The 67646-nt window shown below is 64.0% G+C and overlaps 1 protein-coding gene and 1 long non-coding RNA gene across 3 annotated transcripts; one reads left to right on the forward strand and one right to left on the reverse strand.

The window, feature by feature from the left end:
- The first annotated feature begins 1963 nt into the window (after positions 1 to 1963).
- LOC142826411 (uncharacterized) lies at positions 1964 to 2704 on the forward strand. The gene is made up of 2 exons (XR_012900553.1): positions 1964 to 2065; positions 2308 to 2704. It is a non-coding gene; the product is annotated as an uncharacterized LOC142826411 (long non-coding RNA).
- Positions 2705 to 3737: 1033 nt separating this feature from the next.
- On the reverse strand, positions 3738 to 30066 carry LOC142826410 (sphingomyelin phosphodiesterase 5-like). 2 transcript variants are annotated; one of them, XM_075918646.1, is made up of 7 exons: positions 29227 to 30066; positions 23106 to 23178; positions 22157 to 22297; positions 20780 to 20869; positions 8772 to 8835; positions 7221 to 7374; positions 3741 to 6614 (listed from the first exon to the last, which is right to left on the reverse strand). In XM_075918646.1, exons 1-7 carry the CDS (start codon positions 30064 to 30066, stop codon positions 6519 to 6521), a joined length of 1458 nt encoding a protein of 485 aa, XP_075774761.1. In that variant the 3' UTR covers positions 3741 to 6518. The 2 variants fall into 2 exon arrangements, with proteins under 2 accessions (XP_075774762.1, XP_075774761.1); XM_075918647.1 differs by lacking the exon at positions 22157 to 22297 and having other exon boundaries at positions 3738 to 6614.
- Between the last annotated feature and the right edge of the window lie 37580 nt (positions 30067 to 67646).

The following is a 67646-nucleotide window of genomic DNA, read 5'->3' on the forward strand; positions in this document are numbered from 1 at the left end:
GGGAGAAGGGCCTTGTGGGGGGTGGGGGGGTCCCTTGGGGCGGGAGTGGCAGCAGCCCGGCCACCCTAGACTTTGGGGACCTACCGAGCCAACAGGCCCTCGGCCCCATAACCTCTGCCTCTGGTCCCCGGGGCCTCCCCTCCTCTGGGGGCCGGGGGGGGCTTGTCCCCACAGTGACGTTGCTCCCCCAGGTACCCGTGATCCTGCGCTGCTTTGAGCTGTGCCGGGGCACCGGGGGCCGCGGGCGGTTCCGGGGCGGCGACGGGGTGATCCGCGAGCTGCTCTTCCGCGAGGAGATGGTGCTGTCCGTGCTGAGCGAGCGCCGCGCCTTCCGCCCCTACGGCCTGCAGGGTGAGTGGCCCCGCCCCGGCGCCACCCCGAGCCCGGCCCCAGCTTCCCGGCCTCCCCCGCCCGCCGCTGCCCGGAGCCGCCTCCCCGGAGCCGCCTGCCCTGCCCCGGAGCCGCCTCCCCCGCCCGCTGCTCCCCGGAGCCGCCTCCCCGGAGCCGCCTGCCCTGCCCCGGAGCCGCCTCCCCCGCCCCGCCGCTCCCCGGAGCCGCCTCCCCGGAGCCGCCTCCCCCGCCCGCCGCCTCCCCGGAGCCGCCTCCCCCGCCCGCCGCCTCCCCGGAGCCGCCTCCCCGGAGCCGCCTCCCCCGCCCGCCGCTCCCCGGAGCCGCCTCCCCGGAGCCGCCTCCCCCGCCCGCCGCTCCCCGGAGCCGCCTCCCCCGTCCGCCGCTCCCCGGAGCCGCCTCCCCGGAGCCGCCTGCCCTGCCCCGGAGCCGCCTCCCCCGCCCGCTCCTCCCCGGAGCCGCCCGCTGCTCCCCGGAGCCGCCTCCCCCGCCCGCTCCTCCCCGGAGCCGCCTGCCCTGCCCCGGAGCCGCCTCCCCGCCCGCCGCTCCCCGGAGCCGCCCCGACCCCCCGCCCGCTCCTCCTGGAGCCGCCTCCCACACCCTGACCCCCACGTTGGGGACAGAGTATCAGAAGGGTTGAGGTGTTCAGTTTTCTGACAGTAGAATACTGGAACCCGGCATCTCACCCCCACCCCCTTGCGCTGCCGCATCTGTCCCCCCATTGCACCCCTCCCCCACCCCTTGCGCTGCCCCATCTGTCCCCATTGCACCCCTCCCCCCACCCCTTGCGCTGCCCCATCTGTCCCCCCATTGCACCCCTCCCCCCCACCCCTTGCGCTGCCCCATCTGTCCCCCCATTGCACCCCTCCCCCCACCCCTTGCGCTGCCCCATCTGTCCCCCCATTGCACCCCTCCCCCCACCCCTTGCGCTGCTCCATCTGTCCCCCCATTGCACCTCTCCCCCCACCCCTTGCGCTGCCCCATCTGTCCCCCCCATTGCACCCCTCCCCCCACCCCTTGCGCTGCCCCATCTGTCCCCCATTGCACCCTCCCCCCACCCCTTGCGCTGCTCCATCTGTCCCCCCATTGCACCTCTCCCCCCCACCCCTTGCGCTGCCCATCTGTCCCCCCCATTGCACCCCTCCCCCACCCCTTGCGCTGCCCCATCTGTCCCCCCATTGCACCTCTCCCCCCCACCCCTTGCACTGCCCCATCTGTCCCCCATTGCACCCCTCCCCCACCCCTTGCGCTGCCCCATCTGTCCCTCCATTGCACCCCTCCCCCCACCCCTTGCGCTGCCCCATCTGTCCCCCATTGCACCCCTCCCCCTACCCCTTGCGCTGCCCCATCTGTCCCCCATTGCACCCCTCCCCCCCACCCCTTGCGCTGCCCCATCTGTCCCCCCATTGCACCCCTCCCCCACCCCTTGCGCTGCCCCATCTGTCCCTCCATTGCACCCCTCCCCCCACCCCTTGCGCTGCCCCATCTGTCCCCCATTGCACCCCTCCCCCCACCCCTTGCGCTGCCCCATCTGTCCCCCATTGCACCCCTCCCCCCACCCCTTGCGCTGCCCCATCTGTCCCCCATTGCACCCCCTCTGACACTCATTCTCCCTGACAGGGGGGAGCCTGGCTCCCGCGGCCTGAACCTGCTGATCTGCCGAGATGGACGCACCATCAACCTGGGGGGGAAGGCGTCAGTGCCAGTGCTGCCTGGGGTGAGCCCCCCCGGCTGAGGGAGCTGGCCTGGTGTTGTTGGGCGGGGGGCAGGCTGTGGGTCGGGGCGGGGATGGAAGTCACCTCCCTTGGTCCGGAGATCCCTGGGCTGGGGGGTCAGGTCCCCAGGGTGCCGGGGCAGGGAGCTGCGGGCGGCTCTCGCCGGGTTTCCCGTGCTTTGACGGGCCCGAGTCCCCTCTCGCGGCTCCTGCCCCCCCTCACCCTTCCCCCGTCCCTCCCGCAGGACGTCTTCCGCCTGCAGACCCCCGGTGGGGGCGGCTTCGGGCCGGCGGCCGAGGCTGGGGGACCCCCCGGAGCAGCCCCCGCTGCCCGGCGCCAGGAGCTTTGTGGAGCGCGGCAGCCTGTATGACTATCGCCTGGCGCAGGAGACGGCGTGAGGGCGGCAGGGTGCAGGCACGGGCTGGACTCCCCCGGCACCGGGCCCCGTGGCCTGACGCCCTCGGTCGGGCCAGGACGCCTGGGTCCCCTGCTGGCGGTGCCCCCGCCCGTGGGACGGTCCCCGAGTCCCTTCCGTAGCGGGTCAGGCCGTTGGGCTTGGGCGGTGCCCTGGCCGCCCCTAGCGCTCGGCACAGCACCGCCGGAGCGACCGCCGGGAGTAAAGCGCTGCCGTTTACCCGCAAGTCGTCCTCCGTGTCTGGCTCGCCCCCGCGTCGCAGCCCGAGCCGTGCAGGACCCGGGACCCCCTGCAGTCAGGGCTGGCTGGGCTCTGCCCGTTTACAGGCGATTGTACTAAAGGATTCTCCGCCCCGCTGCGCCCAGTATCGTGCGCCTGGGACGGGGCCGGATTGCCTGCCGGCTGAAGGGCGTTCCCTGGGGCACCTGTCCTAGGTCGGGCCCTGAGGTCTCTTCTCCCCCCCTCCCCCGATTCTCCCAGGTCCCCCAAACGGCCGCCGAGCCGCGTTTGCCCGGGTGCAGTGTTGCTGCAGGTGGCTCCCTGCAAGCAATTCGCTCCCGTGAGGTTTAGTGGCTTTTTAGCAGCCTCTAGAGGAGGAAACGCCAGGCCAGGGGCTTGCTGGGTTCAAGGACCCTCCTAGCAGGGCTCCGCTTCCTCGTCCAGGCCCTGACAGACGGGGGTGGGACTGCCCGCGGGCTGCCAGACCCCTTCATCTGCCCCGCCTCGCGCGCAGGGTTCCTTGTGCCCTGTCGTCCTGCAGCAAGCCCGGCTCAGGCCGGTCTCCCACCCCAGCGGGGAGCCCAACTCACCAGCCCCAGAGCCCGTCCCGCCCCCAGCACGCCTGCTCCCGCACCCCCATCTGCTGCCCCACACGCTGCGGCTTCCCAGCCAGCCTCTCTTCCGGCAGCCTTTCCTCGTCTAAGGGGAGGAATAAGGAGGTGTGGGGGGGCACAGGGAGCACTGGGGTGTCTGAGGGGAGGTGGGGGATGGGTTATAACCTCTCCCCTGTGTAAGGGGGCTGGGGGGCACAGGGAGCACTGGGGTATCTGAGGGAGGGGTTATCACCTCTCCCCTGTGTAAGGGGTGCTGGGGGGGCACAGGGAACACTGGGGTGTCTGAGGGGAGGTGGGGGATGGGTTATAACCTCTCCCCTGTGTAAGGGGGCTGGGGGGCACAGGGAGCGCTGGGGTATCTGAGGGAGGGGTTATCACCTCTCCCCTGTGTAAGGGGGCTGGGGGGCACAGGGAGCACTGGGGTATCTGAGGGAGGTGGGGGAGGGGTTATCACCTCTCCCCTGTGTAAGGGGGCTGGGGGGCACAGGGAGTGCTGTCACACCAGGAGGCGTTGCTTGGGGACATCTTGCTGTCTGGTGTGAACAGGAGGGATGTTAAATGTCGGTTAATTGAATAGTCGAGTAACCTCCTGAATTCTTATCAGTTAGTCGACTAGTCTCTAGTCCCCGGGGTGGGGCCGGCAGCCACAGTACCTGACGCAGCAGTGCCGGGGGTCCCGCGGGAGCTGGGTCATGAGGGGAGCTGGTTTAAAAATCAGCTCCCTTCGCGGGCCGGCTGCCTGTCGCCCAGGGGTGCTGCTGCTGATGAGGAGGCAGCAGCGCGGGGTGGCAGCAGCCCGTGTAAGGGGAATCGGAGCTCCCGGAGCGGAGCAGGGTGCCTGCCTGCCTGGCTCTTAATCCCCTTCCAATGCAGAGCTGCAGCCGGAGTATAAATACATTGCTGGAGAATGCAGGGGAGTGATCAGGAAGGCGAAAGCGCAAATGAAATTGCGACTGGCAAGGGGTGGGAAGGGGAACAGGAAAGGTTTCTACAGGCATGTTAACGAGAAGGTGATCAGAGCGGGGGTGGGGCCCTCACTGGACGAGGGAGGTACCCTAGTGACAGAGGATGTGGGGAAAGCTGAAGCACTCGATGCTTTCTTTGCCTCTGTATTCACGGACAAGGTCAGGTCCCAGACAAATGCACTAGGCAGCGCAGTATGGGAAGGAGGTGGGCAGCCCTTGGTGGGTAAAGAACAGGTTAGGAACTATTTAGAAAAGCTAAACGTACATAAATCCATGGGTCCGGACTTAATGCACCCGAGGGGACTGGGGGAGTTGGCAAATGTCATTGAGGAGCCTTTGGCCATTATCTTTGAAAAGTTGTGGAGATCGGGAGAAATCCCGGATGACTGGAAAAGGCAAATGTAGTGCCCATCTTCAAAAAAGGGAAGGACAATCCAGGGAACTACAGACCAGTCAGCCTCACCTCAGTCCCTGGAAAAATCATGGAGGGATCCTCAAGGAATCCATTTTGAGGCACTTGGATAAGAGGAAAGTGATCAGGAATAGTCAGCATGGATTCACAAAGGGCAAGTCGTGCCTGACCAATCTGATTAGCTTCTATGATGAGGTAACTGGCTCGGTGGACGTGGGGAAGTCAGTGGATGTGATAGACCTTGGCTTTAGCAAGGCTTTTGATACGGTCTCCCACAATATTCTTGCCAGCAAGTTAAGGGAACGTGGATTGGATAAATGGACGGTAAGACGTATGGAAAGCTGGCTAGACTGTCGGGCCCAACAGGCAGTGCTCGATGTCAGGCTGGTGGTCAATTTCTAGCAGAGTGCCGCAAGGATCAGTTCTAGGACCGGTTTTGTTCAATATCTTTATTAATGACCTGGATGAGGGGATGGATTGCACCCTCAGCAAGTTTGCGGATGACACTAAGCTGGGGGGAGAGGTAGATACGCTGGAGGGCAGGGAAGGGTCCAGAGTGACTTAGACAAATTGGAGGATTGGGCCACAAGAAATCTGATGAGGGCCTTGGGAGGGAAGAATCCCAAGCATTGGTACAGGCTGGGGACTGACTGGCTAAGCAGCAGTTCTGCAGAAAAGGACCTGGGGGTTCCAGTGGATGAGAAGCTGGAGATGAGTCAACAGGGGCCCTTGTAGCCAAGAAGGCTAATGGCATATTAGGTGCATTAGCAGGAGCATTGCCAGCAGATCCAGAGATGTCCTTATTCCCCTTTATTCAGCTTTGGTGAGGCCACATCTGGAGTATTGTGTCCAGTTCTGGGTCCCCCACTACAAAAAGGATGTGGGTGCATTGGAGAGGGTCCAGCGGAGGGCGACCAAAATGATTCGGGGGCTGGAGCACAGGACCTATGAGGAGAGGCTGAGGGACTTGGGTCTGTTTAGTCTGCGGGAGAGAAGAGCGAGGGGGGATTTGAAGGGGATTCCAAGGAGGCTGGCGAGAGGCTGTTCTCAGTGGTGACGGATGCAGAACAAGGAGCAATGGGCTCAAGTTGCAGTGGGGCAGGTCTAGGTTGGAGATTAGGAAAAACTCTTTCCCTAGGCGGGTGGGAAGCGCTGGGCTGGGTTCCCTGGGGTGGGTGGGGCGGAGTCTCCGTCCCTCGAGGTGTTTCAGTCCTGGCCTGACAAAGCCCCGGCCGGGTGGGTTTGGGTGGAGCTGGTCCTGCGTTGGGCAGGGCGCTGGGCTTCCTGGCAGCCCTGGGGTTCTAGGACTCTCTGACCCTAAGTCGGTGCAGGACTGAGCCGGGCCGTGGGGCTGCCTGCTGAAACTGGTACGAGCAAGGGTGGAGGAGGGGAACGGTGCAGTCCATGGCATTAACCTAGGACGGGGGTGGCTCTTCTCCCCCCAAAGTGAGGCTTGCAAAGTCGCCCCTGCCCCCCCGACGGCCCCTGCGCCCTCCCCCAGACCCCCTCAACATGGTGCCCTCAATGGGAGCCTGATATGGCCAAAGAGCCTCAACTTGTTTCTTAAAGGGGCAGCCTCCTTTTTTCCCTTGACAATTCTGATGCGGCTCTTCGCGTGTTGGGCTCTTTGTTACAGGGGTTGGCCACCCCTGAGGTAGGAGCTTTTGCTTTGGGGCTACTGGACGGCACCGCTCCATCCCCAGTGAGCTGGGGGGCTGGTGTGGGGCTCAGGGAGCGGGGCCGCCCGTCTGGGGAGCACGTGTTCTGTCTCAGCAAGTCGCCCTGCTTGGATGCTCTCGGCTGTAGGCCCCAGGGCCGCATGTGGGGCCATCACTGAGGCGCAGGCGTCACCAGCAGCCGCAGCCCCACAGCCACGTGGTCCGAGCAGTCGGCCAGCTGGGTGATGAAGGAGAACGTCTCCACCGTCTGGGAAAGCAACGGGACAGTGTCAGGAGCAGAGCAGGCTCCCCAGCTACCCCAGAGAATACAGCCCCCCCCCGAGACTACAGATCCCAGCATGCAGTGCGCCCAGGCCTGGCCACGCCAGAGCAGTGCAGCCTGGGACTTGTAGTTTCCCTGGGCTGCCCCCCACCCTACCATCCCCTCTATCAACACTGAGCACTGGCACAGCTCACTACCCCTTCCCGGCCAGGCCAGGCGCCTGGCCCAGCCCCCGCCCCAGCACAGACACCTGCTGCCCCCCAGCCCCCGCCCCAGCACAGACACCTGCTGCCCCCCAGACCACAGCATGAGCCGCCCCCTCCAGTTCCCATCATGGACTCACATCCAGCCCCCAGCAACAGTCCCCACCCCAGCACAGACCCTTCCCCCCTCTCTGCCCCCCACCCCACCTCTTTCCCCCCACAGGCCTCACTGCCCCCCAGCCTCTGAGCCATGCAAGTCCCAGAGCTGGGCTCCAGGTTGCATCTCCGGGCTCCCGCCTGGGGCTGTCCTATACCCTGAGGCATGGGGCCTGCCCTTGGCTCTGTGGGGCCAGGCAGGGCAGCAGCGGGGGCCCCATGGGGCACTCACCGTGGCCAGGCTGGGGTGGGGGCGCTCGCGGTGCAGGATGTAGTCGACGCGGCGCCCGGCCCAGGGGCTCCTCGGTGCCGACGGGTCGGGGCTGCCGTCCTGCAGGATGGGCCCCTCCAGGTACGTCTGCCGGCCCCCCTCTCGCTCCAGCGTCCTGGGGAGCGCAAGGGGAGCCGTCGGGGGGACGCCATGCACGGGGGTCCCAGTGCAGGGCAGGGGCAGACCCGGCCTTGGCGCAGGGCTGTAGATCTCCTGCTCCCCCCCTCGCTCCAGAGCCCGCAGGGACGGGGCTGCCGCGAGCTCTCCCCAGGCCTGCCCGAGAGCCGTGAGGCCGCTCAGCGGGAGGTGCTTTAGCCAAGGGCCTGGGGTATCACCGGGGGAGCCGTTGCCCCCAGGGCTGCCCCGCTGGGGCATGTCCCTTCCCGCACGTGTAGCCAGCACCCCAAGGAGCGGCCCTGCTGCTCGCCCGGCCATGCCACAGCAACGGGCCAGGGTCTGCGACCGGCTTTGCTTTCCCGCCGGGCCCGCCTGAGCAGAGAGGCCCCACCGGACACGCGGCCCCGGCCCGGGCCTAGCCGGGAGGCTGCACTTGTCCAAGGGCGAGAGAGAAGGTTTCCCTGAGCACGGAGGGTTCCCACAGGACGGCGGGGGGCCAAACAGGGACGGCTCCAGTCCCCAGGCTCCCCTGCTAGCCCCCAGGCAGGCTGCTGGAACGGCCCAGCCTGGCTCCATTTCACAGACCGGACCGCCTCCCAGTCTGGTCCTAAGCACTGCCGGGCGGGGTCGGAGCAAAGGCCCATCCAGCCCAGGGTCCTGTCGGCCCACGGTGGCCACTGCCACGTGCCCCAGAGGGAGAGACCAGAACAGGGAACCATCACGCGACCCCTCCCCTGTCGCCCATTCCCAGCCTGTGACAAACAGAGGTAGGGACACCCTCCCTGCCCAGCCTGGCTAACAGCCATTGATGGACCTGACTGCCATGAATCTATCTAGCTCATTTTTGCACCCTGTTAAAGCCTGGTCTGCACAACATCCTCTGGCGAGGAGTTCCACAGGTTAACTGTGCACTGCATGAAGAAAAACTTCCCTGCGTTTGTTTTAAACCTGCTGCCAGTTCATTCCATTTGGTGACCCCTAGTTCCTGTGCCATGAGAACAAGTCAATCACTTTTCCTTAGTGACTTTCTCCTCACCTGCCCTGACTTTCAGATCCCCAGAGCTCTAGGACCCACGGGGGCCCTAGACTGCCCCCCCTCTCCCGCCAGTGCACTAGGACCCTCGGGGCCCTGGACTCCCCCCCCCATGCGCAAGGACCCATGGGGGCCCTGAACCCCCCCAGCACTCTAGGACCCACGGGGACCCTGGACTCCCCTCCCCCCCAGTGCGCGGGGGATCCTGCAGGTGGTGTAAAGTATCAGAGGGGTAGCCGTGTTAGTCTGAATCTGCAAAAGCGACGAGGAGACCTGCGGCACCTTATAGACTAACTGAAGTGTAGGAGCATAAGCTTTCGTGGGCAAAGACCCACTTCGTCAGATGCAGGTGGTGTAGTTACCATTTCAGATCCTCGGGCGTGGACACGGCCTTCTCGTGGATGCGGAGGTAGCTCAGCATGGTTCCTGCGGGAAGGACACGTCAGAGCCTGTGGGCTGCTGGAACGGGGCCAGTCGGGCAGGGGCGTCAGCGCTGAGACCTGGCCAGACACACGGGCGGCGCCTCGGGGATGCGGGAGGCTGCCAACGGGTCCAACCTTGTGCTGCGCTCCTGGGGGACCCCCGCCCCCAGCACTAGGCCTGCCGGACGGGCCCCTGGGCCCTCAGCCTTAGGAGGCAGGGACACGCGTGGGGCCCCGCTAGGCAGGCAGGGGGGACGGGTCAGGGGCTGGGCCGGCTGGGGCTGACATGGGGCGTCAGGACGGCCAGTGGGAGAACCAGTCCCCGGGCCAGCACTCAGGGGCTACACGACTGGTCCATCGTCCCTGGGGCGGGCCGGCGGCCAGAGGCCCCGGTTCACAGGCCGCAGCGCAGGGGGATGGTGGCGCCGCAGGAGCCGAGACGTGCAGCCAGCCAGCTTGCAAGCCACGTCCCACGTGCACCAGCTCCTCCCAGCTGCCCCGGCGGGGCCCTCACGGAGAACCCGAGCCCTGGACTCCGGCATCCGGCGGGTCACCAGGTGCCAGCGCGGCTCGTGTTCTCCGTGCGACGCAGCTTCCCCTCCGGCCGCGCTGCGGGGCCCGGGGAGCGCCAGGCCGGGGCTGCTCTGGGGAGGTTGGGAGCAGAACGTCACAGCGCCCGAAGGGGCTGCTCGGGGGAGGTCAGGAGCAGAGCGTCACAGTGCCCGAAGGGGCTGCTCGGGGGAGGTCAGGAGCAGAGCGTCACAGTGCCCGGAGGGGCTGCTCTGGGGAGGTCAGGAGCAGAGCGTCACGGCGCCCGGAGGGGCTGCTCTGGGGAGGTCGGGAGCAGAGTGTCACGGCGCCCGAAGGGGCTGCTCTGGGGAGGCCGGGAGCAGAGCGTCACGGCGCCCGGAGGGGCTGCTCTGGGGAGGTCGGGAGCAGAGTGTCACGGCGCCCGAAGGGGCTGCTCTGGGGAGGTCGGGAGCAGAGCGTCACGGCGCCCGGAGGGGCTGCTCTGGGGAGGCCGGGAGCAGAGCGTCACAGTGCCTGGAGGGGCTGCTCTGGGGAGGTCGGGAGCAGAGCGTCACGGCGCCCGGAGGGGCTGCTCTGGGGAGGTCAGGAGCAGAGCGTCACGGCGCCCGGAGGGGCTGCTCTGGGGAGGCCGGGAGCAGAGCGTCACGGCGCCCGGAGGGGCTGCTCTGGGGAGGCCGGGAGCAGAGCGTCACGGCGCCCGGAGGGGCTGCTCTGGGGAGGTCGGGAGCAGAGCGTCACGGCGCCCGGAGGGGCTGCTCTGGGGAGGCCGGGAGCAGAGCGTCACAGTGCCTGGAGGGGCTGCTCTGGGGAGGTCGGGAGCAGAGCGTCACGGCGCCCGGAGGGGCTGCTCTGGGGAGGTCAGGAGCAGAGCGTCACGGCGCCCGGAGGGGCTGCTCTGGGGAGGCCGGGAGCAGAGCGTCACGGCGCCCGGAGGGGCTGCTCTGGGGAGGCCGGGAGCAGAGCGTCACGGCGCCTGGAGGGGCTGCTCTGGGGAGGTCGGGAGCAGAGCGTCACGGCGCCCGGAGGGGCTGCTCTGGGGAGGCCGGGAGCAGAGCGTCACGGCGCCCGGAGGGGCTGCTCTGGGGAGGTCGGGAGCAGAGCGTCACGGCGCCCGGAGGGGCTGCTTGGGGGAGGTTGGGAGCAGAGCGTCACGGCGCCCGGAGGGGCTGCTCTGGGGAGGTCGGGAGCAGAGCGTCACGGCGCCCGGAGGGGCTGCTCTGGGGAGGTCGGGAGCAGAGCGTCACGGCGCCCGGAGGGGCTGCTCTGGGGAGGTCGGGAGCAGAGCGTCACGGCGCCCGGAGGGGCTGCTCTGGGGAGGCCGGGAGCAGAGCGTCACGGCGCCCGGAGGGGCTGCTCTGGGGAGGTCGGGAGCAGAGCGTCACGGCGCCCGGAGGGGCTGCTCTGGGGAGGTCGGGAGCAGAGCGTCACGGCGCCCGGAGGGGCTGCTCTGGGGAGGTCGGGAGCAGAGCGTCACGGCGCCCGGAGGGGCTGCCTTGGGGAGGTCGGGAGCAGAGCGTCACGGCGCCCGGAGGGGCTGCTCTGGGGAGGCCGGGAGCAGAGCGTCACAGCGCCCGGAGGGGCTGCCAGAGACCAGCCAGGCGGCGGCTTTTGGTGTCTCCGTAACCCCGGAGGAGGGGGCGGGGTCAGGAGAGTTTGTGACTGTCCGGGGGGCTCAGTGTTACCCCCAGGCTGAGATAGTCATAGAGCCCTAGAACGGGAAGGGACCTCGCGAGGCATCGTGTCCAGTCCCCACCCTCATGCAGGACCCAGCGCCGTGTAGAGCATCCCTGACAGGTGTCTGTCCAACCTGCTCTCCCATAGCTCCAGGGCTGGGGGTCTCCACAGCCCCCCTCAGCAACGTATCCCAGGGGTTCACCACCCCGACAGCCAGGAAGTTTTCCCTAATGTCCAACCTCAACCTCCCTGGCTGCAGTTTAAGCCCCTTGCTGCCTGTCCTGTGCTCAGAGGCTGAGGGGAAAATATTTTCTCCCTTCTCCTTGTGACACCCTTTTAGGTACCTGAAAACCACCCTCATGTCCCCTCCCAGTCATCTCCTTTCCCAACTAAACCAGCCCCGTTGTTTCAGTCTTCCTGCTTAGCTCCTGTTCTCCAGACCTTCCATCGTTCTCGTTCCTCTTCTCTGGACCCTCCCCAATTTCTCCACATCTTCCTTGAAATGCGGTGCCCAGAACTGGACACAAGACTCCAACTGAGGCCTAATCAGCACAGAGTAGAGCGGAAGAATGACTCCTCGTGTCTGGCTCACCACACTCTGTTAATGCAGCCCAGAATCACGTTTGCTTTTCATAGAATCATAGAATCATAGAATAATAGGACTGGAAGGACCTCGAGAGGTCATCGAGTCCAGCCCCCTGCCCTCAAGGCAGGACCAAGCTCCGTCTACACCATCCCTGACAGATGTCTATCTAACCTGTTCGTAAATATCTCCAGAGAGGGAGATTCCACCACCTCCCTTGGCAATTTATTCCAATATTTGACCACCCTGACAGTTAGGAATTTTTTCCTAATGTCCAATCTAAACCTCCCCTGCTGCACTTTAAGCCCATTACTCCTTGTCCTGTCCTCAGAAACCAAGAGGAACAAATTTTCTCCTTCCTCCTTGTGACACCCTTTTAGATATTTGAAAACCGCTATCATGTCCCCCCTTAATCTTCTTTTTTCCAAACTAAACAAGCCCAGTTCATGAAGCCTGGCTTCATAGGTCATGTTCTTTAAACCTTTAATCATTCTTGTCGCTCTTCTCTGTACCCTTTCCAATTTCTCCACATCTTTCTTGAAATGTGGCGCCCAGAACTGGACACAGTACTCCAGCTGAGGCCTAACTAGTGCAGAGTAGAGCGGCAGAATGACTTCACGAGTTTTGCTTACAACACACCTGTTGATACAACCTAGAATCATATTTGCTTTTTTTGCAACAGCATCACACTGTTGACTCATATTCAACTTGTGGTCCACTATGACCCCTAGATCCCTTTCCGCCATGCTCCTTCCTAGACAGTCGCTTCCCATCTTGTATGTATGGAACTGATTGTTCCTTCCTAAGTGGAGCACTTTGCATTTCTCTTTATTAAACCTCATCCTGTTTACCTCTGACCATTTCTCTAACTTGCTAAGGTCATTTTGAATTATGTCCCTATCCTCCAAAGAAGTCGCAACCCCACCCAGTTTGGTATCATCTGCAAACTTAATAAGCGTACTCTCTATCCCAATATCTACATCATTGATGAAGATATTGAACAATACGGGTCCCAACACAGACCCTTGAGGAACTCCACTTGTTATCCCTTTCCAGCAGGATTTAGAACCGTTAACAACAACTCTCTGACTACGGTTATCCAGCCAATTATGCACCCACCTTATCGTGGCCCTATCTAAGTTATATTTGCCTAGTTTATCAATAAGAATATCATGCGAGACCGTATCAAATGCCTTACTAAAGTCTAGGTATATGACATCCACCGCTTCTCCCTTATCCACAAGGCTCGTTATCTTATCAAAGAAAGCTATCAGATTAGTTTGGCATGACTTGTTCTTCACAAACCCATGCTGGCTATTCCCTATCACTTTATTACCTTCCAAGTGTTTGCATATGATTTCCTTAATTACCTGCTCCATTATCTTCCCTGGGACAGACGTTAAACTGACCGGTCTATAGTTTCCTGGGTTGTTCTTATTCCCCTTTTTATAGATGGGCACAATATTTGCCCTTTTCCAGTCTTCTGGAATCTCCCCTGTCTGCCATGATTTTTCAAAGATCATAGCTAAAGGCTCAGATACCTCCTCTATCAGCTCCTTGAGTATCCTGGGATGCATTTCATCAGGACCTGGTGACTTGCTGACATCTAACTTTCCTAAGTGACTTTTAACTTGTTCTTTGTGTATCCTATCTTCTAAACTTACCCTCTCTCTGCTTGTATTCACTACGTTAGGCACACCTCCAGACTTCTCGGTGAAGACCGAAACAAAGAAGTCATTGAGCATCTCCGCCATTTCCAAGTTTCCTGTTACTGTTTCTCCCACCTCACTGAGCAGTGGGCCTACCCTGTCCTTGGTCTTCCTCTTGCTTTTAATGTATTTATAAAAGGTCTTCTTGTTTCCCTTTATGCCTGTAGCTAGTTTGATCTCATTTTGTGCCTTTGCCTTTCTAATCTTGCCCCTGCATTCCCGTGTTGCTTGCCTATATTCATCCTTTGTTAGTTGTCCTAGTTTCCATTTTTTATATGACTCCTTTTTTATTTTGAGATCGTGCAAGATCTTTTGTTTGCAACAGCCTCACACTGCTGACGCCTATTTAGCTTGTGGTCTGCTCTGACCCCAGATCCCTTTCTGCAGGATCCTCCCTAGACAGTCGCTTCCCGTTGTGTGTGTGACACGGATTGGTCCTTCCTAAGCGGGGCACTTTGCATGTCTCCAGTTTGGCCAGACCATTTTGAATTCTGACCCATCCTCCAGAGCACTCACAACCCCTCCCAGCTCGGGCTCATCTGCAAACGTAATGAGCAAGCTCATCTAAATCGTTGATGAAGATACTGAACAGAGCCGGTCCCAGAACAGACCCCACTTGTTCTGCCCTTCCAGCAGGACTGTGAACCATTAATAACTCCTCTCTGGGAACAGTTCTGCACCCGCCTTACAGTAGCCCCATGTAGGTTTTATTCCCTAGTTCAGTGGTCCCCAACGTTTTAGGGCTGCCGGGCGCCTGGGGGCGGGGCCACTCACGCGCTGCGCGTATGGGGGTGGGGCCGTGTGACGTAGTGGGGGTGGTACTTGCTGGGCTGAGGTGACCCCTGCTGTCTGGAGCAAGACCCAGCAGGGAAAACCTCGCTAGGCAGAGGTAATGCCAAACTTGTTGAGCCAGGGGCCAGACACCCCCCATGGAGAGGAACAAAGGAAGGTGGAAGGCTGCCCTGGCTGGGGGGCAGGGCTGGAAGTTGGTTAGTTGGTTGGTGGCTGTCTGTGAGGATGGATGAGACAGCCTAGGGAGAGGAGCTGGAGTTTAGGGGCCCAGTCTCCCCCCAACTCAAGGGGGCCTGAGGCATCCTAGCCCAGCTCTGTGACCAGATTACCTGTGCAGTGCTGTATCCTGGAGAGGCAATAAACTTCCCCAATTCTACTGGCTGGTGCAGTCTGTTTGTGCCATTTCGGGGTGCAGGAGACGGGGGACCCCAACGCGCCGTCACACTGGTGTCAGAAGTGGGATGCACTGCACCCCGTGGATGAAGCTCCCAGCGGCAAGCGACAAGGCGCAGTAGAAGCAAGAGCCCTGGAGCCAGGCGTGCTGGAGACAGAGCGAAGCGGTTCCTGGGAATCGTGGGGCGCTGCAGCACTAGACTGGTGAGTCTGCACCGAGGGGCCCAGCGGGCAGATGGCCTACGCCCGACTCTTGAAGGCAGAGCTGGTGGGGCTGTGCAGAGAGAGGGGCTTGCCTGTGCAGAAAGCAACCAAGGCCCAGCTGATTGCTCAGCTAGAAGAGAACGACCAGCCACAGGGCCAGGATCTTGTCCCCAGGGGAAGCAGCCAGACCCCCCCTGAGAGTGTGTCAGGCTCAGAGAGGGGGAGGAGTGCTGGAACTCACCGGAGAGATGAGACAGCTTCCCCCAGGAGGCCTGCAAGCTGCAGCCCATCTAGGGCAGGGGCCAGCCAAGCAGAGCTGCGGCGGCTGGAGATCCAGCTGCGGATCAGGGAATTGGAAGTAGAGGACCGAGAGAAGGACCGCCAGGACCGAGAGAGGGACCGCCAGGACCGAGAGAAGGAGCGCCAAGATCGAGAGAGGCAGCGGCAGCATGAGCTGGCCATGGCAGAGCGGAGAACCGGCGGGGCACCAGCTGCGCCAAGTGCGGATGGGCCCCAGGGTCCCAGGACTGCCAGGCGCTTGGAGAGGCTCGTGGTGGCCCAATTGAAGGACATGGGTGACATAGACGGGTTCCTCAGCTCCTTTGAGAGGGCCTGTGGACTGCAACGGGTTCCCCCAGCTGACTGGCTGCAGGAGCTCATCCCCGCACTGAACCAGGAGGCGGCCGGAGTGCTCAGTCAGCTGGAGGACCTACAGCCAGGGGATTACAACCGAGTCAAGGAGGCCCTGCTGCACAAGTTCGGGCTGACCCCCGAGATGTACAGGAAGAAGTTCCGGGGGGTACAGAAAGGGCCACGGGAGACCTATGTGGACCTGGCCGCCCGCCTGGCGCAATACTGCCGCAAATGGGTGTCTGGAGTTGGAGCCCAGACTGCAGAGGAGCTGCTCAAGCTGGTCATGATGGAGCAGCTCTATGAAGTGTGCCCACCCAAACTGAGGCTGTGGCTCAAGGACCGGAGACCAGAGAACCCCCAGGAGGCCGGGAGACTGGCAGATGAGTTCACGGAGAGCCGGTCCGGGTGTGAACGGGAATCCCGGAGAGAAAGGGAACCGCGCAGAGACCGGATCTCGGCTGAGTGACGGAGGGAGTCAACTACGAGGCGAGCCCAGGGAACAGGTCGTCTGTGCCCCAGAGAACCAGCCAGGGCCTGGACAGAGACAGCCCAAAGCCTAACTTGCCAGCGCTGTGGGCAAAAAGGCCACAAGAGGGCTCAGTGCACCAGGTCCCAGGACCGGGGACTTTCCAGGGTTAACTGGCTGGGGCGGGAGGAAGGGCAGGCTGCCCCAGAGGCAGGGGCTGGCAGGCAAACCTCAGCTCAGAGAGAGGGGAAGGATGCTCAGTGCACCTCCCCTGGGAGGTCTGATTCTCAGGAGGCGGATTTCTCTGTGTACCGGGTGGGGGCAGGGCGGCCCCTGCGGAGCGAGTGCCTCATACCCCTGGAGGTGGATGGTAGGAAGGTGACGGGCTTCTGGGACACGGGGGCGGAGGTGACTCTGGCCCGATCCGACATAGTGACCCCAGACCGGATACTACCCCACACCCAGCTGACCCTGAAGGGCATAGATGGGTCCCCGTTTAAGGTGCCTGTAGCCCGGGTGCATCTGAAATGGGGGGCGAAGAAAGGCCTCAAGGAAGTGGGGGTGCACCCACACTTGCCCACCGAGGTGCTGATGGGGAATGACCTAGAGGAGTGGCCCCATGAATCCCAGCGGGCTCTAGTCACTACCCGGAGCCAGAGCCAGCGGGGGGCTGACAACGTGGGTCCAGGGAAGGACTCCGGGCAGCGTCCTCAGGGTCCCATCCCAGTGGACACGGGGTCCAGCCAGGCTGGGACTCCGGACCTAGGCAAAGGTGGGGAACAGGTCCCGATCCCTGCCTCAGCAGCTGAATTCCAGGCTGAGGTGCAGGCAGACCCCTCCTTGCAGAGGCTGAGGGACCAGGCTGGCCTCCGTGCAGCTCGGCCCCGGGGGAGAGGTGGCCAGGAGAGATTCCTGCGGGGGCGTGGACTCCTGTTCCGTGAGTGGCTCCCCCTCAGGAAGGCGAGGGCATGGGGGGTCCAGCGGCAGCTGGTCGTCCCCCGAAAGTATCGCCTCAAGCTGCTGTATTTGGCCCACGATGTCCCCGTTGGGGGCCACCGGGGGATCCGGAGCACCCGGCTGAAGCTGCTCCAGCACTTCTATTGGCCGGGAATCTTTACAGCCGTGCAGCGGTACTGCCGGTCCTGTGACTCCTGCCAGAGGGGCGGGAAGGCCCAAGACAGGAGGAAAGCGGCTTGGGGGTCTCTACCCCAGATAGACCCTCTGGGCTTGCTGAGAGAGTTATGGGAGGGGAAGGCCCCCCTGGATGGAGCATCGGGGATGGAAGCCGCCCTGGCTGTCCAGAGAAGGCTCGCTGGGCTCATGGCCCCGGCCCGAGAGACCCTGGCCAGAGATCAAGGCCAGTGGAAGGGTGGGTGTGACCCCCGAGGACAGGCCTGTGCCAGTCGCCCTGGAGTGGGGCGGCGAGTGGACAGAGGGAAGCCAGCTCATGTGGGGCCTTGCCACGGCCGGCCTGAGTCAAGGGGAGCACCCATGTCCCCAGGGCGGGTTCCCACGCAGAGGACCCGAACTTCCCTAGGTCACGAGCGGAGTGACCCTGCTCAGTTCGCTCTCGGAGGGGGGAGAACTGTGACGTAGTGGGGGTACTTGCTGGGCTGTGGTGACCCCTGCTGTCTGGAGCAAGACCCAGCAGGGAAAACCTCGCTAGGCAGAGGTAATGCCAAACTTGTTGAGCCAGGGGCCAGACACCCCCCATGGAGAGGAACAAAGGAAGGTGGAAGGCTGCCCTGGCTGGGGGGCAGGGCTGGAAGTTGGTTAGTTGGTTGGTGGCTGTCTGTGAGGATGGATGAGACAGCCTAGGGAGAGGAGCTGGAGTTTAGGGGCCCAGTCTCCCCCCAACTCAAGGGGGCCTGAGGCATCCTAGCCCAGCTCTGTGACCAGACTACATCTGTGCTGCGCTGTATCCTGGAGAGGCAATAAACTTCCCCAATTCTACTGGCTGGTGCAGTCTGTTTGTGCCATTTCGGGGTGCAGGAGACGGGGGACCCCAACGCGCCGTCACAGGCCGCTCACAGGCTCCGTGACTGGGGGTGGGGCCAAGCATGCGCCGCACGCCCGAGGTCGGCACCGGTATGTGCCACGATCCCGGGCAGGGGCTGCCCAGGTTCCGCGCGGCGCCCCCAGGGGCTGGGGCCGGGGCCTGGGTCAGGGTCAGGGCACACGCAGGGCACCCGGGGGCGGGGGGTCAGGGTCGGCACCGGCACACGCGGCACACCCGGGGCCAGCCATGCGCCCGGGTCTGGCACCTGCTACATGCCCGGGGGTGGGGGCAGCCCAGATTGCTCCGCGGGTGCGTGTAAAGGGCCCACGGGCACCGGGTTGGGGACCACGGCCCTAGTTCATTGATAAGAGCACGTGCGATGGTGTCAAATGCCTCACTAACGTCTAGTGCTAGAGATGTAGCCCTGGTAGACTGATCTTGCTGAAACAAAAGAGCACTAAGGAGAACTTTAGAGACTAACAAGATGGTTTATTAGGTGAGGAGCTTTCGTGGGCTGAGGAAGTGGGTCTGGCCCACGAAAGCTCCTCACCTAGTAAGCCATCTTGTTAGTCTTTAAAGTGCTGCATGGTCCTGTCTTTGACTAAAGTCTAGTATCCCACGTCCACCACTTCTCCCCTCTCCACAAGACTCGCTATCCTCTCAAAGAAAGCTGTCAGATTGTTTGACACGATTTGTTCTTTACAACCCCTGCTGGCTGTTCCCTGTCACCTTATTATCTTCCAGGTGTTTGCAGATGAATTCCGCAATTACCTGCTCCATTATCTTCCCTGGGACAGACGTTAAACAGAGTCTGTGGTTTCCTGGGTTGTTCTTATTCCCTTTGAATAGCTGGGCACTAGATTTGCCCTTTTCCCGTCTTCTGGAATCTCTCCCGATAACCATGATTTTCCAAAGATGATCGCTAGAGGCTCAGATACCTCCTCTATCAGCTCCCTGAGTACTGTAGGATGCATTTCGTCAGGTGCTGGGGACTTGCAGACTTTTCTAAGTGATTTTTAACTTGTTCTTTTTTTATTTTATCGTCTAAACCTACCCCCTCCCCACTAGCATTCACTATGTCAGGCATCCGGTCACCATCAAACTTCATAACCAAAACCGAAACAAAGACGTCATTGAGCACCTCTGCCATTTCTCAGTTCCTGTTACTGTTTCTCCCTCCTCACTGAGCAACGGGCCGACCCTGGCCTTGGGCTTCCTCTTGCTCCTAATATATTGGTAGAATGTCGTCTTGTTCCCCTTTATGTCTGTAGCTAGTCTGAGCTCGTTTTGTGCCTTTGCCTTTCTAACCTTGCCCCTGCATTCCCGTGTTATTTGCCTGTATTCATCCCTTGTCATTTGTCCCGGTTTCCACTTTTTAGACGACTCCTTTTTGATTGTGAGATCATGTAACGTGTCCTGGTTGAGCCAAGGTGGTCTCTTGCCAAACTTTCTCTCTTTCCTATGCAGCGGAATAGTTTGCTTTTGGGCCCTTAATAATGTCCCTTTGGAAAAACTGCCACCGCCCTTGTGACCTAGTGTGGGTGTTGTTACAGTCATGCACTGCTGGATTGGGTGTGTGTGTGTGACCTAGTGTGGGTGTTGTTACATTCACTCTGTGCTGGATTGGGTGTGTGTGTGTGTGACCTAGCGTGGGTGTTGTTACATTCACTCTGTGCTGGATTGTGTGTGTGTGTGTGACCTAGTGTGGGTGTTGTTACATTCACTCTGTGCTGGATTGGGTGTGTGTGTGTGTGTGTGTGACCTAGTGTGGGTGTTGTTACATTCACTCTGTGCTGGATTGGGTGTGTGTGTGTGACCTAGTGTGGGTGTTGTTACATTCACGCACTGCTGGATTGTGTGGGTGTGTGTGTGGCGTAGTGCGGGGGCTGTTTGCTCTGTGACATGTGTCCCCCTGCGCTGGGCCGTGCGATTCCCACGGACTCCCCCACCTGTGGATTGGCCCAGACCCCTCGGCCCAGCCTGCCCAGGTAACAAGGCTCCTCCCAGGGGGACAGACAAGGTGAGGGGGGTGGAGATGCCACCTGGCTGGGGGCAGGGTCTGGGAGCGAGAGTTTCTGGCTCGGAGTTAAGAAGGGAACAGCCTGAGCTGGGTGCTGAGGGTTGGGGGGGGCGATGGAGCCCCTAACCCAGGGGGCTGAGGCGTCCTGGCCCTGACTCCTGTAGCCCCGTCCCGTCTGTGCTGGGCTGTGTCCCGGGGAGGAGGTGACCCCCCCCCCCGTTCTACCGGCGGGTGGAGTCTGTTCTGGCTGCTCCGGGGGGGCAGGGGCGGGGTCCCCGCACACCGCCACAGAGAGCGAGGCTGGGCAGGACTCCCCGGATGTGTTGGGCCAGGCAGCTGCGGCCGGACACAGCAGAGAACTCCTGCCGGGACGGGGCGGGGGGCAGGGCCAGTCTGGGTGGGGCTAGGATGGGAGATGAGGCTTGGCGCAGGAGGGGGGTGGGGTGAAAGACCTGGGAGCCCTTTCCCACCCCCCCACAGGAATGAGGCTGCCTGTTCTCGGGGCCTGCGCCGCGCCCCTGGGAGCCAATAGACCTTCTCTTCTACCTGCCGCCTGAGAGTCCCGCCTGGCCGGGGACCCCCACACTCTGTGACAGCCCTTCAGTTGTTTTTCCTCCCACGGGACCAGCTCTCTGAGCTCCCCAAAATCAGCCTTCCTGAAATCCATCGTCTCCCTCCTGCCGTTCCTTAGCATCCCCCCCTTGTGCAGCGCGGCCTCCCCTTGGCATTCCCAGCGACAGCCCCACATCTTCCTACCCCACTGGTGCCTCTCTAGAGACGGGGGTGGGGAGGGGCCCAGGCAGAGCTGGGGGAGGGGCAGATGTAGGCGAGCAGGGGCGGCTCCCCCGGAGGACCGGCTCTCGCCGTTATCTGCAGCCAAGCCAGGGCCGGCTTGGAGAACTGAGGCACAGAGGGCAGCCAGGCTGGGCCGTCCAGACACGTACCTATGGCCCAGGGCTGGTCCTGCCTGGGCCCCACTCGGCATGGGTCGCGGTACTTCTGGAAGATGCCGTGGGTCTGCTCCAAGCCGTCCCCTGGGGAGAGCCGGCAGGGTGAGTGGGCCCTTCTGCCCCCCGGTCCTTCCCATCCTGCTGTCCCTTCCCCTCCCCCTCCTTTCCCGCTGCCCCGCCCTCCTCTCCCACTACCCCGGGGGCTGCCCCTCCCCCTCCACTCTGTGTGATGAAGGGGAATTTTCTGTAATACTTTTATTCCCGTGTGTGCCTCAGTTTCCCTTTGTGACCCCAGCAGAGAGCAGGGCCTCGTGCGTGTCACTCGCTGTGCGGGGGAGGGACTCTGCGGTTGGAGCAAATCCAGCTCCACGGCGGCCTAGGGAGACCAGAGACGTCTCCCGGAGCGAGGGGCCGACGCCCGGGACGTGGGGGCTGGGCCGGGTCCGCGGCAGAGACAGGGAGCCCCAGGGCGGGTCCCGTCGTGCGGGGCGGGATGGGCAGGCAGGGCCTCTGTCTCCCTGGGCGAGCCCGAGCGCTCGGTCTTGGGGCCAGGCGAGTAGCCCCAGGCCTCAGAGCCTGGTGCCCTGCAGGGCCCGACCCCCACGGCTCCTGGGCCTGGCCCGCCTGCAGGGAGCCACGGGCGAGACGGAGGCCTTGGGCCCCAGGCCTGCCCAGGGAGCGTGGGAACCCTCGGGGTGCGGCCCGCTGGGGGGTCACTCCCCGGGGACGGGTTAGAGCTGGGCACAGCCCCCCCCGACTCCCCGCCTGACGGCCCCTCCCCCTCTCCATGCCCCTCCCTTCCCTCCTGTGACTCCCCGCAGCAGCCCCCTCGCTTCCCCCCCCGACTCCCTGCCCGGCGGCCCCTCCCCTCTCCATGCCCCTCCCTTCCCTCCCCCGTGACTCCCCACCCAGCAGCCCCTGCCCCTCCTCTCCTCCTTGCTTCCCCCCCAAAACCTGCCCAGTGGTCCTTCCCCCTCACTTCCCCCTCGACTTCTCACCCAGTGGCCTCTGCCCCTCCCCTCTCCTCCCTCTCACTTCCCCCTGTGACTCCCTGGCTGGCGGCCCCATCCCTCCTCTCCCCCTCCCCCTCCTCCTCCCTTCCCCCCCCCGACTCCCCACCCAGCAGCCCCAGCCCCTCCTCTCCCCCTCCTCCTTGCTTCCCCCCCAACACCCGCCCGATGGTCCTTCCCCTTCCCCCTCCCTTCCCCCCCTGAATTCCCACCCAGTGGCCTCTGCCCCTTCCCTTCCCTCCCCCTCACTTTCCCCCTGTGACTCCCCACCTGGAATCCCCTCCTCCTCCTCATCGCCTCCCCCCCAGCAGCCCCTGCCCCTCCCCTCCCCTGCCCCCGGCTGCCCCGGGCCAGGCCCCACCCGTGGAGCAGTTGTCAAAGTTGAGGTCTCCGCAGAAGACGTCGAAGGCGACGACGTCCCCGTCCTGCCCGTGGGAGTCTTGGAACAGCCGCGCCCAGGAGAGCGCCTGGGAGAGCTGGTCGTAGCGGGTCTGTGCGTCAGCTGGGGGGGGACAGGGCTGTTACCGGCTGCCCCCGGCTGCACTCCGGGCAGGGGGAGGAGCGGGGGGGGGGCCGCACTCGGGACATGGAGGTAAGTGGGGCAGGAGAGGGGGAAGGGGCTGCACTCGGGGCATGGGGGTAGGTGGGGCGGGGAGGGGGAAGGAGGCTGCACTCGGGACATGGGGGTAGGTGGGGCAGGAGGGGGGAAGGAGGCTGCACTCGGGGCATGGGGGTAGGTGGGGCGGGGAGGGGGAAGGAGGCTGCACTCGGGACATGGGGGTAGGTGGGGCAGGAGGGGGGAAGGAGGCTGCACTCGGGGCATGGGGGTAGGTGGGGCGGGGAGGGGGAAGGAGGCTGCACTCGGGACATGGGGGTAGGTGGGGCAGGAGGGGGGAAGGAGGCTGCACTCGGGGCATGGGGGTAGGTGGGGCAGGAGAGGGGGAAAGGGGCTGCACTCGGGGATGGGGGTAGGTGGGGCAGGAGGGGGGAAGGAGGCTGCACTCGGAGCATGGGGGTAGGTGGGGCAGGGGAGGGGTGGGGGGCACAGCTGAATGCTCCCAGGCTGCTCAACCCCCCTGGTGGCGGAGGTTGGCCACTGCAGACAAGAACTGTCCTGTTCAGTGTGTCCCTTTGACGGGGCCCTGGGGGGCTGCTCCAGGGACCACAGAGCCCAGGCCCCATGGCTGGGACCGAACCCCCCCCACCGCCCTGGGCGCTGGCTCGGCACTGGGCCAGGGGGCGCCGCTCCAGGCGCTGGGCCGTCCATGCTGGGCTGCTCCCAGGAGCCGGGGAGGGAGGCCCCCGCTCACCGGCTGGAGCGTGCAGGTGGGTGCAGTTCAGGTAGCCCACGATCCTCTGGCCTTGCGCCATCCCCAGCTGCACCTGCACGAGAAACGGCCTGTTACAAGCTGGGCCCAGCGCCCGGCCGGCTCGCCCCCTCCTCCGAGCCCGGCCCCAGACACGGCCGCAGGGCCAGCCCCATGTGCCTCCCACCGGCCAGGGCTCCGCCCCCCAGACCGAGTGACAGCAGGGGGGGAGCACGGCCCACAGCCTTGGGGCAGCGCAGTGGGACAGCCAGAACCAGCTGTTTGCTCCTTCCTGTAGTCTGAGGGGGCAGGGCCCCATGGGGCACAGGGGCCCCCAGGGAACGGCTCCTCTGTGCACAGGGGTCAGCAGCTGATTGGGGCATGTTGGGAACAGGAGAGCTCAGACTCCCCCACCCCGGAAAAGGGAGAGATCAAGGGACATGACCAGGGCTACTCAGCGAGTCCCAGGCAGAGCCGGGGAGAGACCCCAGTGGCCGTGACTTCCAGCCCCTGCTCTCTGCTGCTGCGCCTCTGGCACCTTTCTGGGTCTTCATGAGAGCAGGCGGCTCAGTGGTGCACCCCCTGGTGTGCGTGTGCCCCACATCTGGAGCACAGAGCCCAGATCCCGGCCTGGCCCCGCCAGCACAGACAGACCCCGCCCAGCATCAGCATTGAGGACACAGCTTCCACAGCCCCTCTGCTCTAGATGTGGGGTGCACACACACCAGGGGTGCACCACTGAGCTGCCTGGTCCCACGCATACCTGGTGTGACGTAGTGGGGGTACCTGGCTGGTTTCTATGCTGCTGGCTCTGGGGTAACCCCCACTAGCTGCCGTGGGTACTATGACCCAGCAAAACAGGATGAGTCACTATGCAAACCAGTGGCCAGACACCCCCCATGGAGAGGAACAAAGGAAGGTGGAATGCTGCCCTGGCTGGGGGGCAGGGTTGGAAGGGAGTTGGTTGGCTGGCTGTCTGGGAGCATGGAAGAGACAGCCTAGGGAAGGGGGCTGGAGTTTAGGGGCCCAGTCTCCCCCATCTCAAGGGGGCCTGAGGCATCCTAGCCCAGCTCTGTGACCAGATTACATCTGTGCTGTGCTGTATCCTGGAGAGGCAATAAACTTCCTCTATTCCACCGGCTGGTGCAGTCTGTTTGTGCCATTTCGGGGTGCAGGAGACGGGGGACCCCCAACGCGCCGTCACACTGGTGTCAGGGGTGGGATGCACTGCACCCCATGGATGGAGCTTCCAGCGGCAAGCGACAAGGCGCTGTAGAAGCAAGAGCCCTGGAGCCAGGCGTGCTGGAGACAGAGCAAAGCGGTTCCTGGGAATCGTGGGGCGCTGCAGCCCTAGACTGGTGAGTCTGCACCGAGGGGACCAGCGGGCAGATGGCCTACGCCCGACTCTTGAAGGCAGAGCTGGTGGGGCTGTGCAGAGAGAGGGGCTTGCCTGTGCAGAAAGCAACCAAGGCCCAGCTGATTGCCCAGCTGGAAGATAATAACCAGCCACAGGGCCAGGATCTTGTCCCCAGGGGGAGCAGCCAGACCCCCCCTGAGAGTGTGTCAGGCTCAGAGAGGGGGAGGAGCGCTGGAACCCACCGGAGAGATGAGACAGCGTCTCCCAGGAGGCCTGCAAGCCGTAGCCCATCTAGGGCAGGGGCCAGCCCAGCGGAGCTGCGGCGGCTGGAGATCCAGCTGCGGATGAAGGAATTGGAAGCAGAGGACCGAGAGAGGGACCGCCAGGACCGAGAGAAGGAGTGCCAAGATCGAGAAAGGGATCGCCAGGACAGAGAGAGGCAGCGGCAGCATGAGCTGGCCATGGCAGAGAGGAGAACCAGCGGGGCACCAGCTGCGCCAAGTGCTGATGGGCCCCAGGGTCCCGGGACTCCCAGACGCTTGGAGAGGCTCATGGTGGCCCAATTGGAGGACATGGGTGACATAGACGGGTTCCTCAGCTCCTTTGAGAGGGCCTGTGGACTGCAACGGGTCCCCCCAGCTGACTGGCTGCAGGAGCTCGTCCCCGCACTGAACCAGGAGGCGGCCGGAGTGCTCAGTCAGCTGGAGGACCTACAGCCAGGGGATTACAGGCGAGTCAAGGAGGCCCTGCTGCACAAGTTCGGGCTGACCCCCGAGATGTACAGGAAGAAGTTCCGGGGGGTACAGAAAGGGCCACGGGAGACCTATGTGGACCTGGCCTCCCGCCTGGCGCAATACTGCCGCAAGTGGGTGTCTGGAGTCGGAGCCCAGACCGCAGAGGAGCTGCTCAAGCTGGTCATGATGGAGCAGTTCTATGAAGCGTGCCCACCCAAACTGAGGCTGTGGCTCAAGGACCGGAGACCAGAGAACCCCCAGGAGGCCGGGAGACTGGCAGATGAGTTCACGGAGAGCTGGTCCGGGTGTGAACGGGAGTCCCGGAGAGAAAGGGAACCGCGCAGAGACCGGATCTCGGCTGAGCGATGGAGGGAGTCAACTACGGGGCGAGACCAAGGAACAGGTCGTCTGTGCCCCAGAGAACCAGCCAGGGCCTGGACAGAGACAGCCCAAAGCCTAACTTGCCATCGCTGTGGGCAAAAAGGCCACAAGAGGGCTCAGTGCACCAGGTCCCAGGACCGGGGACTTTCCAGGGTTCACTGGCTGGGGCGGGAGGAAGGGCAGGCTGCCCCAGAGGCAGGGGCTGGCAGGCAAACCTCAGCTCAGAGTGGAGGGAAGGATGCTCAGTGCATCTCCCCTGGGAGGTCTGACCCTCGGGAGGCGGATTTCTCCGTGTACCGGGTGGGGGCAGGACGGCCCCTGCGGAGCGAGTGCCTCGTACCCTTGGAGGTGCATGGTAGGAAGGTGACGGGCTTCTGGGAAACGGGGGCGGAGGTGACTCTGGCCCGATCCGACATAGTGGCCCCAGAGCGGATACTACCCCACACCCAGCTGACCCTGAAGGGCATAGATGGGTCCCCGTTTAAGGTGCCTGTAGCCAGGGTGCATCTGAAGTGGGGGTGCACCCGCACTTGCCCACCGAGGTGCTGATGGGGAATGACCTAGAGGAGTGGCCCCATGAATCCCAGCGGGCTCTAGTCACTACCCGGAGCCAGAGCCAGCGGGGGGCTGACAACGTGGGTCCAGGGAAGGACTCCTGGCAGCGTCCTCAGGGTCCCATCCCAGTGGACACGGGGTCCAGCCAGGCTGGGACTCCGGACCTAGGTAAAGGTGGGGAACAGGTCCCGATCCCTGCCTCAGCAGCTGAATTCCAGGCTGAGGTGCAGGCAGACCCCTCCTTGCAGAGGCTGAGGGACCAGGCTGGCCTCCGTGCAGCTCAGCCCCGGGGGAGAGGTGGCCAGGAGAGATTCCTGCGGGGGCGTGGACTCCTGTTCCGGGAATGGCTTCCTCCCAGGAAGGTAAGGGCATGGGGGGTCCAGCGGCAGCTGGTCGTCCCCCGAAAGTATCGCCTCAAGCTGCTGTATTTGGCCCACGACATCCCCGTTGGGGGCCACCGGGGGATCCGGAGCACCCGGCTGAGGCTGCTCCAGCACTTCTATTGGCCGGGAATCTTTACAGCCGTGCAGCGGTACTGCCGGTCCTGTGACTCCTGCCAGAGGGGCGGGAAGGCCCAAGACAGGAGGAAAGCGGCTTGGGGGTCTCTAACCCAGATAGACCCTCTGGGCTTGCTGAGAGATATGGGAGGGGAAGGCCCCCCTGGATGGAGCGTTGGGTGTGGGAGCCGCCCTGGCTGTCCAGAGAAGGCTCACTGGGCTCATGGCCCCAGCCCGAGAGACCCTGGCCAGAGATCAAGGCCAGCGGAAGGGTGGGTGTGACCCCCGAGGACAGGCCTGTGCCAGTCACCCTGGAGCAGGGCGGCGAGTGGACAGAGGGAAGCCAGCTCATGTGGGGCCTTGCCAAGGCCGGCCTGAGTCAAGGGGAGCACCCATGTCCCCGGGGCGGGTTCCCACGCAGAGGACCCGAACTTCCCTAGGTCACGAGCGGAGTGACCCTGCTCAGTTCGCTCTCGGAGGGGGGAGAACTGTGACGTAGTGGGGGTACCTGGCTGGTTTCTATGCTGCTGGCTCTGGGAGTACCGGGACCCAGCAAAACAGGACAAGTCACTATGCAAACCAGTGGCCAGACACCCCCCATGGAGAGGAACAAAGGAAGGTGGATGCTGCCCTGGCTGGGGGGCAGGGCTGGAAGAGGGTTAGTTAGTTGCTGTCTGGGAGCATGGAGGAGACAGCCTAGGGAAAGGGGCTGGAGTTTAGGGGCCCAGTCTCCCCCATCTCAAGGGGGCCTGAGGCATCCTAGCCCAGCTCTGGGACCAGACTCCATCTGTGCTGTGCTGTATCCTGGAGAGGCAATAAACTTCCTCTATTCCACCGGCTGGTGCAGTCTGTTTGTGCCATTTCGGGGTGCATGAGACGGGGGACCCCTAACGCGCCGTAACACCTGGTAACGTGACAAACCCCCAGTCCTGTCCCATCCCAGCAGGCCCAGTGCCCTGCAAGGAGTGGAGGCCCGGGGGCAGATGCAGGGGGCAGTGCCCCTCGGTGCCCTGCACTGCCCCCTTCAGACTGCCAGGGGAGTGGAGGTATCAGTGGATCAGGCTAGTTCTGACTCCAGAGGTATCAGTGGGTCGGGTTAGGACTCACTGCAGAGGTATCAGTGGGTCGGGTTAGGACTCACTGCAGAGGTATCAGTGGGTCGGGTTAGTCCTGACTGCAGAGGTATCAGTGGGTCAGGTTAGGAGTCACTGCAGAGGTATCAGTGGGTCGGGTTAGGAGTCACTGCAGAGGTATCAGTGGGTCGGGTTAGGACTCACTGCAGAGGTATCAGTGGGTCGGGTTAGGACTCACTGCAGGGGTATCAGTGGGTCGGGTTAGGACTCACTGCAGAGGTATCAGTGGGTCGGGTTAGGACTCACTGCAGAGGTATCAGTGGGTCGGGTTAGGACTCACTGCAGGGGTATCAGTGGGTCGGGTTAGGACTCACTGCAGAGGTATCAGTGGGTCGGGTTAGGACTCACTGCAGGGGTATCAGTGGGTCGGGTTAGGACTCACTGCAGAGGTATCAGTGGGTCGGGTTAGGACTCACTGCAGGGGTATCAGTGGGTCGGGTTAGGACTCACTGCAGAGGTATCAGTGGGTCGGGTTAGGACTCACTGCAGAGGTATCAGTGGGTCGGGTTAGGACTCACTGCAGGGGTATCAGTGGGTCGGGTTAGGACTCACTGCAGGGGTATCAGTGGGTCGGGTTAGGACTCACTGCAGGGGTATCAGTGGGTCGGGTTAGGACTCACTGCAGAGGTATCAGTGGGTCGGGTTAGGACTCACTGCAGGGGTATCAGTGGGTCGGGTTAGGACTCACTGCAGGGGTATCAGTGGGTCGGGTTAGGACTCACTGCAGAGGTATCAGTGGGTCGGGTTAGGACTCACTGCAGAGGTATCAGTGGGTCGGGCTGGTCCTGACTGCAGAGGTATCAGTGGGTCGGGTTAGGACTCACTGCAGGGGTATCAGTGGGTCGGGTTAGGACTCACTGCAGAGGTATCAGTGGGTCGGGTTAGGACTCACTGCAGGGGTATCAGTGGGTCGGGTTAGGACTCACTGCAGGGGTATCAGTGGGTCGGGTTAGGACTCACTGCAGGGGTATCAGTGGGTCGGGTTAGGACTCACTGCAGGGGTATCAGTGGGTCGGGTTAGGACTCACTGCAGGGGTATCAGTGGGTCGGGTTAGGACTCACTGCAGAGGTATCAGTGGGTCGGGTTAGGACTCACTGCAGAGGTATCAGTGGGTCGGGCTGGTCCTGACTGCAGAGGTATCAGTGGGTCGGGCTGGTCCTGACTGCAGAGGTATCAGTGGGTCGGGTTAGTCCTGACTGCAGAGGTATCAGTGGGTCGGGTTAGGACTCACTGCAGGGGTATCAGTGGGTCGGGTTAGGACTCACTGCAGAGGCAGTGAAACGTCGTCGGTGTCGGTGACCGTGCTATGACTAAAGGGTGCCAGCCCCCTGCTTTCAGCTGCCGCGCCTCCCAGTCCCGCCCTGCCCAGCAGGCCCAGCGCCCCGTGGGGAGCGGAGGCCCGTAGGCAGAGGCAGGGGCAGCGCCCGCAGCGCCCCCTTCAGGCTGCCAGGGGAGCAGCGACTCACCTGCACGCAGAGCAGCCCCTTGGCGGACAGTGCGTCCTCGCCGGCCCCGTTGGGGTAGCAGTGGTACTGGGCGGCCAGCAGGGGGTGCCGGCTGGCCAGGAAGAGCCCGCTGTTGAAGACCTTGGGGGCCCGGCAGCCCTGCAGGCCGTAGACGCCCACGTCGTAGAGGATGTGCCGGTAGACGGGGCTCAGCCGGCGGCAGAGGCGGGTGGCTGCCCGCTGGTCGAACACCTCCTGCAGGCACAGGAAGTCCACGCCCGGCGGGAAGGAGGCCGAGATCTGCCCGGCCCCGCGCTCCCCGGCGGGCATCTCAATCACCACGCTGGCTGCGGTGGCCCCGTACCTGGTGGCCCCGTCCCTGGGGCCGGCCCTGGCCTCCCCCTGCGTGAGGCGATGGCCGAGGATCTCCGCCCGCTGCTGCGTCTGCCCCAGGTTGCTCCACTTGGCCAGGCCGCTGGGCAGGAGGCAGACGTTGGCGCTGATGAAGCTGAGGGCCTGACCTTTGCCCGGCAGCTCCCACGCCGCAGGCTGGTGCGCGAGCTGGGTGTATTTGTAGGCGAAGGGCCTGCGGGCAGCCTGCAGGGGGAGCCAGAGCAGCAGGCCCAGGAGGGCGGCCGGCAGGGTGAGGATGAACAGCAGCAGCAGCGCGGAGCCCAGGAACAGCACCCGCAGGGGGTAGCAGACGCAGCATTGCTGCTGGCGCTGCTGCTTCTCCGCCGTGGTCTCCCTGAGGTCGAGCAGGCCGTCCACGGCCCAGTAGCTGGGGAACAGCAGGGCCTGGGCCAGGCGGTGGAGGCCGCGGAGGGGCCGGTTCGGGAACGGAGACTCCCGCAGGACCATGGCGCGCGGCACCAGGGGCGTTCCTGCTCCGGCTGCTTCCCTGGGCTCCGGTCACGCCTGGCCACGTCCGGCAGGGCAGCGGCTGCTCCCGGCCGGCCCGCCCCGGTCACTGCGCTTCGCCGGTGGGGCGCTGCGGGAAGAGAGCGCGGGCAGAGGTCAGCACGGCCAGGGGGGCCGGGCAGCAGGGTCTGTCCCAGGTCGCAGGCCCCGACCGGTGTGGGAGAGGGGGCGTCTCGCTCTCTGGGGTGGGGGAGGGGCAGGTCCCGTCCGGTGTGGGAGAGGGGGCGGCTCACGCTCTCTGGGGCGGGGCAGGGGACAGGTCCCGTCCGGTGTGGGAGAGGGGGCGTCTCGCTCTCTGGGGCGGGGGAGGGGGCAGGTCCCGTCCGGTGTGGGAGAGGGGGCATCTCGCTCTCTGGGGCGGGGGAGGGGGTAGGTCCCATCCGGTGTGGGAGAGGGGGCGGCTCACGCTCTCTGGGGCGGGGCAGGGGGCAGGTCCCGTCCGGTGTGGGAGAGGGGGCGGCTCACGCTCTCTGGGGCGGGGCAGGGGGCAGGTCCCGTCCGGTGTGGGAGAGGGGGCGTCTCGCTCTCTGGGGCGGGGGAGGGGGCAGATCCCGTCCGGTGTGGGAGAGGGGGCGGCTCACGCTCTCTGGGGCGGGGGAGGGGGTAGGTCCCGTCCGGTGTGGGAGAGGGGGCGGCTCACGCTCTCTGGGGCGGGGCAGGGGGCAGGTCCCGTCCGGTGTGGGAGAGGGGGCGTCTCGCTCTCTGGGGTGGGGGAGGGAGCAGGTCCCGTCCGGTGTGGGAGAGGGGGCGTCTCGCTCTCTGGGGCAGGGGAGGGGGGCAGGTCCCGTCCGGTGTGGGAGAGGGGGCGTCACGCTCTCTGGGGTGGGGGAGGGGGCAGGTCCCGTCCGGTGTGGGAGAGGGGGCGGCTCACGCTCTCTGGGGCGGGGGAGGGGGCAGGTCCCGTCCGGTGTGGGAGAGGGGGCGGCTCACACTCTCTGGGGCGGGGGAGGGGGCAGGTCCCATCCGGTGTGGGAGAGGGGGCGGCTCACGCTCTCTGGGGCGGGGGAGGGGGCAGGTCCCGTCCGGTGTGGGAGAGGGGGCGTCTCGCTCTCTGGGGCGGGGGAGGGGGCAGGTCCCGTCCGGTGTGGGAGAGGGGGTGGCTCACACTCTCTGGGGCGGGGGGGGCAGGTCCCATCCAGTGTGGGAGAGGGGGCGGCTCACGCTCTCTGGGGCGGGGGAGGGGGCAGGTCCCGTCCGGTGTGGGAGAGGGGGCGTCTCGCTCTCTGGGGCGGGGGAGGGGGCAGGTCCCGTCCGGTGTGGGAGAGGGGGCGGCTCGCGCTCTCTGGGGCGGGGGAGGGGGTAGGTCCCGTCCGGTGTGGGAGAGGGGGCGTCTCGCTCTCTGGGGCGGGGGAGGGGGCAGGTCCCGTCCGGTGTGGGAGAGGGGGCGTCTCGTTCTCTGGGGCGGGGGAGGGGGCAGGTCCCGTCCGGTGTGGGAGAGGGGGTGGCTCACACTCTCTGGGGCGGGGGGGGCAGGTCCCATCCAGTGTGGGAGAGGGGGCGGCTCACGCTCTCTGGGGCGGGGGAGGGGGCAGGTCCCGTCCGGTGTGGGAGAGGGGGCGTCTCGCTCTCTGGGGCGGGGGAGGGGGCAGGTCCCGTCCGGTGTGGGAGAGGGGGCGGCTCGCGCTCTCTGGGGCGGGGGGGGGGCAGGTCCCATCCAGTGTGGGAGAGGGGGCGGCTCACGCTCTCTGGGGCAGGGGGGGGGGGGCAGGTCCCATCCAGTGTGGGAGAGGGGGCGGCTCACGCTCTCTGGGGCAGGGGGGGGGCAGGTCCCATCCAGTGTGGGAGAGGGGGCGGCTCACGCTCTCTGTGGCGGGGGGGGGGCAGGTCCCGTCCGGCCCAGTGGTTGGGACACTGGCATGAGGCCAGGCTGGGGGGGGGCCGAACCTCGACCCTCAGCAGGGCTGGTGGAGCCCCGCCCCCTCTCCCACACCGGACAGGGCCTGCGACCCTCCCCGCCCCCCACAGAGCGTGAACCGCCCCCTCTCCCACACCGGACAGGGCCTGCGACCCTCCCCGCCCCCCACAGAGCGTGAGCCGCCCCCTCTCCCACACCGGACGGGGCCTGCGGCCCTCCCCGCCCCCCACAGAGCGTGAGCCGCCCCCTCTCCCACACCGGACGGGGCCTGCGGCCCTCCCCGCCCCCCACAGAGCGTGAGCCGCCCCCTCTCCCACACCGGACGGGGCCTGCGACCCTCCCCGCCCCCCACAGAGCGTGAACCGCCCCCTCTCCCACACCGGACGGGGCCTGCGACCCTCCCCGCCCCCCACAGAGCGTGAACCGCCCCCTCTCCCACACCGGACGGGGCCTGCGACCCTCCCCGCCCCCCACAGAGCGTGAACCGCCCCCTCTCCCACACCGGACGGGGCCTGCGACCCTCCCCGCCCCCCACAGAGCGTGAACCGCCCCCTCTCCCACACCGGACGGGGCCTGCGACCCTCCCCGCCCCCCACAGAGCGTGAACCGCCCCCTCTCCCACACCGGACGGGGCCTGCGACCCTCCCCGCCCCCCACAGAGCGTGAACCGCCCCCTCTCCCACACCGGACGGGGCCTGCGACCCTCCCCGCCCCCCACAGAGCGTGAGCCGCCCCCTCTCCCACACTGGAGGGGCCATGGAAGGGCTCGGGCAGGCTGGTGGGGATGGAGGGGCCAGGCTCTGGGCACGGGGGATGGGCGCTGCCTGGGCCAGGGCACCAGCCCGTCCAGGGCAGGGAGGGTGTGTGAGTCCCTCCATCAGCTCACAGGGGTCCTCCCCCGGGCTCTCCGGAGTCTCCCCCCCTCCTCCCACCTGGGCCACCTGCCCGGCTCCAGCCCCCCCGCTCCTCACCCCTCCCCTTCATTTCAGGGGCCAGGACGCCTGGCCGGGGAGTGGGGTCTAGTGGTTAGAGCGGGGGGGAGGGGTGGACTCTGGGCTCTCGCCCTGGCCGGGGAGTGGGGTCTAGTGGTTAGAGCGGGGGGAGGGGTGGACTCTGGACTCTTGCCCTGGCCGGGGAGTGGGGTCTAGTGGTTAGAGCGAGGAGGGGGGGTGGACTCTGGGCTCTCGCCCTGGCCGGGGAGTGGGGTCTAGTGGTTAGAGCCGGGGGGGGTGGACTCTGGGCTCTTGCCCTGGCCGGGGAGTGGGGTCTAGTGGTTAGAGCGGGGGGGAGGGGTGGACTCTGGGCTCTCGCCCTGGCCGGGGAGTGGGGTCTAGTGGTTAGAGCCGGGGGGGGGGTGGACTCTGGACTCTTGCCCTGGCCGGGGAGTGGGGTCTAGTGGTTAGAGCGAGGAGGGGGGGTGGACTCTGGGCTCTCGCCCTGGCCGGGGAGTGGGGTCTAGTGGTTAGAGCCGGGGGGGGTGGACTCTGGACTCTCGCCCTGGCCGGGGAGTGGGGTCTAGTGGTTAGAGCGAGGGGGGGTGGACTCTGGGCTCTCGCCCTGGCCGGGGAGTGGGGTCTAGTGGTTAGAGCGGGGGGGAGGGGTGGACTCTGGGCTCTCGCCCTGGCCGGGGAGTGGGGTCTAGTGGTTAGAGCCGGGGGGGGGGGTGGACTCTGGACTCTCGCCCTGGCCGGGGAGTGGGGTCTAGTGGTTAGAGCGGGGGGGAGGGGTGGACTCTGGACTCTCGCCCTGGCCGGGGAGTGGGGTCTAGTGGTTAGAGCCGAGGGGGGGGGGTTGGGTTCCACTGCCAGCCCCCCCGCCGTGTGACTTTGGGGTGCTCTTGCCCCTCCCGGGCACCGACCCGGCGCCTCCCCATTGGCTGCCGCCAGAAGCAGCCACCTGCCGCCTGGCCGGTCCGAGCTCCCTGGCAGCCCCCCCCTCCCGCCGGCCCTCGGTCCCGGGACCCCCTCACCGAGCGCGGCCGGGAGCCGCCGCCGAGCCCCGCTCAAAGCGAAAGCAGCAGCCGCCACCTGGCCCGAGCCCCCGCCCCGAGCGCTTAAAGGAGCCGCAGCCCGGGGGGGGGGGCGCCCTGGGGCAACCCCGCCCCTCCGCGCCCCCCGCCCCCCGCTCTGCCTGCCCCCCCACCCCGCCCCTCCGCGCCCCCTGCCCCCCGCTCTGCTTGCCCCCCACCCCGCCCCTCCGCGCCCCCCGCCCCCCGCTCTGCCTGCCCCCCCGCCCCGCCCCATCCGCGCCCCCCGCTCTGCTTGCCCCCCACCCCGCCCCGTCCGTGCCCCCCGCCCCCGCTCTGCCTGCCCCCCCGCCCCGCCCCATCCGCGCCCCCCGCTCTGCTTGCCCCCCACCCCGCCCCTCCGCGCCCCCCGCCCCCCGCTCTGCCTGCCCCCCCGCCCCGCCCCTCCGTGCCCCCCGCTCTGCTTGCCCCCCACCCCGCCCCGTCCGTGCCCCCCGCCCCCGCTCTGCCTGCCCCCCCACCCCGCCCCGTCTGTGCCCCCACCCCCTCTGCTCTACCCGCCCCCATCCCCCGCTCTACCTGCCCCATCCATGCCCCCACCCTGCCCTGTCCATGCCACCCCCCCGCTGTACCCACTCCGTCCGTGCCCCCCACCCCGCCCGGTCCTCACTTGTCCGGCTGGTGCCTCCTGCTGGGCACAGCCGGGGAGGGGCAGGGCTGGGCAGGGGCTGCGCCCGGCCACTCTTGTCAGAATTGGGTTGGGGGCCCAGCTGTTCCTCGCTGTGCTCCCAGTAACTCTCCCTGCTCCTGCACTGCTCAGATGGGAAACTGAGGCACGGGGCCAATGCCAGGTGTGCGGGGGCCTTGTGGGGCTGGGGCTGGAGGAGCTGCCAGGTGTCCCTGTGGGGCGGGGGCAGGTGGATCATTTCCAGCTGCGAAGCTGCCTGTGGACCCCAAGGGAAAGCAGGTGGAAGGAAAGGGGGTGCAGTGTGGGGGAGCCAGGGTGTGTGTGCAGTGTGTGTGGGGGGGGAGCCAGGGGGCGGGGGTGCAGTGTGGGGGAGCCAGGGGGCATGTGCAGTGTGTGTGTGGGGGGGGGAGCCAGGGGGCGGGGGTGCAGTGTGGGGGAGCCAGGGTGTGTGTGCAGTGTGTGTGTGTGGGGTGGAGCCAGGGGGCGGGGGTGCAGTGTGGGGGAGCCAGGGTGTGTGTGTGGAGGGGGAGCCAGGGGGCGGGGGTGCAGTGTGGGGGAGCCAGGGGGCATGTGCAGTGTCTGTGTGGGGGGCAAGCCAGGAGGCGGGGGTGCAGTGTGGGGGAGCCAGGGTGTGTGTACAGTGTGTGTGTGGGGGGGAAGCCGGGGGTGGGGGTGCAGTGTGGGGGAGCCAGGGTGTGTGTGGGGGGGAAGCCAGGGGGCGGGGTGCAGTGTGGGGGAGCCAGGGTGTGTGTGCAGTGTGTGTGTGGGGGGAGCCAGGGGGCGGGAGTGCAGTGTGGGGGAGCCAGGGTGTGTGTGCAGTGTGTGTGGGGGGAAAGCCGGGGGCGGGGGTGCAGTGTGGGGGAGCCAGGGTGTGTGTGCAGTGTGTGTGGGGGGGAGCCAGGGTGCGGGGGTGCAGTGTGGGGGAGCCAGGGTGTGTGTGCAGTGTGTGTGTGGGGGAAACCAGGGGGCGGGGTGCAGTGTGGGGTAGCCAGGGTGTGTGTGCAGTGTGTGTGGGGGGAAGCCAGGGGGCGGGGGTGCAGTGTGGGGGAGCCAGGGTGTGTGTGCAGTGTGTGTGTGTGGGGGGGGAAGCCAGGGGGCAGGGGTGTAGTGTGGGGGAGCCAGGGTGTGTGTGCAGTGTGTGTGGGGGGGAGCCAGGGTGCGGGGGTGCAGTGTGGGGGAGCCAGGGTGTGTGTGCAGTGTGTGTGTGTGGGGGGGGAAGCCAGGGGGCAGGGGTGTAGTGTGGGGGAGCCAGGGTGTGTGTGCAGTGTGTGTGGGGGGGAGCCAGGGTGCGGGGGTGCAGTGTGGGGGAGCCAGGGTGTGTGTGCAGTGTGTGTGTGGGGGGGGGGAAGCCAGGGGGCAGGGGTGCAGTGTGGGGGAGCCAGGGTGTGTGTGCAGTGTGTGTGGGGGGGAGCCAGGGTGCGGGGGTGCAGTGTGGGGGAGCCAGGGTGTGTGTGCAGTGTGTGTGGGGGGGAAGCCGGGGGCGGGGGTGCAGTGTGGGGGAGCCAGGGGGTGTGTGCAGTGTGTGTGTGGGGGGGAAGCCAGGGGGCGGGGGTGCAGTGTGGGGGATCCAGGGTGTGTGTGCAGTGTGTGTGGAGGGAAGCCAGGGGGCGGGGGTGCAGTGTGGGGGAGCCAGGGTGTGTGTGCAGTGTGTGTGTGGGGGGGGAAGCCGGGGGCAGGGGTGCAGTGTGGGGGAGCCAGGGTGTGTGTGCAGTGTGTGTGTGGGGGGGAAGCCAGGAGGCAGGGGTGCAGTGTGGGGGAGCCAGGGTGTGCGTGCAGTGTGTGTGGGGGGGGAGCCAGGGTGCGGGGCTGCAATGTGGGGAGCCAGGTGGTAGGGGGCATGTGCAGGGGGTCCCCCTTTGCTGACGGCAGGTCCTGCTGCACCCCGATTTGGCCCCAGGGTGCAGCTTTGCAGCATTGGGAGGAGGGGGGGAGAGCGGAGCAGGAAGGAAACCGATGAAAAGCCTCCACCCCAGAGGAAATCACACGGCCGGGCCCTGGAGAGCACCCTCCTTCCTGTGCCCCCCGCCCCTCCAGAGACGCTAGTGCAGCCCCACAGGCAGCCAGACCCAGCGAGGCCCCCAGGAACATGGGGCAGGTCCTGGCCCCCCCGTGGTACGTGGAGGTGCTGAAGGGGCCTCATCATGCCGAGGACCAGCAGAGGCTCCCAGTGGAGGTTCCACATTTGTTAGAAGGGAAACTGAGGCACGGGGCAGGCCAGTGTCTTGCTGAGGGTCCCCAGTGAGTCAGCACGGACAGGGCTGCAGCAAGCCCCCCAGTTCCTCCTTCTGCCCCAGCACATCCTTCCCCTTTGCTCGGAGCCGCAGCGCGGCCGGCGCAGCCCTGCTGTCTCCAAGGCGTGGGACCTCAGGAGCCCTGAGCGTCGGTTCCCGTCCGGTCACTGCCTCCCGCTGGGGCCTGGGACACCGGGCAGGCTGGACGGAGACCCCTGGGTTGTGTCTCGCCCCTCGCCCGGGACGAGGAGGAACATCCCCGGCTCCGCGCAGAGCCAGGGGCCTGTGCCCCGACGCAGCTGGGTGGGAGCAGGTGGGTTGAACGGCACTTGCCCTGGGATGGCTCTTCAGGGGCACAGACCTTCTGCAGAGAGAGGAGCCTGCAGCCCCGGGGCCGGGCATGTGGGCACGGTGGCTCTCTGGGTCAGGTCTGGTCACACGGGCACCGTGGCTCTCTGGGTCGTGTCTGACCACATGGGCACCGTGACTCTCTGGGTCGGGTCTGGTCACACGGGCACCATGGCTCTCTGGGTCGGGTCTGACCACATGGGCACCGTGGCTCTCTGGGTCGGGTCTGGTCACACGGGCACCATGGCTCTCTGGGTCGGGTCTGACCACACGGGCACCGTGACTCTCTGGGTCGGGTCTGACCACATGGGCACCGTGGCTCTCTGGGTCGGGTCTGGTCATGTGGGCACCGTGGCTCTCTGGGTCGGGTCTGGTCACACGGGCACCATGGCTCTCTGGGTCGGGTCTGACCACATGGGCACCGTGGCTCTCTGGGTCGGGTCTGACCACACGGGCACCGTGACTCTCTGGGTCGGGTCTGACCACATGGGCACCGTGGCTCTCTGGGTCGGGTCTGGTCATGTGGGCACCATGGCTCTCTGGGTCGGGTCTGACCACATGGGCACCGTGGCTCTCTGGGTCGGGTCTGACCACACGGGCACCGTGACTCTCTGGGTCGGGTCTGGTCATGTGGGCACCGTGGCTCTCTGGGTCGGGTCTGACCACATGGGCACCGTGGCTCTCTGGGTCGGGTCTGGTCATGTGGGCACCGTGGCTCTCTGGGTCGTGTCTGACCACATGGGCACCGTGACTCTCTGGGTCGGGTATGGTCATGTGGGCACCGTGGCTCTTTGGGTCGGGTCTGACCACATGGGCACCGTGGCTCTCTGGGTCGGGTCTGACCACACGGGCACCGTGGCTCTCTGGGTCGGGTCTGACCACACGGGCACCGTGGCTCTCTGGGTCGGGTCTGGTCACACGGGCACAGTGACTCTCTGGGTTGGGTCTGACCACATGGGCACCGTGGCTCTCTGGGTCGTGTCTGACCACATGGGCACGGTGGCTCTCTGGGTCGGGTCTGGTCACACGGGCACCATGGCTCTCTGGGTCGGGTCTGACCACATGGGCACCGTGGCTCTCTGGGTCGGGTCTGGTCACACGGGCACCATGGCTCTCTGGGTCGGGTCTGGCCACATGGGCACTGTAGCTCTCTGGGTCGGGTCTGGCCACACAGGCACTGTGACTCTCTGGGTGGGGTCTGGCCACGTGGGCACTGTTGCTCTGTGGGTGGGGTCTGGCCACGTGGGCACTGTTGCTCTGTGGGTCGGGTCTGGCCACGTGGGCACTGTTGCTCTGTGGGTGGGGTCTGGTCACACGGGCACTGTGGCTCTCTGGGTCGGGTCTGGCCACATGGGCACTGTGGCTCTCTGGGTCGGGTCTGGCCACATGGGCACAGTGGCTCTCTGGGTCGGGTCTGGCCACATGGGCACTGTTGCTCTGTGGGTGGGGTCTGGCCACATGGGCACTGTTGCTTTGTGGGTGGGGTCTGGCCACGTGGGCACTGTTGCTTTGTGGGTGGGTTCTGGCCACGTGGGCACTGTTGCTTTGTGGGTGGGGTCTGGCCACGTGGTCACTGTTGCTTTGTGGGTGGGGTCTGGCCACGTGGGCACTGTGGCTCTGTGGGTGGGTTCTGGCCACATGGGCACTGTTGCTTTGTGGGTGGGGTCTGGCCACGTGGGCACTGTGGCTCTGTGGGTGGGTTCTGGCCACGTGGGCACTGTTGCTTTGTGGGTGGGGTCTGGCCACGTGGTCACTGTTGCTTTGTGGGTGGGGTCTGGCCACGTGGGCACTGTTGCTCTGTGGGTGGGGTCTGGCCACGTGGGCACTGTTGCTCTGTGGGTGGGGTCTGGCCACGTGGGCACTGTGGATCTCTTACTTGGGTTTGGGTACCTTGGCTCTCTGGCTCAGGTCTGGCTCGGTGCCCTGCCCCTGGGGCGGGGGGGGCTTGCTAGCGGGTGATGCCCAAGCAGGAGGTTCTGTGGCACAGGAGTCCAGCCCCAGCATAGCAAGTCTGGAACCACAGCCCGGTCCCCACTCTCCTGGCACTGGGCGGCAGCGGCTGGCAGAGCGCAGGGTTCCCCGGTCGGTAGACTCACCGCCCAGAGATGCCCGGCGTGACTGTCAGCAGCTGTCCCGCAGACCTGCCCGCCTGGGCCTAGGGCCCCCAGGACCTGCCGCCTAGTGCACCCTGTGGGGGGGGCACACTCCCTGGGGCAAATCCTAGCTCTTGGGTGCGGACGCCTCGCCTGCCAGGCCCCGCGTGCGGCTGCAGTGTCCAGGTTGCGCGTTGGACGAGGCCGCCTGCTCAGTCTGGAAAGCAGAGAGTGCTGGTCAGTGTGGAAGCAGGGAAAGGAAACCGGGGATTCGTGGGCAGGTTCGTTAGCAGCAGAGCAAGAGGCAGGCTGACCCGGAGGCCTATCAGCGAGAGCCAGACGCTCTGCTCTAAGATAAAGATGGCGTGCTGACTCCACAGGAGCCTGGAGATGTATAAACAAAGAGATACGTGGTCCCCATTGGTGCATGCCACGGGGAGAGAGACGCGCTCGAGATCTGCTTAGAAGGGGACCCCCGTCCCACCGCAGCCTTCCCTCGCAATTGCCCGAAATACACTGCCTCTGGCTGGCTTACCCGAAAGATCCCTTAGCCCTTATTTTAAGGCAGCCATTTTTATGCTAATGAAGTGGGGGAGATTTAAATCTCTGCTTCATTAGCAATTGCAATACGTCTAATTTGCATCCCTTTTACGAAAAAGGAATACAATCTAGACATAGCCAGAAAGTTTGGCAAGAGACCACCTTGGCTCAACCAGGAGACGTTACATGATCTCACAATCAAAAAGGAGTCGTCTAAAAAGTGGAAACCGGGACAAATGACAAGGGATGAATACAGGCAAATAACACGGGAATGCAGGGGCAAGGTTAGAAAGGCAAAGGCACAAAACGAGCTCAGACTAGCTACAGACATAAAGGGGAACAAGACGACATTCTACCAATATATTAGGAGCAAGAGGAAGCCCAAGGCCAGGGTCGGCCCGTTGCTCAGTGAGGAGGGAGAAACAGTAACAGGAACTGAGAAATGGCAGAGGTGCTCAATGACGTCTTTGTTTCGGTTTTGGTTATGAAGTTTGATGGTGACCGGATGCCTGACATAGTGAATGCTAGTGGGGAGGGGGTAGGTTTAGACGATAAAATAAAAAAAGAACAAGTTAAAAATCACTTAGAAAAGTCTGCAAGTCCCCAGCACCTGACGAAATGCATCCTACAGTACTCAGGGAGCTGACAGAGCATTCACAGGAGTGTTGTGAGCGAGACACGAGAAGTCATTCTTCTGCTCTGCTCTGCGCTGATTAGGCCTCGGTTGGAGTGCAGGCAGTCCCCGAGTTACAAACGGGGCTTTCTCGCCCCGGAGCTCGCAGGCAGTGGGACCGCCCAGAGCGCAGCGGTCCCGCCACCTCGACCTCCGGGGCGAGAAAAGCTGCTCCGGGTGCCCCTGGTCTGCTGGGGACCGTCTCCAGCAGACCAGGGACACCTGGAGCAAAGCCGGGGAGGCGGAGGGGTCTCGCGCCTCTGAGGCTTTGCTCTGGCAAAGCCGGGGAGGCGCGGGACCCCGTCGTGGCTGCGGCGTTGCTCCTGGTGTCCCTGGTCTGCTGGAGATGGTCCCCAGCAGACCAGGGGCACTGGGAGCAAAGCCGCAGCAGCGGTGGGGTGCCGCGCCTCTGAGGCTTTGCTCAGAGCAAAGCCTCAGAGGCGCGGCACCCCGCTACCGCTGCGGCTTTGCTCCCCATGTCCCTGGTCTCCTGGGGGGGGGCGCAGCTAGTGCAGCCCCCCCAGCAGACCAGGCTTTTGTTGTGGACCCTGGGGCAGAGCAGCTGGGGCGCTGCTGGTTGGTCCCGCAGCACCTCTCTGGCCACTACTGGACCAACCCGGCAGCACCCCAGCTGCTCTGCCCCAGGCGTCCCCAAGTCAGCCGCTGCTGAAACTGACCAGCGCTGACTACGAGGCAGAGTTGCTCTGCCCTGGGCTTCCTGGAATCAGCCGCTGATCAGTTTCAGCAGCAGCTGACTTGGGGACGCCTGGGGTTCTTAAGTTGAATCTGTATGTAAGTCAGAACTGGCGGTCAGTTTCAGCAGCGGCTGACGCCAGAACAAACCTACAGTCCCTATCTTGTACGTAGCCCGGGGACTGCCTGTATTGTGTCCAGGTCTGGGAACCACATTTCAAGAAAGATGTGGAGAAATTGGAGAGGGTCCAGGGAAGAGCAACAAGGAGGATGAAAGGTCTGGAGAACATGGGCTAGGAGGGGAGGCTGGAGGAATCGGGCTGGGTTAGTTGGGAAAGGAGACGACTGGGAGGGGCCCTGAGAGCTGTTTTCAGTATCTAAAAGGGTGTCACAGGGAGGAGGGAGAAAACTTGTTCCCCTCAGCCTCTGAGGACGGGACAAGCAGCAAGGGGCTTAAACTGCAGCCAGGGAGGTTGAGGTCGGACACTAGGGAAAACTTCCTGCCTGTCAGGGGGGTGAAACACAGGGATAAGTTGCCGAGGGGGGCTCTGGAGTCTCCATCCCTGGAGCTGTCTAAGAGCAGGTTGGACACACACCTGTCAGGGATGGTCTAGACGGTGCTGGGTCCTGCCACGAGGGCGGGGGATGGGACTCGATGCCTCTTGGGGTCCCTCCCCGTTCTAGGAGCTCTGATTCTCCAGTTCTAAGCTGAATAGCGGCTCTTGCTGCCCTCGGGCCGTGGGAAGCGCCGATTCACTTCTGCTGAGCTCCTCTGGGAGCGTCCAGACCAGCGAGGGAGCCAGGGCTGCGCCTGCAGAGACCCGAGTCCTGCCCGGACAGGTGTGTGCCCATGGGGCTCCGCTCCCTCTTGTAGCTGCACTTCCCCACCGGGGACCAGTGGGAGCTCCCCCACCTGCTCTTCAGTCCGGCTCCTCGCCTCCCGCAGGGTCTGTGCTGGGAACCGAAGCGCCGAGAGGACTGAAGGGCCCCTCCCAGCTGCGGACGTGCCCCCGAGACTGGACCTAAGCCGGCAGGCTGCTCCGTCTCTGCCACCCCCGAGCCAGGACCTGCAGGGCCTGTGCCGCTGCCGTAGGAGATTCCTTTAGCCCCATTAACTCGCACTCGCTGGCTTCAGTGAACAGCCCTGCTCTGCCCTGCCCCGCCCCCACCCGGGCCGCTGCCCGGGGCTCCTCCACTGTGGAGTGGAGCCCCCCCGCTTCCAAGCAGTGGAAGTCAGACCCGAGTGAGGACGCTAGAAAGGAGCATGGACGCCGTCAAATGGAACGAGAAAAGCCCCAGAGGAGTGTGACGAGCAGCGAGCCCAAAGCTCAGAGGGTCTGTCTACACTACCCCGTTAGTTCGAACTAGCGGGGTAATGTAGGCATACCACACTTGCTAATGAAGCCCAGGAAATTCAAATCCCAGCTTCATTAGCAAGTGCGGTATGCCTACATTACCCTCCTAGTTCGAACTAGCGGGGTAGTGTAGACAGACCCAGAGAGTAACAGCAACACGGTTAAGTACCTCAGAAGCTGGAAGCCGGCTGAACAACCGGGGGCCCTTGGACCATGGAGATGCTGAAGGAGCCCTCAGAGATGAGAAAGTCATAGTGGAGACGCTAAATGAATCCTTTGCCTCAGTCTTCACGGCTCAGGATATTGGGGAGATCCCCAAACCTGGGCCAGTCTTTTTAGGTGACAAGTTGGAGAAGCTGTCCCAGATTGAGGTGTCATTAGAGGAGGTTTTGCAACAAACTGATAAACTGACAGTAACAAGTCACCTGGCCCAGACAGCGCTCAGCCACGAATGGGACACGGCTGAACTATTAACTGTGGTTTGTAACCTCCTTTAAATCAGCCTCGTGGAACGAGGAGTACAGATAGTGTGGAACGGCTTGCTAGTTCGAACTATCTAGCCCGTGCCACGTGTAGCCGCGCGGCACGGGGTTCGAACAAGCTGGCATTTAAAAATGGCGCCGGCCGGCTTATGCAAATGAAGCCCGGGACATTCAAATCCCGGGCTTCATTAGCAAGTGCGGTATGCCTACATTACCCTCCTAGTTCGAACTAGCGGGGTAGTGTCGACATACCCCTAGAGTTCTTTGTGGGGGTCAACAAGCATGTGGACTAGGGATATCCAATGGATATAGTGTACTTAGATTTCCAGAAAACCTTTGACAAGGTCCCTCCCCAATTGCTCTTCCTTGTCACATTTGCAGATTCAGACTAACATGGCTCCCCCTCTGCTACTAAAGGGTCGTAAGTAAAGTGAGTTGTCATGGGATGAGAGGGAAGGTCCATTTGTGGGTTGAGAACTGGTTAAAAGACAGGAGACAAAGGGTAGGGATAAATGGTCAGTTTTCCGAGTGGAGAGAGGTAACAAGTGGGGTCCCGCAAGGGTCTGTCCTGGCACCATCCTATTCAACTTATTTATAAATGATCTGGAGAAAGGGGGGAACAGGGAGGTGGCGCAATTTGCAGACGATACCGAACGGCTCAAGAGAGCTAAGACCAAAGCAACCCGTGAGGAGTTTCACAAGGGTCTCCCCAAACAAAGTGACTGGGCGACAAAACGGCAAATTACCTGTAATGCTGATCAATGCAGAGTGACGCATGTTGGAAAACATCCTCCCAACTACACATGGGGGGGGGGAGCGGAGCTTGGGGACTGGGTGGAGACGGGGTGCAGCCTGCGGCGGGGTGTGTGTGTGTGTTGCCCTGGATTCCACATCTGGGGCTCGTCCCCGCACCCCGCCCCCCGCACTGGCCTGGCTCCAGCTCCCCCTGCCCCATCCTGTGCTTCAGGCACTTATCTGGCCTTGGTTGCCCAGGCACCCGAGGGCCTCAGAGTGAAGCACGTTGCAGCTGGCTAAGTGACTGGCCCAGGGCCGGCAGGGAGTCTGTGGCAGAGACTTGAAGCCAGTCCTGGCCGCAGGACCCATCTAAGTGCAGGGGCATCCCACCAATGCCTGCTGAGATGGGAGGACGAAAACCCTGGAGCGTCCCAGGCTGAGCCTGTCAGGGAGCAAACTACCCTAGACACTGAGCACTGGGCACTGGGCAGTGGGCACTGGGTTCTAGGTGCTGGGTGCTGGGCACTGGGCACAGCACACTGGGTTCTAGGCATTGGGTGCTGGGCACTGGGTTTTAGACACTGGGCACTGGGCGTTGGGTACTGGGTTCTAGGCACTGGGCGTTGGACAGTAGGCGTTGGGCACTGGGTTCTAGGCACTGGGCGCTGGACAGTAGGCGTTGGGCACTGGGTTCTAGGCACTGGGCGCTGGACAGTAGGCGTTGGGCACTGGGTTCTAGGCACTGGGCAGTAGGTGTTGGGCACTGGGTTCTAGGCACTGGGCAGTAGGTGTTGGGCACTAGGTGCTGGGCACAGGGTTCTAGGCTCTGGGGGCTGCTGGGGTCTCTCGCCCACCCACCTGCCGCAGGGCAACCCAGCACCCCAGGCCTGGCACCCTCAGGAGCCTGCGCTCTGCCCCTGTCCACTCGGGTGCCGGAAGCAGCCGCCCCCTTGCCTGGGCTGGCACAGAGACAAGCCCCCGCTGGCTCCCAGCTCAGTCCCTTCTCCGGCCAAGCCCCACGGCTGCACCTACCGGTGGCTCCCGCAAGGCGTCTCCGCTGGTGTCTGTGGCCGGGCAGGCCCGCTGGAAGGGCTGGGGCCAGACAGCAGCTCGGAGGAGCAGGGCTCCGTGTGGCCGGGCCGTGGCCGCTCAGCTGAAGACACGTCTCTGCCCGATGGCCCCGGATGCCAGGTGACACCTGGCTGCCCCAGACACATTCCGGCCGGGGGCGTGGCTGCGGCAGCGTGGCCCCGCTCAGCTCTATGCCTGCCCAGCTGGCCCTGCCTCCAGACTCCTGCCTGGCCTGTTATTACCGACTCATTTCCTGCACCTCTCTGCAGGTGTCCTGGCCCCGGGCCCGCCCCTGGACCGGTTCCAGGCCAATCACGTGGCCGCCCGCGCCAGGTGGCTGAGAGTGCCGAAGGGCAGGTGGTGGCTCAGTGACTCAGCCGGCCTGGCCGTGGCATTGAGCCTTCCGTGGGCAGAGCCCTCCCGCTGGCGGGGGAGGCTGGCACGCGCTGCGCTGCCCGTGGCTGCCAGTGTCACACGTGGCAGGAGGCTCAAGGGCCCTGCGTGGTAGGAGCAGTGCGAGGAGCGGCAGATTGGAGCAGGGGGATGCAGGGGGTGGACTCGGGGACGCTTGAGGTGGCTGCAGCCCGGGGATTCTAGGCTCAACCTGGGAGCTGCCTGGGGCCCTGTCTGGGCGTCCCAAAGCCACAGCTCCCGAGCTGCGAGGGGAGAGGGGACAGGGGAGAGGGGCGAGTGGGGTGGAAGCGGAGGGGGGGAGGCAGGCGGCCGTGGGCAGCGCACGAGGGGCTGGCGGGGTGGAAGCGGAGGGGGGAGGCAGGCGGCCGTGGGCAGCGCACGAGGGGCTGGCGGGGTGGAAGCGGAGGGGGGAGGCAGGCGGCCGTGGGCAGCGCACGAGGGGCTGGCGGGGTGGAAGCGGAGGGGGGGAGGCAGGTGGCCGTGGGCAGCGCACGAGGGGCTGGCGGGGTGGAAGCGGAGGGGGGAGGCAGGCGGCCGTGGGCAGCGCACGAGGGGCTGGCGGGGTGGAAGGGGAAGGGGGGAGGCAGGCGGCCGTGGGCAGCGCACGAGGGGCGAGTGGGGTGGAAGCGGAGGGGGGAGGCAGGTGGCCGTGGGCAGCGCACGAGGGGCTGGCGGGGTCGGCGCCTCGTCTGGGGCGACGGGTGGGAGGTTCAGGTGCCCCACGGGGGAAGCCCAGGACCGGCTGATGCGAAGCGGGTGCTCGTGATGCAGGGGCCGGGAGTGGCAGAGTCCGGAGGGCGGCGCGCTGGACGCCGTGTGCCCGTCTCCCCAGGCAGAGGGGCGGCGTGTCCAGCGGGGAGCAAGGGACATGAACCGGCCCTGCTGCAGGCCCAGGCGTGTTCCCGTGCGGCACTGGCCTCGGGGCGCCTTGGGACACTCCTGCAGCGGCAGGGGGAGCAGGAAGCTAGCGGGCGCCGAGGAGGGCGGCGAGCCGGGGTCGTGGCCAGCATGGACGGAGCCGGCCGGGTAACGCTCGGGCAGCTCCTGGGCAGAGTATCGGGACGGCGGGTTCCGGACGCGCCCGCCAGAGGCCGTGCGCCAGGGGACACCCCCCGCCGAGCCGAGGGGTACGTGGGCGGGATGACGCCCTTCCAGGCTGCAGGGTCTCAGCTTGGCCGGGGGCAGGGATGATGGAGCCTTGGGCGGGGATAAGGGAGAGGAAGGTCCCGGGCAGGCCGGCCCAGGTCACTCGCGTAGAACAGTCTGCCTGCAGCCCCGCCCCATGGCGCTCAGCACCTGGGGCAAAGGACAGTGACCGCCCCGGGCCAACGGTTGCTCCTGGGAGGCGCCACGAGGAGACGCGGCCCCGTGGCAGAAGCAGCAGCGGCGCACCCGGGGGCAGGAGGGGGCTGCCGGCAGCCGTCGGAGGCAGCAATGTCTTTAGACGCAGCGTTTGTGAGCCGGACGGAGCGCGGGACCAGGTCTGGCCTCCGCCCGCCCAGCAGGACAGCGACGCGTTGGGAGGGGTCGGGAAAGAGCAACCAGGGTGATTCAAGGGCTGCAACTTGATCCTTTCCGCCCCTAATCTCTGCTGGGCTTTCCTGCGCCCCACCCACAGAGCCTGAGCCTCTTCCAAGCGCCCGGAGGAATCCAGCCGCCAACGCCTGGAAGATAACACGGTGGTAGGAAGCCGCCAGCGCAGCCTGTAAACAACAAACCAGCCAGACCGGTAACAAGCCGTGTGGATGAGGAGCGGAGGCCGTGGGATATCTCGACTTTAGTGAGGTGTTTGATGTGGTCTTGAATGACCAATAAACTAGCCAATACAACCTAGACGGGGCTACTATAAGGTGGGTGCAGAACTGGCTGGAGAACCGTTCTCAGAGGGTTGTTACAGCTGGGCCCCGAGTAATGAAGGGTCGATTTATGACCGTTCACATTTACGACCAAACCTCCCATGAAGCGGTTGTAGAGGCGGTCCCCGAGTTACGACCGCGACCCGCGCTTACGAACAGCGCGGTCACAATGTAACTCAATGGGGTCCGACTTCCGAACATTTCGAGGTATGGCCGAGTGTTTGGTCCGTAACCCGCTCGTAACTCGGGGACTGGCTGTATTAACAGTTCACGATCCTGCTGGAAGGGCAGAACAACTGGGGATCTGCAGGGGTGTGTTCTGGGACCGGCTCTGTTCAATCTCTTCACCAATTTAGATGATGGCACAGAGAGGATGCTCATTAAGTTTGCAGATGATCCCAAGCTGGGAGGGGTTGCAAATCTTTTGGAGGATGGGTCAGAATTAAAATCATCTGGACAAACTGGAGCAATGGTGTGAGGTAAACAGGATGAAGTTAAATAAGGACAAACACAAAGTGCTCCACTTAGGAAGGAACAGTGAGTTTCACACACACAGAACGGGAAGTGACTGTCTAGGAAGGATCCGGCAGGAAGGGATCTGGGGTCAGAGTAGGCCACAAACCAAATGAGAGCCAACAGTGTGAGGCTGTTGCAAGAAAAGCAAACGTGATTCTGGGCTGCATTAACAGAGTGTTGTGAGCAAGACACGAGGAGTCATTCTTCCGCTCTTCTCTGCGCTGGTTAGGCCTCAGCTGGAGTATTGTGTCCCGTTCTGGGCACCGCATTTCCAGAAAGCTGTGGAGAAATTGGAGAGGGTCCAGAGAAGAGGAACGAGAATGATGAAAGGTCTAGAGAACATGAGCTGTGAGGGAAGACTGAAGGAATTGGGTTTGTTTAGTTTAGAAAGGAGAAGACTGGGAGGGGACATGAGAGTTGTTTTCAAGTTTCTAAGGGTCTGTCTACACTACAAAGTTAATTTGAAATAACAGCAGTTATTTCGAATTAACTTTAATAGCATCTACACAGGCAAACCGCTATTTCGAAATAAGTTCAAAATAGTGGAGCCCTTAATTTGAATTTGATAAACCTCATTCTACAAGGATAGGAACACACACTGTCCGGGGGCTGGAATCTCCCGCCCAGTAAAGAATGTCCAGTGCTCACAATTTAGTTCTCTCTCTTGCAAGTGTAAATTAAGTTGAAACTCCCTTGTAAGAACTGGCAGCACAAAGACAAACCAACACAATTTGGCATCTTAGATAAGAAAAAGGATACGGGCCCCTATGTGTATAAAGATGGGTCCAGCAGCACACTTACTCTGAGTGTCAATCTACCATCTACCTGCTGGTCGGGTTCGGTGTTTGATCTCCCGAGGTTCCACGGGGACGCCCACCTCGTATTCGTCTTTCCTAGGAATTGAGGGACCGGCCCTGGCCTGATACGCTGGAGTTGAGAGGCACAGAAGGGGGTAAAAATTGTATCTGGATGTGTCCTTTGTCTTAAGTGTACACATAGACATAGGGTCTGTCTACACTACCCCGCTAGTTCGAACTAGGAGGGTAATGTAGGCATACCGCACTTGCAAATGAAGCCTGGGATTTGAATTTCCCGGGCTTCATTTGCATAAGCGGGGAGCCGCCATTTTAAAACCCCGCTGGTTCGAACCCCATGCAGCGCGGCTACACGCGGCACGAACTAGGTAGTTCGAACTAGGCTTCCTGTTCCGAACCATCGGTACTCCTCGTTTCACCATCTTAAATATCTCCAGGGATGGGGATTCCACCACCTCCCTGGGCAATTTATTCCAGTGTTTGACCACCCTGACAGGCAGGAAGTTTTTCCTAATGTCCAACCTAAACCTCCCTTGCTGCAGTTTAAGCCCATTGCTGCTTGTTCTATCCTTAGAGGCCAAGATGAACAAGTTTTCTCCCTCCTCCTTGTGACACCCTTTTAGATACCTGAAAACGGCTCTCATGTCCCCCCTTAATCTTCTCTTTTCTAAACTAAACAAACCCAATTCCTTCAGCCTTCCCTCATAGGTCATGTTCTCTAGACCTTTCATCATTCTCATTGCTCTTCTCTGGACCCTCTCCAATTTCTCCACGTCTTTCTTGAAATGCGGTGCCCAGAACTGGACACAGTACTCCAGCTGAGGCCTAACCAGCGCAGAGTAGAGCGGAAGAATGACTCTTGTGTCTTGCTCACAACACACCTGTTAATGCCTCCCAGAATCATATTTGCTTTCTTTGCAACAGCATCACACTGCTGACTCATATTCAACTTGTGGTCCACTCTGACCCCTAGATCCCTTTCTGCCATGCTCCTTCCCAGACTGTCGCTTCCCGTTCTGTATGGCTGTGTCTACATTGGCTCCCCTTTCTGGAAAAGGGATGCTAATGAGACCAGTCGGAATTGCAAATGCCGCGGGGGATTTAAATATCCCCCACGGCATTTGCATGAACATGGCTGCCGCTCTTTTCCGGCTCGGGGTTTTGCCGGAGAAAAGCGCCAGTGTAGACGGGATCTTGCGGAAGATAAACCCTTTTCCGGAAGATCCCTTATTCCTGCTGTAGCCACTTGCCTCCCGCCTCCCGCCAGCCTGCAAAGGTGCCGTTTGATGTGGCCATTGGCAGCGCTGCCCCTCCCCCTGCGCCTGCTCCCCCTGGGTCGTCACCGCGCCGCTCCCGGGGCCGGGCGGTGAAACGCGAGCCCAGGGGCGCAGGCCTGGCCCGAGGCCTAGGAGCGGCAGCCAGGGGTGAGCAGGAGGCCAGCGCGGCGCCTCCGCGGTACCGGGGCTGCCAGGCGTCCGGTCTGAACCGCGCAGTCCGGCACTTGAGCGTTCTGTCCGGGAAACGTCGGGTGCTTTCCCGCGAGGCCCCTTTCATCGTTACCAGGAGCAGCGGGACGGCGCCGCAACCTGCCCGGCTGGGCGATGCGCTCGCGCCCGCCCGCGTGTCTGCCAGCCAGGCGCTGCGCAGCTGAGCGAGGGGGGCGGGGCGGGAGGGAAACCCCGGGGCCGGACTCGCTCGTGCTTCGCCGGGACCGTGCGCGGGACGGGCAGCGCCACGGGATCTGCGTGGCCTGGACTGGCGCCCCTCCCCCCGGCCGATTCTCTTCCCCTGCTACCTCTGCCCCAGTCGGCCCCGCTCCCCCCGACCTCCTCCCGTCCGGCCCCACTCCCCCGGACCCCCTCCCGTCCGGCCCCACTCCCCCCAACCCCCTCCCTGCCACCCCCGCTCCCCCCGACCCCCTCCCGGCTGGCCCCACTCCCCCCAACCCCCTCCCTGCCAGCCCCGCTCCCCCCCCAGCCGATTCTCTTCCCCTGCTACCTCTGCCCCAGTCGGCCCTGCTCCCCCCGACCCCCTCCCGGCTGGCCCCGCTCCTCCCAACCCCCTCCCCGGCTGGCCCCGCTCCCCCCAACCCCCTCCCGGCTGGCCCCACTCCCCCCAACCCCCTCCCTGCCAGCCCCGCTCCCCCCGACCCCCTCCCGGCTGGCCCCGCTCCTCCCAACCCCCTCCCGGCTGGCCCCACTCCCCCCAACCCCCTCCCTGCCAGCCCTGCTCCCCCCCCGGCCGATTCTCTTCCCCTGCTACCTCTGCCCCAGTCAGCCCCGCTCCCCCCGACCCCCTCCTGGCTGGTCCCACTCCCCCCAACCCCCTCCCTGCCGGCCCCGCTCCCCCCCCGGCCGATTCTCTTCCCCTGCTACCTCTGCCCCAGTCGGCCCCGCTCCCCCCGACCCCCTCCCGGCTGGCCCCGCTCCCCCCGACCCCCCTCCCGTCCGGCCCCACTCCCCCCGACCCCCTCCTGGCTGGTCCCACTCCCCCCAACCCCCTCCCTGCCGGCCCCGCTCCCCCCCCGGCCGATTCTCTTCCCCTGCTACCTCTGCCCCAGTCAGCCCCGCTCCTCCCAACCCCCTCCCTGCCGGCCCCACTCCCCCCAACCCCCTCCCGGCTGGCCCCACTCCCCCCAACCCCCTCCCTGCCGGCCCCGCTCCCCCCCCGGCCGATTCTCTTCCCCTGCTACCTCTGCCCCAGTCGGCCCCGCTTCCCCCGACCCCCTCCCGGCTGGCCCCGCTCCTCCCAACCCCCTCCCGACTAGCCCCACTCCCCCCAACCCCCTCCCTGCCGGCCCCGCTCCCCCCGACCCCCTCCTGGCTGGTCCCACTCCCCCAACCCCCTCCCTGCCGGCCCTGCTCCCCCCAACACCCTCCCGGCTGGCCCCACTCCCCCCAACCCCCTCCCTGCCAGCCCCGCTCCCCCCGACCCCCTCCTGGCTGGTCCCACTCCCCCAACCCCCTCCCTGCCGGCCCCGCTCCCCCCCCGGCCGATTCTCTTCCCCTGCTACCTCTGCCCCAGTCGGCCCCACTCCCCCCGACCCCCTCCTGGCTGGCCCCGCTCCCCCCCTGGCCGATTCTCTTCCCCTGCTACCTCTGCCCCAGTCAGCCCTGCTCCCCCCGACCCCCTCCTGGCTGGCTCCACTCCCCCCCGGCCGATTCTCTTCACCTGCTACCTCTGCCCTGGCTGGCCCCGCTCCCCCGACCCTCCTGGCTGGCCCTCTTCCCCCCGACCCCCTTCCGGCCAGCCCCGCTCCCCCTGGCCGATTCTCTTCCCCTGCTATCTCTGCCCTGGTCAGCCCCTCTCCCCCGACCCCGTCCCGGCTGGCCCCGCTCCCCCCCCAGCCGATTCTCTTCACCTGCTACCTCTGCCCTGGCCGCCCCGCTCCCCCGACCCCTCCCGGCCGGCCCTGTTCCCCCCGACCCCCTTCCGGCCAGCCCCGCTCCCCCTGGCCGATTCTCTTCCCCTGCTACCTCTGCCCTGGCCAGCCCTGCTCCCCCCGATCCTCCCGGCCAGCCCCGCTGCCCCAACCCCTCCCGGCCGTCCCCGCTTCCTGCCGACCGATTCTCTCCCCCTGCTCCTCCCCCTCCTGGCCAGCCCCACGGCCCCCGAACTCTTCCCCCTGATCTCCCCGGTCGGCTCCACTGTCCTCGAACCCCCCCTCCCTCCCGCCAGCTCTGCTCCCCTTCCTGGCCAGTCCCCCCCATCTGAGATCAAGTGTATCCAGTATTTTTTGGAAGCCATCTGGTAACGCTAGAGGCAGTGGGACTCGGGCTGAGGGGACGCGGCGGGAGGGTGTCAGGGATGGGCTGGGGGGTGTCCTGGGGGGTGGCGATAGAGCCGTCTCGGCCCCATGCTCCTCCCCAAGGCGGGGGCGCTTTGGCCAGAGGCCGGGGGCAGGGGTGTAGGAGGCTGGGAATGGGGGCCCATCGCGGGCGGCTGGACAAGCCCCTGTCAGGGTCAATGTGGGGCACATGGGGGCGTGATGGATTTCGGCCCCCGAGGGCCTGCCAGCCCCACGGCTCTGTGATTCCACAAGACTCTTGTGTCCCTTGGACTCTGTCCCCTCCTGGCTCCTCCACCCACCCTCAGGGGCCCCTTCCGTGGAGCCTTTGCCAGGCCCCAGGGCCCCCTCCAGCCCTCAGGGCATGGGGATCCCATGGACCCAGTGCTGGGTCCCTGCCGGTCCTCTCTAGCTCTGGGCATGAACACCCCACCCTCACAGACGCATCCCCCCCGCAAGTGCACACACACACATACACAATCACACCTGTGCACCCCCGCACATCCGCCCATGCACGCACACACTCACCCCCACACGCCTGCAAAAAACCCCACTCTGCAACGCACACATACATCCCCACAAGTGCACACACACATACACACACACACTCACACCTGTGGCATGCACACACGTACCCCTGCACATCCCTGTGCATGCACACACGCACACACACACATCCCTCACATACGCACACACATGCCTGCAAACACCCCCACCCTGCACACACATACACACTCACACCTGCACACACACATGCATACCCCACACGCATCCCCCGCACATGCCCCCATGAAGGCACACGTACACACACACACACACACACACACACACGCCTGCAAACAACTCCACCCTGCACACACATACACCCCTGCAAGTGCACACACACACACACACCTGCAATCAACCCCACCCTGCACACACAACCCCACCCTGCACACACATACACCCCTGCAAGTGCACACACACATACACACTCATGCATGCACACGCATCCCCCGCACATTCCCCCATGAGCACACACACTCACACAGGTGCACACGCATTTTCACACACAGACACACACACACACACACTCATCCCCCTCCTGCTTCCAGGGGCCTGCCTGGAAGAGCAACAGGCGGCCCTGCCTCGGCCCTTTGTCCTTGTTGCTGGGAGTCGCCGTCACACCCGCTGGGCCGTCCGGCCATGCCCCTGCTGGGTGCAAAACGTCCGGGCAACTGGCCTGGCCATTGTCTGCTCAGCCCCCCCAGGGCCCGGCTCCAGGCAGCCGCGTCAGCCGCCTCAGCGCTCTGCAGAGCCACCGCCCCCCCCCGCAGTCCCTGCCCCCACACGGACACGCCGCCCCCCTCCAGCGCCCTGCGAAACAGCCCCCCCTGCTCACCCTGCCCCCACAGGGACACGCCCCCCCCTCCAGCGCCCTGCGAGACAGCCCCCCCCTGCTCACCCTGCCCCCACAGGGATACGCCCCCCCCCTCCAGCACCCTGTGAGACAGCCCCCCCCACCTGGAGGGAGGGGCACATTGCATGGGCTTGCGCTGCACAGCTCTCTGCAGGGCGCAAGGCGGCACCATGTGGGGCAGGCCCCGAGCTGAGTCCTCCCAGGCAGAGCTCCCCACGGGCGGGCCCAGCTGGCGAGGGTGCCGGGCGGCTCGGGGGCCCGGTGCAGCAGCACAGGGAGGGGGAGCTCAGGCTGCCGCAAAGGGCAGACATCAGGGGGTGCCCTGCAAAGGGGGTGCAACCCCTCCCCGGCCTAGGGACTGCACCACCCCCCCCTTGCTCTGGACTGCCCCACCCCACTCCAGACCCCCCCTCCGGACCTCTCCCTGCCCCTCTCCACCCCGCTCCAGACCCCCCCCAGGCCCCGCCCTGCCCCTCTCCACCCCGCTCCAGACCCCCCTCTCCTCCGGACCCCTCCCTGCCCCTCTCCCCCCCGCTCCAGACCCACTCCCCTCTCTTATGGACCCCTCCCTGCCCCTCTCCACCCCCGCTCCAGACCCCCCCCTCCGGACCCCTCCCTGTCCCTCTCCACCCCGCTCCACACCCCCCTCTCCTCCGGACCCCTTCCTGTCCCTCTCCACCCCGCTTCACACCCCCCCCAGACCCCTCCCTGCCCCTCTCCCCCCTGCTCCAGACCCCTCCCCTCTCCTCTGGACCCCTCCCTGCCCCTCTCCCCCCCGCTCCAGACCCCCTCCCCTCTCCTCTGGACCCCTCCCTGCCCCTCTCCCCCCTGCTCCAGACCCCTCCCCTCTCCTCTGGACCCCTCCCTGCCCCTCTCCCCCCCCGCTCCAGACCCCCTCCCCTCTCCTCTGGACCCCTCCCTGCCCCTCTCCCCCCTGCTCCAGACCCCTCCCCTCTCCTCTGGACCCCTCCCTGCCCCTCTCCCCCCCTGCTCCAGACCCCTCCCCTCTCCTCTGGACCCCTCCCTGCCCCTCTCCCCCCCGCTCCAGACCCCCTCCCCTCTCCTCCAGACCCCTCCCTGCCCCTCTCCCCCCCGCTCCAGACCCACTCCCCTCTCTTCTGGACCCCTCCCTGCCCCTTTCCCCCTGCTCCAGACCACCCCCACCTCCGGACCCCTCCCTGCCACTCTCCCCCCCGCTCCAGACCCCCTCCGCTCTCCTAGGTGTAACGATCATTTGGAAAAGCACTCCTAGTCCGAACTAGCTAGTCCATGCCGCGTGTAGCCGTGGGCACGGAGTCTGAACTAGTGGACATTTAAAAATGGCGGTGCTCGGCAATATGCTAATGAAGCCCGGGAAATTCAAATCCCGGGCTTCATTAGCAACTCCGTCTGACTACATTAACCACCCTAGTGCGATCTAGGGGGGTAGTGTAGACAGACCCTTAGAGTTCTTTGAAGGGGTTAACAAACATGCGGACAAGGGGGATCCAGTAGATATAGTATACTTGGATTTTCAGAAAGCCTTTGACAAGGTCCCTCACCAAAGGCTCTTGTGTAAATTCCATGGCCATGGGATAAGAGGGAAGGTCCTTTCTTGGATTGAGAACTGGCTAAAAGACAGGAAACAAAGGGTAGGAATAAATGGTAAATGTTCAGATTGGAGAGGAGTAACTAGTGGTGTCCCCAAGGGTCAGTCCTGGGACCAATCCTTTTCAACTTATTCATAAATGATCTGGAGAAAGGGGTAAGCAGTGAGGTAGTAAAGTTTGCAGATGATACCAAACTGTTTAGGATAGTCAAGACAGAAGCAGACTGTGAGGGACTCCAAGAAGATCTCACCAAACTGAGTGATTGGGCAACAAAATGGCAAATGAAATTTCATGTGGATAAGTGTAAAGTAATGCACATCGGGAAAAATAACCCCAACTATACGTACAGTATGACGGGGGCTAATCTGGCTACGACATATCAGGAAAGAGATCTTGGAGTTATCGTGGACAGTTCTCTGAAAACTTCCACACAGTGTGCAGCGGCGGTCAAAAGGCAAATAAGATGCTAGGAATTATTAGGAAAGGGATAGAAAATAAGACCCAGAACATCTTACTGCCCCTGTATAAAACTATGGTACGCCCACATCTTGAATACTGTGTACAGATGTGGTCTCCTCACCTCAAAAAAGATATTTTGGCCTTGGAAAGGGTTCAGAAAAGGGCAACTAAAATGATTAGGGGTTTGGAACGGGTCCAATATGAGGAGAGGTTAAAGCGACTGGGACGTTTCAGTTTAGAAAAGAGGAGACTGAGGGGGGATATGATAGAGGTCTATAAAATCATGAGTGGTGTGGAGAGGGCCAATAAAGAAAAGTTATTTATTAGTTCCCTAAATAGAAGAACTAGAGGACACCAAATGAAATTAATGGGGAGCAGGTTTAAAACTAATAAAAGAAAGTTCTTCTTCACACAGCGTGTAGTCAACCTGTGGAACTCCTTGCCAGAGGAGGCTGTGAAGGCTAGGACTATAATAGAGTTTAAAGAGAAGCTGGATAAATTCATGGAGGTTAGGTCCATAAAAGGCTATTAGCCAGGGGATAAAATGGTGTCCTTGGCCTCTGTCTGTCAGAGGCTGGAGAGGGATGGCAGGAGACAAATCGCTTGATCATTGTCTTCGGTCCACCCTCTCTGGGGCACCTGGTGCTGGCCACTGTGGGCAGACAGGACACTGGGCTAGATGGACCTTTGGTCTGACCCAGTACGGCCGTTCTTATGTTCTTATGTTCTCTTCCTCTGCTCCACACTCTGTGAAAGTTATAACCTCTCCACTGTGTAAGGTGGGGCTGGAGGGGGGGGGCACAGGGAGCACTGGGGTGTCTGTGGGAGGTGGGGGATGGGTTATAACCTCTCCCCTGTGTAAGGGGGGCTGGGGGGCACAGGGAGCACTGGGGTGTCTGAGGGGAGGTGGGGGATGGGTTATAACCTCTCCCCTGTGTGAGGGGGGCTGGGGGGCACAGGGAGCACTGGGGTGTCTGAGGGGAGGTGGGGGATGGGTTATAACCTCTCCCCTGTGTGAAGTGGGGCTGGGGGGGGCACAGGGAGCACTGGGGTGTCTGAGGGGAGGGGGGGATGGGTTATAACCTCTCCCCTGTGTAAGGTGGGGCTGGAGGGGGGGGGCACAGGGAGCACTGGGGTGTCTGTGGGAGGTGGGGGATGGGTTATAACCTCTCCACTGTGTAAGGTGGGGCTGGAGGGGGGGGGGCACAGGGAGCACTGGGGTGTCTGTGGGAGGTGGGGGATGGGTTATAACCTCTCCCCTGTGTAAGGGGGACTGGGGGGGGGGCACAGGGAGCACTGGGGTGTCTGAGGGGAGGTGGGGGATGGGTTATAACCTCTCCCCTGTGTGAGGTGGGGCTGGGGGGGGGGCACAGGGAGCACTGGGGTGTCTGAGGGGAGGGGGGGATGGGTTATAACCTCTCCCCTGTGTAAGGTGGGGCTGGGGGGCACAGGGAGCACTGGGGTGTCTGAGGGGAGGGGGGATGGGTTATAACCTCTCCCCTGTGTAAGGGGGGGCACAGGGAGCACTGGGGTGTCTGAGGGGAGGGGGGGATGGGTTATAACCTCTCCCCTGTGTAAGGGGGGCTGGAGGGCACAGGGAGCACTGGGGTGTCTGAGGGGAGGTGGGGGATGGGTTAGAACCTCTCCCCTGTGTAACGGGGGGCTGGGGGCACAGGGAGCACTGGGGTGTCTGAGGGGAGGTGGGGGATGGGTTAGAACCTCTCCCCTGTGTAAGGGGGGGCTGGGAGGCACAGGGAGCACTGGGGTGTCTGAGGGGAGGGGGGGATGGGTTATAACCTCTCCCCTGTGTAACGGGGGGCTGGGGGGCACAGGGAGCACTGGGGTGTCTGAGGGGAGGTGGGGGATGGGTTATAACCTCTCCCCTGTGTAACGGGGGGCTGGGGAGGCGCAGGGAGCACTGGGGTGTCTGAGGGGAGGGGGGGATGGGTTATAACCTCTCCCCTGTGTAACGGGGGGCTGGGGGGCACAGGGAGCACTGGGGTGTCTGAGGGGAGGGGGGATGGGTTATAACCTCTCCCCTGTGTAACGGGGGGCTGGGGGGGCACAGGGGACACTGGGGTGTCTGAGGGGAGGGGGGATGGGTTATAACCTCACCCCTGTGTAACGGGGGGCTGGGGGGCACAGGGAGCACTGGGGTGTCTGAGGGGAGGGGGGATGGGTTATAACCTCTCCCCTGTGTAACGGGGGGCTGGGGGGCACAGGGAGCACTGGGGTGTCTGAGGGGAGGGGGGATGGGTTATAACCTCTCCCCTGTGTAACGGGGGGCTGGGGGGCACAGGGAGCACTGGGGTGTCTGAGGGGAGGGGGGATGGGTTATAACCTCTCCCCTGTGTAAGGGGGGGCTGGGGGGCACAGGGAGCACTGGGGTGTCTGAGGGGAGGGGGGGATGGGTTATCACCTCTCCCCTGTGTAACGGGGGGCTGGGGGGCACAGGGAGCACTGGGGTGTCTGAGGGGAGGGGGGATGGGTTATAACCTCTCCCCTGTGTAACGGGGGGCTGGGGGGCACAGGGAGCGCTGGGTGTTGAGGGGTTTGCTGGGCGGTTCCTTGCGGGCTAGGGGGCCGCTGTCTTGCTCTCTGTGGGGGGCTTGGTGCCGGGTAGGGAGGGATTTCCAGGCTGGGGCTCTAGGTCGCCCTGGGTCAGATCATCTCGCCCTGATGTGAGAATCCCAGCGGTGCGCAGGGACCTGTCATCCCATGGGGGGAGTTACGGGGGGGGCATCCCTGTGGTGGTGGGGGGGGCGGGCAGGCGCTGTCCTGCATTAAGGGTCCCACACTGGCCTCTGGTGGCCACAAGCACAAACTGCAGCCATGGCTGCCAAGGGGGGGTGGGACAGCAGGCGAGGGCATCAGGGGGACTGGCCCTGCCACTGACCCACATACCCTACCCCCTTCCCGCCCCTCACCCCACGTCTGTGCTGCTCACATTCCCTGCCCTGCCCACCCCTGGGGAGCGGCGTCCCGGGGGGCCATGCCGAGAGGGCCCACTCAGGGCAAACTGCAAAGCGGGGGGTGGTTGAACCCCACACCGGAGGGGGATTCACCGGGACGGCAACAGCAGCTTCCCCGGTACCGTGCTGGTCCCCCAGAGCCGGCTCAGGGATCCCGCCCCCCCCCCCCCCTCGAGCCCAGGCAGACACGAGGAGGGGCTCAGCATCCTTGCAGGAGGGGTAACGGTGGTTTGAAGTGGGAGCTTTAATCTGAACTACCTAGGAGCCGCGTGGAGCCGCGGGCAGGGAGTTCGAACCCCGGGCATTTAACAATGGCGGCGCCCGGGAACATGCAAATGAAGCCCAGGATATTTAAATCCCAGGCTTCATTTGCAAGTTCAAATGTCTGCATTAGCCTCCCTAGTGCGAACTAGGGGGCCAGTGTAGACGTATCCCTGCAGACTAAACAGACCCAAGTCCCTCAGCCTCTCCTCATAGGTCATGTGCTCCAGCCCCCGAATCATTCTGGTCGCCTCCGCTGGCCCCTCTCCAATGCGTCCACATCCTTCCTGTAGTGGGGGGCCCAGAACTGGACACAATACTCCAGATGTGGCCTCACCAGAGCCGAATAAAGGGGAATAAGGACATCTCTGGATCTGCTGGCAGTGCTCCTCCTAATGCAACCTAATATGCCATTAGCCTTCTTGGCTACAAGGGCCCCTGTTGACTCATCTCCAGCTTCTCATCCACTGTAACCCCCAGGTCCTTTCTGCAGAACTGCTACTTAGCCAGTCGCTCCCCAGCCTGTACCAATGCTTGGGATTCTTCTGTCCCAAGTGCAGGACTCTGCACTTGTCCTTGTTGAACCTCATCAGATTTCTTGTGGCCCAATCCTCTAATCTGTCCAGGTCACTCTGGACCCTTCCCTGCCCTCCAGCGTATCTACCTCCCCCCCCCAGCTTAGTGTCATCCGCAAACTTGCTGAGGGTGCAATCCATCCCCTCAGCCAGGCCATTAATAAAGCTATTGAACAAAACCGGTCCTGGAACCGAACCTTGGGGCACTCCACTAGAAACCGACCGCCATCCTGACATCGAGCCATTGATCACTACCCGCTGGGCCCGGCCTTCTAGCCAGCTTTCTATCCATCTTACCGTCCATTTATCCAATCCACATTCCCTTAACTTGCTGGCAAGAATATTGTGGGAGACCGTATCAAAAGCCTTGCTAAAGTCAAGGTCTATCACATCCACTGACTTTCCCACGTCCACAGAGCCAGTTACCTCATCATAGAAGCTAATCAGATTGGTCAGGCACGACTTGCCCTTTGTGAATCCATGCTGACTATTCCTGATCACTTTCCTCCCATCCAAGTGCCTCAAAATGGATTCCTTGAGGATCCCTCCATGATTTTTCCAGGAACCGAGGTAAGACTGACCGGCCTATAGTTCCCTGGATCGTCCTTCTTCCCTTTGTCAAAGCTGGGCACTACATTGGCCTTTTTCCAGTCATCCGGGATCTCTCCCGATCTCCACGACTTTTCAAAGACATTGACCAATGGCTCCGCAATGACCCCGAACTCAGCGCATGGGAAGTTGTACGGATCCCACAGGCGGCTCCCAGGTCACGTCCTTTCCTGCCTTTCCCCAGGGACATGCAGCCGATTCACAGCAGCCCAGGGAGCGGCTTTGCTGGAGAGCGCCAGGTGTGGGCTGCCCCGGCAGTGGGCGCCCGGCACGGGGGAGCTCTCCGGTCAGTTTCAGAGCCAAGGCGGTGAGCCCTAGGGCTGCAGCGCCCGGAACCAATCAGTCCCAGTGCCGCGGGGCCCAGACTGGAGTCAGGCAGGGCTGAGGTGCAGGGGCAGGGCTGACGGGGTCTGTCTGTGGGTCCGTGGCCAGCTTCGCACCCTCTGGATGGCAGGTCGCCGTGGGTGAAGCATCGTGGCTTCCAAGTGGAGCTGCCTCCTGTCTCAGAGGGGCGCCCGCTTCGTCTCTGCAAAGGCAGCGAGGATCCAGTGGCACTGGACAGACTCACCGATTTATCAGCTTTCGTGGGTAGAGAACCCCCTGGCCAGCCCCTCCTGCACCTCACGGACAATCTACGCCTGTCCTGGGAAACAGCTGCTCCCGCTCACAGGCCGGGGCACAGGCCAGTCCTCGCCTGCCCCAGCCTGGAGCCAGTACTCCCCAGAGCCACACCACACCCCAGACACGCCCAGCAGCCTACCCCGCACCAGCAGGCAGTGTCTGCCCCGGAGGAGAGCTGGACAAGTCGGACCTCTGGGATGGGAGCGCTCCCTGCAGGGGGCACTGGACCTGCCCAGGCACTCAGGCCTGGATTTCCAAGTCGCCATCCTGCAAATTTCACCTGCCAGTTGCAAAGGGAGACAGCTGACCTGGGGTTCACTTGCAGCGTCAGCACACTCTGCTCAGGGCAGCACCAGGAGCTCAGCTGTTGGCGCAGGACAAAGGCCGTTTCCCCTCTCTGCATCTTCACATCCCCAGCCCCAACGCTGCAAATGAGCCACGTCTAGCCTGGCTCGATGAGCCGCATTAACCCAGGAGATGCCTCCAGGCCTCCCACGCCACCGCAGCCCAGCGGGCATGAGTGAGTCTGGTAAATGTGAGTCTGCGGTGCCACCGGACGCCCGGCTGCGTTTCCTGTGTGCGCCCAGGAGACTGGCTGCTTTCGTCAGCGCGAGGGACGGGCCATGAGGCTGCTGGGAGCAGTTGTGAGCGCCACCCTGCAGAGACACGGACGTGACCCCATCCCCGGCTCCGGCAAACGTTACTGTCCCCCGCCGATCCCCCGGGCACTGGGTGGGAGACAGGCAGTGTCCGTGCATGGAGTGAGGCAGGGCCAGGCTGCTCCCTCCCTCGCCCGCAGGGCTGGGCGCCTGTGGCTGCTGTGCACGGGACTAGCCAGCAGCAGCTCTGAGAATCGGCCCTTCCCTTCCAGGTGAGAGCTGGGTCAGTTCACTGGCGAGGTGCTGAATCCTTCCTGGCTCAGCGTCACCTCCATTTTACCCCCCTCTCCTCCACCTCCCTTGCCCCAGTCAGACCCGGGCCTCTGCAAGGAGTGAACAGTCCCTCTGTGTGACGGACCGGGCCGTGTCTGGGCACCGCTGAGGGCGTCCGCTCAGGGCGAATTGCTCAAATCCGGGACTCCTTACAGCCCCCAGACTGGTGACCCCTCCAAACAGGCCACACACCAGTCCCACAGAGCGCTTCAGCTGCCTGCCTGAAGCCTCCCGAGCAAAACCCCTCCGACACCCCAGCAATATCCGTGCCCCAGATGGCCCCGGGCCTCATACACTGGTGGGGGGTCCTAGCACCCAATCCCACCTACCCCGAACAAGTTCTCTCCGGTTCCAAGAAACCAGCCACAGATCCCTGGTCAATTTACCCTCTGGACCTTACCCACAAATCACGCTGGGCCAATCCTTTAGAATCTAACAACTAAAGGTTTATTACCACAAGAAAGAAAAGCCTGAGAGTGAGGTTCATAGAATCATAGAATAATAGGACTGGAAGGGACCTCGAGAGGTCATCGAGTCCAGCCCCCCGCCCTCAAGGCAGGACCAAGCTCCGTCTACACCATCCCTGACAGATGTCTATCTAACCTGTTCGTAAATATCTCCAGAGAGGGAGATTCCACCACCTCCCTTGGCAATTTATTCCAATATTTGACCACCCTGACAGTTAGGAATTTTTTCCTAATGTCCAATCTAAACCTCCCTTGCTGCACTTTAAGCCCATTACTCCTTGTCCTGTCCTCAGAAACCAAGAGGAACAAATTTTCGCCTTCCTCCTTGTGAAAGTACAGTACGTTACATGCACCGAATCTCCCAGTTCTCGGTGCAGGCTCTAGCAGAGATGTTGCAGCTGCTGGTTTAAAAGTTCTTGTTGCGCATCCTAGGAACAGGATGGGTCCACAGGTCTTCCAGGCTCTTCAATCCCTGCAGTGCTGCCTCTGGGATGAAGTGTTGAGCTGAGAACAAGATGGAGTCGGCCACATGGCCTATTTATCCCTCCTTCCTGGCCTCTTCTTGGCTGCAGCAGGTCACCTGGCCCATGGCCTATCCCTGTGTCCCTGCTGGCAGCCCTCAGGTATGAGTCACCCTCATGCTTTAGGTGTGTCCTTGGCCCATCGAGTGCCATTGTCCCACAGGGCCTCGCTGATTAGCATGTCCATAAGCCGGGCTCTGCCCAATGCTCAACCACATGCAGGGAAATATCCAGTATCCACACAGATTACAGATTCCTAACTCCACACACAGACATTATACAATCACATGACCAGCGTACACAGGATCAGCAGACTGTGAGCTCCTATTCAACACCCCACATGGCCCCTTTTATACCATTTCTGGGGCCAACACCCCCACCTATGGGTGCAGCAGTGACCTGGGTGCTCCCCTCAAATTCAGTAACGTGACACTCTGGCACCGAGGGGGGGGGATCCAGCGGGCCCTGCACACCCCTCCGCAGCCAGAGGGGGCTCTCCGCCTGCCAGTAGCGTAGACGGGTTATCAGTGCTCAGAGACCCAGCGCGGCGCAGGAGCGATGCGACACAGGAGCAGGGCAGAGCCTTAGTCCTCTGCGGGGGGGGGGGAGGGGGGGGGTGTCTTCCTTGGTCTAAAATATCCTCCCTCCCCCAGCCCAGCCGAGACTGCCTCCCCCCACAGCCACTGCTCACCGCCCCAGGCAGCCCCAGGCAGCCCCACCTCCTCCACTGTCCTCCCAGGCCCAAGGTGAGATCTGCTGTCACCAGGGCCCCAGGAGGTGAGAGGCTGCCCACTTCACACCCAGCCCCCCTCCCCCCATGCAGCTAGTGCTGCAGGGCCTGGGGAAACTGAGGCACACACACACACACCCAGCGACACTGCAGAGCCGCATAGGCCGGGCGGATCACATAGAACCCCACAAGACAAACGGTGAAACACCAGAGCGAACGTTGGATTACAACAGTAGACCCCCCCCCGCCCCGCAGCACAGCCTGAGGGGACTCTCAGGCGGCAGGTAGAAGGGAAGGGTTACTGGGTCCCAGGGACACGCTTGTTGGGACAGGAGCCAGGAGCCGCCAGCCCAGCTCAGGGGCGGGGGTGGGGATGGGGGCCCTGGGCCCTGTTCCCCCTTCTGCTCCAAGCCCCCTCTCCCATCCCAAGCCCACGGAGACTGACCCCCAGGCCCTAGTCCCCAGCCTGCAGTCAGCCCCTCCTCTCCCCTTGCTTCCCTTCCTGGGCCAAAGGTGTTTCTGCCCTCACCTGGCCCTCAGGACCTAGAGGCTGCATGTTCCTCCCCAGTGAGTCGTGCCTGGCCTCCCCCTCCTCGCCCAGAGAGTGTTGCAGTGGCCAGGGAAACTGAGGCACGCACCCACAGTGTTATTAGAGAGCAGCACAGGACAGCAGAATCACATACAACACAACAAAGCAACCAGAGTGAACACAGTCCCCGCTATATCACCCACCCACCCACCCCCAGTTAACCCTGGGGAAACTGAGGCAGCTCCATGCCCCAGACTCACTGGCTGGAGAGGCACAGCGTGTTTCCTTCCCTGGGCCCTGCCAGCCTGGGAGCCCAGTGCCAGAGCTGCCCCCTCCTGGGGCTCTGGTTGGGACCCCTGGCCAGTGCAGCCTCACCTCCACGGGCCCAGCAGAGCCCCTGGGGCGACTGTATTGCTGCACCGGCCCCAGGCCCGTTCCTCTGGCCAGCCCACCCCGCCGGGAGCCTGGCAGCCTGTCTAAGTCGGGGCAGAGAAGGCGAAACGAGGACTCTGCATCCGCCTTCCCTCCCTGACGCAGGGGCCGCATGTGGGGCCGTCACTGAGGCGCAGGCGTCACCAGCAGCCGCAGCCCCACAGCCACGTGGTCCGAGCAGCCGGCCAGCTGGGTGATGAAGGAGAACGTCTCCACCGTCTGCGAAAGCAACGGGACAGTGTCAGGAGCAGAGCAGGCTCCCCAGCTACCCCAGAGAATGCAGCCCCCATGAAACTACAGATCCCAGCATGCAGTGCGCCCAGGCCTGGCCACGCCAGAGCAGTGCAGCCTGGGACTTGTAGTCTCCCTGGGCCACCCCCATCCCCTCTATCAACGCTGAGCACTAGTGTCAGTACCTTGCTGGTCGCTGTGCTTGGGCTGGGGTGACCCCTACTGGCCTCTGTCTGTAGCATGGCCCAGCGGGGGTGTGACGTGGGGGGGGACCTTGCTGGCTGCTGTGCTGGGCTGTGGGTGACCCCTACTGGCCTCTGTCTGTAGCATGGCCCAGCGGGGGTGTGACGTGGGGGGGGACCTTGCTGGTCGCTGTGCTGGGCTGGGGTGACCCCTACTGGCCTCTGTCTGTAGCATGGCCCAGCGGGGGTGTGACCTAGGGGGGGACCTTGCTGGTCGCTGTGCTGGGCTGGGGTGACCCCTACTGGCCTCTGTCTGTAGCATGGCCCAGCGGGGGTGTGACGTGGGGGGGGACCTTGCTGGTCGCTGTGCTGGGCTGGGGTGACCCCTACAGGCCTCTGTCTGTAGCATGGCCCAGCGGGGGTGTGACGTAGGGGGGGACATTGCTGGCTGCTGTGCTGGGCAGTGGGCTGTGGGTGACCTCTGCTGTCTGTAGCACGGCCCAGCGGGGGGGCGGGGGGGGGGGGAGTCACTATGCAAAGGGGGCTCCAAACCTGTCTGACCAGCCACCCCCCAGGGAGAGAAGCAAAGGAGGGTGGAAGCTGCCCTGGCTGGGGGGCAGGGCTGGAAGGGTCTGTCTACACTACCCCCCTAGTTCGAACTAGCGGGGTAATGTATGCATACCGAACTTGCTAATGAAGCCCGGGATTTGAATTTCCCGGGCTTCATTAGCATAAAGCCGGCTCCGCCATTTTTAAAAGCCGGCTTGTTCGAACCCCGAGCCGCGCGGCTACACGCAGCACGGGCTAGATAGTTCGAACTATGTAGTTATTCCGAACTATCTGAACGTCTCGTGGAATGAGGTGTACAGATAGATCAGAATGGCTACATAGTTCGAACTATCTAGTCTGTGCTGCGTGTAGCCGCGCGGCTCGGGGTTCGAACAAGCCGGCTTTTAAAAATGGCGGCTCCCCGCTTATGCTAATGAAGCCCGGGAAATTCAAATCCCGGGCTTCATTAGCAAGTTCGGTATGCATACATTACCCCGCTAGTTCGAACTAGGGGGGTAGTGTAGACAGACCCTAAGAGAGTTAGTTAGTTTCTGTCTGGGAAGCAGGGGAGAAGGAGCTGGGGAGGGGGCTGGGATTTAGGGGCCCAGGCTCCCCCATCTCAAGGGGGCTGAGGCATCCTAGGCCTGCCCTGGAACCAGATTCCATCTGTGCTGGGCTGTACCCTGGAGAAGCAATAAACTCCCCTGTTCTACTGGCTGGGGGAGTCTGTCCGGGCCACTCCGGGGGTGCAGGAGACGGGGGACCCCGATGCGCCGTCACAGGGGGGCGCTTGGAGGGCCCCAGGACAGTGACCGAACCGGCCCTACCGGCTAAGGGAAGGGAGGGAACAAAGGAAGGGAGTGTGGGGGGAGGGGCAGTCGTGGGCTGGAACCATGAAGGGGACAGACTAAGGGGGGGCTGGAATCGAGGGGCCCAGGGACCCACCCCGAGGGGGCTGAGGCTCCTGGCCCTGCCTCTGTAGCCACGTCCCGTCTGTGCTGGGCTGTACCTGGGGAGGCAGTAACCCCCGTTCTACCGGCGGGCGGAGCCTGTTCTCGCTGCTCCGGGGGGGCAGGGTCGGGGGGGACCCCAACTTGCTGTCACACAGCTCACTACCCCTTCCCGCAGCACCACCCCCGCCCCAGCATGGACGCCTGCTGCCCCCCAGCACCAACCGTGCCCCCTGCCCCCCCTCACCCACGTCTGTCCTGCTCACATTCACCCCATGCCCCCTCCCCCACATACCCTCCCCCTCCCCCCACCCCACGTCTGTCCTGCTCACATTCACCCCATGCCCCCTCCCCCACATACCCTACCCCTCCCCCCACCCCACACCTGTCCTGCTCACATTCACCCCATGCCCCCTCCCCCACATACCCTACCCCTGCCCCCCCTCACCCCACGTCTGTCCTGCTCACATTCACCCCATGCCCCCTCCCCCACGTACCCTACCCCTCCCCCCACCCCACGTCTGTCCTGCTCACATTCACCCCATGCCCCCTCCCCCACGTACCCTCCCCCTGCCCCCCACCCCACGTCTGTCCTGCTCACATTCACCCCATGCCCCCTCCCCCACGTACCCTACCCCTCCCCCCACCCCACACCTGTCCTGCTCACATTCACCCCATGCCCCCTCCCCCACATACCCTACCCCTGCCCCCCCTCACCCCACGTCTGTCCTGCTCACATTCACCCCATGCCCCCTCCCCCACGTACCCTACCCCTGCCCCCCTCACTCCACATCTGTCCTGCTCACATTCACCCCATGCCCCCTCCCCCACATACCCTACCCCTGCCCCCCCTCACCCCACGTCTGTCCTGCTCACATTTCCCCCATGCCCCCTCCCCCACATACCCTGCTCCCTGCCCCCCACCCCATGTCTGTCCTGCTCACATTCCCCCTGTCCCCGGCGCCCGCCCCTGCTGCAGCGAAGGGAGAACCTGGGGCCGGGCCGGCTGGGGCTGACATGGGGCGTCAGGACGGCCAGTGGGAGAACCGGTCCCCGGGCCAGCGCTCAGGGGCTACACGACCGGTCCATCGTCCCTGGGGCAGGCCGGCGGCCAGAGGCCCCGGTTCACAGGCCGCAGCGCAGGGGGATGGTGGCGCCGCAGGAGCCGAGACGTGCAGCTAGCCAGCTTGCAAGCCACGTCCCACGTGCACCAGCTCCTGCCCCCCCCCCGCTGTGCTGCTGCCTCTGTCACGGGCCGGGGGGGGGGGTAGCAGCTCGTGGCTCCGGTGCCCACGGAGCCGGCTGAAAAGCAGCACGGGGGGGACCCGTAGTGGTTGGACGGGTCGCTGAGCCCAGGCCGAACTGTTAATCGTTTCCACGACTAGGCGCTCGCA

This window comes from Pelodiscus sinensis, unplaced genomic scaffold (genome assembly GCF_049634645.1).
Source record: "Pelodiscus sinensis isolate JC-2024 unplaced genomic scaffold, ASM4963464v1 ctg165, whole genome shotgun sequence".
Taxonomy (NCBI): domain Eukaryota; kingdom Metazoa; phylum Chordata; order Testudines; family Trionychidae; genus Pelodiscus; species Pelodiscus sinensis.

What these genes read in the sequence shown, in the direction of transcription:
- LOC142826410 (XM_075918646.1), bottom strand. Translation starts at nt 30,066, where the DNA reads ATGGTCCTGCGGGAGTCTCCGTTCCCGAACCGGCCCCTCCGCGGCCTC. An exon ending in CTTTGACAACTGCTCCACGG is followed by an intron (nt 20,870 to 22,156) that starts GTGGGGCCTGGC and finishes GGCTCTCCCCAG; the next exon opens with GGGACGGCTTGGAGCAGACC. An exon ending in GGACCAGCCCTGGGCCATAG is followed by an intron (nt 8,836 to 20,779) that starts GTACGTGTCTGG and finishes TCCTTCCCGCAG; the next exon opens with GAACCATGCTGAGCTACCTC.